We start from the raw sequence: 72,089 nt of genomic DNA, 5'->3' as shown, positions 1-72,089 counted from the left end.
GCCCCGCCAAGGGATCCAAAGAATTAACCTAGAATTTCACTAAGTTTGGTAGCATTTTTTTTTTTTTTCAAACATGAAAGTAAATACCACTTATAACTTGTACACAATAACGGAAGCAATAGCAACGTCCATCTAAAAGTAAACATAACATACATAACAGATTACATTCTTAAAGGATCTCTTAACGTTGAATTACATCTAATTTAACTAACATTATTGAATCCATCTAATACAACAACCACATGAAATAATAATGATAAGTCCAATGTTTATACATTACATTTCTAAATGCTCAATCATCCACTGTACATGTCACAAGGTATGAAAAGCTTTAAAGAATATACGTATGTGAAATAAGGTACATCATCCTATTCTAATCCATGATGCAAAAAAGTAAAGATAATCACATGTCATACATGATACATCATCATAGAAGATATAGACATCCATCGTAAAAGATCAAACATAATAACTAAGTGCATGGTTCCTCCCAACCGTTAATAGCATCATTAGACCATCATGGGTCCTAGCCATCCCTCCATGCATAACATTCCAAATCACTGAGGAGAACATTGGTATTAACATAGTAGGAATGTCACTCCTAACATATACTACATCATATGCAGAAAGTAATCTAACATACAAATATAAGCATAAGATAACATCATCTAACATATGTTAATCATCAGTGAAAGGATACATATCCACCATCATGAAGGATGCATCAACCACGATGTCTCAAACAAATCTCAAATGATAAGAGTGGAAAAACACTACCACCTGACTGCATGGAACCTAAGTGGTCCACTCCCACCGTGTTGAGGAGATTATCTCAAGTCCCAATAGGCTATCCAAAACACATAGCATAAAAATACTCTCTAAGTCTCAGAATCCTAGAAGTATACTAACTCAAAGGTTCCAATCACAAAACTGACATCTAATCCCCAGAGGAACACAATGACATGAAGGAAACCTACTATGCAAGCGGGAAAGTGTCATCACATATATCATGTAGAAGTTACCATGGCAGTTAGCTATACTCCACAGGTTCCTACTGATCCTCATGCGGCCACTAATATCCTCTCATATTGACAAGGCATACTATGGAATGCAAGGTCGCAACCATGCGTCCTCTCTACTCCCATCCTAGTCTGTACTAGCACTTGAGGCATGGGCGAGAACAAAACAATTATCTTTTTAGGTTCATTTAGTTAGTATTAGGTGTGAATGTTTTCACTTATTAAACAACTTACAATGAGTTACCCTGGCAGCCTCTTAGGGCCCCGACCCCCATTGCAAGCCACTTCCCGACACTACAAGCAGATTACCTACCGTAAGCTCATGGAATCATAAATCACCCCAGTCCTATACAAGCAACTGGAAAGAAAAATCAAAAGATAATCCAAATAAGAACATCAAATATCCACAATAATAGCATCAAATCTCCATGAGCAACTGAAAAGCATCCATAGAAAATCATGACCACAACAACTTTCTATTGGCAACTGAAGATATCACTGATAATCAAAAGTATCGATTGGTTCTCAATAACCAAAATATATCTCAAAATCATACTAATCAAAGACTCCAAAATGTTTGAGTCAAACATGTCACAACATGACATCATAAATCAACATTTCAGTCCCATCATGGCAACTGGAAAATAGACCAAGGATAATTGATCGATGACTCAAAAATGGTTAAGTCAAGTGTCTCATATATAAGAATCTCCACTATAAAAATTAGTAATTACAAACATTACATAGAGCATTCCATCACATGACCATGGTTGGGTTAATAAAGATCAAAAATAAGACATCATCACGACATCACAATCATAACCCCCAAGCCTTTGGTAGACATCCTATAACTGGTCGACACTAGTCAACCCAAAACCTAAAACAGAAACATAAAGAATACACAATGCAAGCACATGTTTTGGTTTTGCTAAAATTACATCATTGAATAGAGTGTGGAGGTCTTAGTTTTTGTTTTCAAGTTTAGACATTGAATGGAGGAACATTTTGTATGTTTTTCCTAGTCCATATATTTGTTTGATAGACAAAAGTTTCTCTCCCAAAACCGTTAGACTCAATTTTAAAATTGTTCTATTGTTTATATAAACGTTGTTCAAAAATCACTCCTATCGAGTTCCAATAATCAATTAGCAAATTCTAATGAACCAAATATTATCGAAGCAATAATTACATAATTCAAAACTTTGATTTATAACACATTCTAATGCTTAACCCTAATTAAACTAAGTTTAATTAAGTTAAATATCTTTCCACTTTTAATAATAGTTGGCAAGCTATTATTAATACTTTAGTTCATTTATCTTTTAAAGGAATGATCCATTAATTCAATCTTTTAAATATAATAATTATTTATAAATAATATATATACATATATACCTATATACATAAATACATAAATACCTATATACATAAATATATATATGTATATATATATATATACATATATATACATATATATATATATATATATATATATATATATATTAATAATAATAACATTTTATAAAAAATTGAAATATAAAAAATTGAATCACAAATCGCGTCATATCTTTTACCCATGATATCAAAGTCGATATCATATACATATGATAAAAAAAAGCCACCAAAAGGAGGGGTGTCATACAGGCCTACTGTCGCAAGCCTACGGCAGCAGTGCCACCGGCCTCTGCCACAAGTACAGAGTGGGGTGGGGTACGAGCTCGTCCCTCCTCGCCCACTTAAATATGTGTTTCTTAACCAAGCATATTATATATACGATTCGATTTTAATAAAAAAAATAATTTTATAAATGTTTTAGAAAAAATGTAAATCGCAATGCGATATAACATTCGATCCTCCAATAAAATATATATGTATATATATATATATATATATATATATACATATGTATGTATATATATACATATAAATGTATTTATGTATATATATATGTGTGTGTGTGTGTGTGTGTGTGTGTGTGTGTGTATATATATATATATATATATATATATATATATATATATATATATATATATATATATATATATATATATATATATATATATATATATATATATATATATATATATATATATGCAGATCTGAATTAGCTTGTTCATAACAACAGAATTTATAAGGGCTTTCAATTTTAAGAAATTCATAAAATATTTGTTCTCCAGATTTACTCAATAAATTTTCTAATGGATTTGGCCATAATTTAAACCCTAGCCCCGTGATCTCTTCAGATCTATGCATATAAGGTCTTCTCAAATAAATTTTAACTACCCATATTGAGAAAACATACAACCAAAAATAGGAAAAACCCTCAGAAAACATATGGAAGACATGAAAAAGACAGGAAGCGCAAGATGCAGAAATAGCATAAGCAAAATTACAAGAGTCTACCCGAATTCTAATGCTAATTCACTTTTCCTCAAAAAATCCGTAGAGCAAGCTCCTCACTGCTCCAAAGTTCTTGAGTCCTCCAATGCTCCAAAATGCTCTCCCTAAGCCTCTAGGAGTGCCTGAATATAAAGGACTCTCAAGAAGCACCTAGAATGTCTCTAGAAACAACTAAAAGGTGTAGACAACTAAGCACGAGCTTTTTCCAACCTTCTAGATGAGTCATAAGGTTGTAGACACCATGTGCTTAATTGGTGCACTAAGCCCCGTGTTGTTGACATATGAGAAATAAAAAGGTGCATTTACTCCTAAGCAAGCTTATAACTCTTATTTAATTTTTATATAACTTTCATTTTAATTTTTATAACTTTTATTATTATTATTTATTTATTAATTTATTATTATTTTATAATTATAATTAATTTTAATTTCTATTTTTCTTTTATTTAATTCTTTTTCTCAATTAATTCTCATTTAATTAATTATAGTCAAAATATCAAAGATCATGATATTATATTAATTTTCTCCAAATAATTAATTTATTAATTAAATCTATTTTTTAAGACTTAATTAATAGAAAATTCACCATAGACCTCCAAGATAAAATATGAAAACATGTAGTGCCTCTCCCATTTGACTTTTGTAAGTTGTCCTGATGGATGCACCCTTGCTGATCTTTTGTTGTGATGGATCATGATTGTGACCCGGAGTGGTCTACACCGTCAAGGTGTTTGGATTTATATTTTTGTATTAGTTGCTTTGTTTATGCTTTTGACTGATCTATGAGATTATGATGTAATTTTTGGTTCACTGAGGTTTGTGCCAGTGGTTACTAGGATCGATGTGGTATCATTAGGTTGTTCTATCATTACTCTGAGATGTGTGCAGAGATTGCACTGTGTACTTTTACCATGCTACACTGGATTAGGCTCCTGTAGCAGTGGTTAGTCATGTTTATGACTGTGTCTACTTATGTGTTTTAAGTGTCTTATTTAATGCATAAGTAATTAAATGGATTGTTCATGTGGGATTATTTTGGTTATGTGTTGCGAACAATTACCTTGTTATATTTCTGATTAGAGAGATATTTGTTACTCATGTTATGTTTGCATTTGAGAGGACTCGAGGGTCAGATGTTACACTTTGATTCCAGTATCATAGATGTTATACTACTATGCTATTCAGTTAATCATATTGCATGATGATGCCATTTTGAGATGACAGTGTGTTTTATGATGTTATCTGGTTATTTGGTATTTGGACATACCTTTGATTTTGTTATGTGATGGATTTAATGCTATGGTTATCTACTTCATTCCTGCATTGCTATGCCTTTTGCGAATGTGAGTGATGTAAATAGATTATTTTAATATAATTAAATAAATGGTTAAATTAGGTGATTTAATACATTTATTGCTTTGGCTATGTTATTATATGCAATTGCACTTGATCATGTTGTTTAGTGTGCAGGATTTATATCCCTGGCAGTGGCACTTGGAGTTAGTGATTCAGCCGTTCATACTTTACCAATGTCATCCTTGTATGGTCAACGTATCCTTAATTAAATGTTTAAATTAAACCTTTCAGTGATTATTAAATCCGAACTCATTTGCATTATGTGATTAGACCAGTAAGTGTGTCTGTGCATTTAGAGGTTCGCATTGTCGTGAAAGTTGTTAAGGAGATTTATGTGTTTTTGGGTTTTCGGGCTTTTAAATTATTTTATTTTAATTTCTGGCAACTTTGCCATAGATGAATTCCTATTTATAGGAATAGCCTATTTTTGTTTGGGTCGATTCAGGGTTTAACTGGATTGGCTGGTTAAATGCCCTAATCAATTATTCACCTGAAAAGTGAATAAATATCCAAAAAGGAATTTAATTCCTCACTTCTCACTTTCAAATTGGAAAGTTGGAGAGTAAAACCCAAAATCCTCTTCATGAGGATTTACTGTTTTGTTCGTTGTGGGAGCTACGAGCGTGGGATCGTTGCGAGGTTGGGCTCGTTAGATCCAGCTCGGGGAAACCTTGGATTGTCGCGATTTTCAGCTACTTCTACGAGATATTTATTTTATGGTTCAGATTCCCATTTTGCCCTTTTGGCTGTGAGGTAGGGCTTTCCTGTTTTATTGTTTCTGCTCCGTTTCTGCTTCTGTTTTTGGTAGCCATTTGTTTGGAGGCTGAGAACTAGTGTTCCCCTCCATTTCTGTATGCTAGTTCTACCTGGTTGGGCAGGTATGAACATTTCCCTATTTTTTGGGATGAGGGTTTGGGATTTTGCACCGTTATGCTAGCCGTTTTTGCATACGATGTCCGATTTCATTTATTTTTGGATTTTTGGAGTTTTTGAACCCAAAGGCCAAATGGGTTTTAATTTTGAAGTTTTCCATATTTTTGGGGTTTTTACCTCATTTTGCATGCCGCCCTGTTTTTTCAGGTTTTCTTGGCACAATGTGGGTCGTGAACCTTGATGATCCATTTGGATATCAGTCAGACCACTATTGCACCTTTTGTTGCATTGGGATGCGTGTCACACTCGTACTCCTGACTTTGTGTTCGATTGAGTGATTTGTTACCTGTTATGGTTTTTGTTGGACCTTTGCTTTTTGTTTGTGAACGCTAGGATTCGTGTAGAATCCATACTCTCAGATTGAGGCCGGTTGAGTGATTTCATGAAGTTTGGTCTTGTTGCATCATTGGGATTCGTGTAGAATCCATACTCTTGGATTGAGGTCGATTGAGTGATTTAATGATGTATGGTTTTATTGGCTTTGGGATTCGTGTAGAACCCATCCTTCCCGTGTTGCTTTCAGTTGGGTGTTTTCTTTGCATTGTGTTCTCATTCCTGTCCTTGTGTTATGATCTTCGTGATGGTGGTGCGCCACACACGAGTACATGCACGTACATTTGTTGGGTGACTTGCGAGGCCCAATCTTTCGTGGATTTGCCGAAAGTTATGATCATTGGGGTTGGGATGGGAGTATGCATGCCCATGGGCACTTGTTGTAGGATGAGCATGGGTAGGGTAGGGTAGCATATGGAGGGGGCTTCTATCTTGCATCCCGACGATCATGGCATCATGGGTTGGCAGAGGAAGCTTTATATAAGTGATAACTAAATAAAATGTGTGACTATTAATAAAACTTAAGATAATAAAATGGTACTTTTGTGTATTGGCCTTCCGTTGAGGGAGTTGAGCTACATGGTGTATTGGCCTCCCATTGAGGGAGTTGAGCTACACAGATCCGAGCTTGGGCTTGTCGATGCCAAGCGACTCTCCATGATGTCAGCCCCTACTTAGTAGCCTTTTGAGTGTCTGACTAGGACCTGTACTCCTTGCATTGTCTTACGTTCTTGGTTGCAGCCATCATACTGTCTGGCGTGAGTGTTAGCCTTGGATGTTGTGCTTTATGTGTGTTTGTGGTTGGATCATTATCTCCATTAGCACGGCGAGTGAACCTATAGGTGCCACGTGGTTGGGAGGCGTAGCTACCTTCACCACTGCTAGGGATCAGTGTACAGAGACGATCTTTTGTCCTAGTGTGACCGTTGCTGGATGTCTTCACTTGGTACTTCAGGTTTCGGAGTATGCTTTCTTGTGATTTATGCTTTCGTTGGGATGCTTGTATATCATGTTTAGATGATGTTATTTTATTTGGCGCATTCCCTTATTATGATGTTTAGCATATGATTAGATGCTGTGAATTATTGTATTAGCATATCTTTTGCTTATTGCTGTTTAGCATGTGATAGGTGATGTTATCTACTATAGGATTATCTTATGCTTTACTACTAGCATGTTAGATTTTCTTATGCTTATATTGTTGCATTTTTTTAGTAGTGACGTCCCTATTACGACAGTACCGACGATTTGGTCGGTGGCTTGGGATGTTACGCGCGGGGGATGGCTAGGACCCACGATGGTCTTATGATGCTATTGACGGTTGGGAGGAACCGCGCATTTATTTGGTTGTTTAGTTCTGAAATGTATTTTGTTCATTGCAATGTTTATTTCAGTATGTGATTTGCTTTTATGTTTTAGATGGTTAGATGTTTCTCTTTCCTTGTTGTTAGTGCTCTCGAGTGTTCATTCCTCGATTTACGTGGATCCGGTACTCCCCGGTGTGGAGGTTTCCTTGTTTGTTTAGCTTTTTGTTTGTGTTTTGTGTCGCGCTGATTTGTTTCCTCGCGCGAGATTGTATTTTCCTCGCGTGAGACTATTTCTTCCTCGCGCGAGACCATTTCTTCCTCACACGAGATTGTTTCTTCCTCATGCGAAAGAATACACTTCTCGTGCGAGAATGTAAATCTTCGCGCGACACATAGGAATCCTTGCGCAAGAATGTGAATCCTCGCGCGAAGCTCAGTAGTCCTTGCGCGAAGTGTGCACTTTCTCGCGCGAAACTCTAGACTAGTTTTCTTTCTCGCGCGAGAAATAGGGGTTATCTAGGCTTGTCGGATGAAAGTTCGAAAGTTGGTTTTGGACACCCTTTTGGTTTTTACACCTTCCTGGTTCAAAACAGATTTCCTAGGGGTTTAAAATATATCATTTAAGTATAAGTTGTCATATATTTAATTCCTTATACTTCAAATATATTTTAATATATGCGACAAATCGTTTGAGATAGGTTTCAGACCTCTCAGAGATAAGTTATGGATTCTAGGAAATTTCAGGGCTTCAGAAATCTAGACTTAGCCAATTTTCAGGGCTTTAGGATTTCAGGCTTAGCCAAATTTCAGGATTCTGCATTTTACCCCAGCTTGGTGTTTCGTTGATGAGTGGTCTTTTCTTGTGCCCTCATCTTGTTGTGGTGGTTGTTGGCTTTTGTTTGGGTGTGTCAGTTGGGTAGTGGCGTTCGGAGATTCGTTGGTTGCTGAGATTGTGTTGAAGTCTTCCGTTGTGATCTTTGTGATCCCTGTATGATGTTGTCTTGTGCATTCATACTTGTAAAAAAAAAATATCTTGGCTTGATTTGAATCCTTGAATATTTTTATAACTTTTATTATTATTATTTATTTATTAATTTATTATTATTTTATAATTATAATTAATTTTAATTTCTAATTTTCTTTTATTTAATTCTTTTTCTCAATTAATTCTCATTTAATTAATTATAGTCAAAATATCAAAGATCGTGATATTATATTAATTTTTTCCAAATAATTAATTTATTAATTAAATCTATTTATTAAGACTTAATTAATAGAAAATTCACCATAGACCTCCAAGATAAAATATGAAAACCCATCATAGAACAATGCACACAAAATCAGTCTAAAGGGTTAAAAATCATGAATTATGTCATCCGACACATTCGGTGGTTAAAATATCCAGATCCTTGTCCTACCTTACTAGGACAAATGGTTTAAGGGTTTGGGATTTGGACTTGAGAATTTATCTCCCTTCTCTTATCATTGAGATAATATAATAGGGTACGCTCATCCTGGCAATTCAAGGAAGTCGATACTCGATACCTGCAATCTGCATAAAAACCATGCATGTACATACAATATATATATATATATATATAATACTAAGCTAAATAGGCAATGGCAGGAAGTGGTGCATCATGTAGATCCTGACTAGCAGGTGACTATGACTCCCTTCCTTAACCACATCAGAAATGCCATACATAAGAACAAACATGCACACCATACACATGCAAGTATAGGGTAAGTACCCATAATAAAACACATGAGATAATAAACCATCTAACTAATCATCATCAATAACTGAAAGCAATGTAATGATCATCATACATACATGAAATGTAAGGTCTAAATGATCTCATCATATATCCACTGAATCCATAACATAATGTCTGATAGTCTCAAAACAATACCACTAATCCCTCAACATAAAACTAGTCTAACATAGTCTGATAATAATAGCAACAATGTGTCCAGAAAAATGTAAATGAGGGTAGGCACTACAATTAGACATTAAAATCTTATATTGCTAGGTTAGCTTAATAGCTAGGTGGATAAGCCTTAAAAAAGGGATAGAAGATCCCTAAGAGAAGGATAAGAGATCCTCAGGAGAAGGATAGGAGATCCTTAGAGAGGGATAACAGATTCTTTTGAGAAGGTGACTGTAAATTTCATGGACTTGGGTGGGCCTAATAGCTCTATGTAAATCCTTTAACAAGGTGGCATTCTAAGTTGAGTGTTCTTAAGTCCTCTAACAGGGCACACTCCTAACAGGGTGTACAAATCCTTTAATAGGGTCACATTTGACAGTGTGTAAAGCCTTTAACAGGGTAGACCTTTAACAGGGCAAACCATCGGAAGTGGTTGAAATCAATTGCGTAGTAATTTTGTGGGTATCATCCCCACCCTAGTTTTACCTTCTTTTTCCTAGAGGGTTTCTAGGTCACCAAAATAATTTGAGTTATTAGGTGATGCATGTTTACTTTTCATGATTGTTTAATGTTTAATTGCATGCATAATAATTTCAATTATATGCCTTTAAGGATTTGACAAGAAAGTAAAAAGGCTAGTACTTTTGATTCACCCCCATTTTATTAAAAATTTGTATTGGACATTATTGGACCTTGAATAATTGATTCACGCCTCCTCTCAGTTATTCTAAAAGAATTCTAACATTTGGTATCATAGCCCACTGCTGATTTGTTTCAAGGTACTAGCAGCAGGAAGATCAAGATATCCAAGAAAGAAGTTCCCAAGCTAAACAAAGACAACTTTGTTGCATGGCAAAGTCTGATGAAGTTGCACCTTGGATCAATAGGCGACTATGCATAGACCTCAATCACAATTGATCATGTAGACCCTGCAGGAGCCCTCACTGCAGAAGACATGAACAAGAAGAAGGAGCACAATCAAGCAATGTTAGAGATTGCTTTAGCACTAAGCTATGCCGAGTATGATGACATCAAATAATGTGGTACTACACATCATATGTGGAAAACATTATCAAATAGCTATGGAGGAGATGATAATGTCAAGAGAGCCAAAAGAGAGAGCCTACGAGAAAAAGTTTGATGACATGAAAATGGAAGAATGAGAGAATGTTGCTCAATACGATGCAAGTATGAAAGAAGTGGCAAGTGCCATAAGAAGCTTAGAAGGATAATTATCAAAAGAAATAGTATGTAGCAAATACTTGAGAAATTTGCTTCCTATTTATGCTATAAGAGTATCAGCCATCCAAGAGCTAAGTTGTGTACCAGGCAACACATTGTCATTCAAAGGAATAATTGGAAGACTCACTGCCTTTGAGCTATCCAAATTTGACAACTACAAGCTAGAAAACTTTGAATCTGCATTCAAATCCAAGATGAAAATAAAAGACAATGAGGAGGTGTAAACAAAGAAAAAGAGTGGAAAAGGAAAGTATGTATCTAGTGACAGTAGCATTGATGAAGATGATGTAGACCAAATGGAGGCATCACTAGCAAGAAGATTTCACAGAGGAAGAGGCAAATTCAAAGGCAAGCTACCAATCATTTGTTTCAATTGTAATAAAGTTGGTCACGTTGCAGCTAGATGCACACAAAAAAAAAATTACAAGGATGGAGGCAACCTCAAGAACAAGAAAGAGAACAACAAGGACTACACAGGTAAAGGCAAAATATGCTACATTGTTGAAGAAGACTCTGACGAGAATGATGATGAAGTAGTCTATGTGGCTATGAAAGATGAATCAGATGAAGATGAAGCAACTGCCCTAGTAACCTGCATGAACAAGAATACAAAATGGATCATAGACAACGGATGCTCTCATCACATGACTGGAGATAAAAGTAATTTCATTACCTTTATTCAATATGAAGGAAATAGTGTTAGATTTGGTAACAATGCACCATGTCAGATCAAAGGGAAAGGTAGTATCAAGCTTACTAAAAAGATATCATGTGATAATGAATACTATGTTGAAGGTCTGAATTAGAACTTGTTAAGTGTCTCACAGTTAGGTAGCATAGGATGCAAGGTTGAATTTGAAAATGGAGTTGCCAAGATCTATGATTCTCAAGGAAGTCTAATAGGAAAAGGTGACCAGACTAGGAGTAATTTGTTCTACCTAGACATGGAAGATGCTTCTTGTCTCATTGTTCAAACTGATGATGTATGGTAATGGCACAAGAGGCTATGTCATGTAAATTTTGACAATCTAATAAGCATCAACAAAATGAAGAAAGTTAGAGGTCTACCAAGAAGCTTGATAACACCATGTGCAAACAATGCCAACTAGGGAAGATGACCAAATCAACTTTCAAAAGCAAGGCTTATACTTCTAATGAAGTATTAGAGCTAGTTCATAGTGACTTGTGTGGTCCTATTGAAGTGCAAAGCTACAAAGGTGACATATACATAATGTTATTTGTAAATGACTATTCAAGGATGATGACAGTCATGTTCCCGAAACAAAAATTAGATGCGTTCCAAATGTTCAAATGGTACTTGGCCAGAGTTGAGAAAGAGACTAGGAAGAGCCTAAAATGTCTCAAATCTAATAGAGGAGGTGAATTCACATCAAGAGAATTTGAAGAATTCTACAATGAAAGAGGAATCAAAAGGCAGACATCAACACCTAGGACTCCACCTCAGAATGGTATAGCAGAAAGAAGGAATAGATTAGTTATTGACTGCACCAGGACCTTAATGATAGAGAAAAATGTTGCACTCAAGTACTGGAGAGAAGCTGTAAGTACTTCAGTCTACACACTCAATAGAGTTCAAGTCAAAAAAGGTACAAATGCAACACCTTTTGAATTATGGTATGGGCATTCTCCTAATGTAAAACATTTCAAAATATTTGTATGCAAATGCTATATATATATATATATATATATAATCTAGAAATGGAAAGTTTGATGCAAAGAGTGAGGAAGGCACATTTCTTGGTTATTCTACTAGAAGCAAAGCTTATAAGTGCTTGAATGTTAATGCTAACAAAGTAGTAAAAAGCACAAATGTGAAATTTGATGAGCCTGCAGAAGTTCAAAGTGTTGAGAACACCAAGAAAGCAGAAGAATACAAGACCTTTGTACACTTTTATGAAGGTATAGCTAATAATGGTGAAATTGCAACTTAGAATGACAATCAGCAACAAAATCCAGTAGCTGCCAAGTCACACACAGTGAATGCCGAGCAACAGACACATTCAGAAGATGAGCTACAAATTACAGAGAATGTTCATTCAGATTCTGAGAACTGTCAACATGAAGGAAACGAAGAAATATCTGATGAAAATACACATGAAGATTCAAATTTTGAAAGAGACAACATGCAAACAAGGAAAGAACTAGTATTGGCAAAGTATGTAAGAAGACATCATCCTGCAGATCAAATTATTGGAAACAAAGAGGCAGGACCAATGACAAGGAATAGACTTAGAAGTGAGACATGTCTGCTCAGCAAAATGAAACCAAAAATAGTAAGTGAAGCCATAAAAGATGATGATTGGTACAATGCTATGAAAGAAGAAATAGAACAAATTGAAAAGAATAAGGCATGGACATTAGTCTCAAGACCAGCTGACAAGAATGTAATTGGAACCAAGTGGGTGTTTAGAAACAAGTTAGATGAGAATGGTGAAATCACAAGGAACAAGGCAAGACTAGTCTGTAAAGGGTATGCACAAGAAGAAGGACTAGACTATAGAGAAACTTTTTCTCCAGTTTCCAAAATGGAAGGAGTAAGGACCTTACTGGCATATGCAACTTTCAAAGGATTTAAAGTCTATCAAATGGATGTTAAGTCCACATTTCTGAATGGTATACTTGAAAAAGAAGTCTACATAGAGCAACCAGAAGGATTTGTTGATGAAAATAACAAAAAAAAGGTATGCAAATTACATAAGGCTTTATATGGATTAAAGCAAGTCCCTAGAGCTTGGTATGAGAGACTTCACAAGTATCTAGTGCAAATAGGATTTGAAAGAACTGATAATAATAGCAACATGTACATCAAATTAGAAGAAGGTAAGGATATCCTTGTATCTAAAATCTTTGTGGATGACATAATTTTTGGAGGAAAGGAAGCGCTTTGCAAAAGTTTTACTGACAAAATGAAACATGAGTTTGAGATGTCTATGTTTGGAGAAATCAAGTTCTTTGTTGGATTGCAAGTACATCAACTAAAACATGGTATATTCGTGACACATTCAAATTACATCAAAGAGATACTCAATATGTTTGGATTGGAAGACTCCAAACTTGTCAGCACACCAATGGCAACAAGACATAAGCTATCCAAAAACAACGAATCAGCTGAAGTCAATCAAACAATGTGCATATCCATGATTGGAAAACTACAATATGTTGTACATAGCAGACCAAACATAGCATTAGCAGTTGGAATAGAGGCTAGATTCTCTTCTAATCCTAGAGAAAATCATCTCATGGCAGTAAAAAGGATAATGAGGTATCTCAAAGGAACTGATGATTTTGGCCTATACTACAAAAAGAATGAGAAGTTTGAGCTCAATGCATACACAGACATAGATTGGGGAGGCAACATTGATGACAGGAAAAGCACAAGTGGAGGAGCATTATTCTTAGGTAAAAGGCTAGTTACTTGAGCTAGCAAGAAAAAAACATGCACATCTGAGTCCACTGCAAAAGCAGAATATGTGGCAGCAACAGTCAATTGCACAAACATTATGTGGCTCAAACATCTATTGAAAGGAACGAAAGAAGAGGTAACCAAACCTATGATACTGTATTGTGATAATACAAGTGCTATAAACATATCCAAGAATCCAATAATGCATGCAAAAACCAAGTATATTGCATTTAAGTATCACTATGTCAGAGAATTGGTGGAAGACAAACAAGTGAAGATGGAGTACATTCATAGAAAGGAACAAATTGTAGATATCTTCACCAAACCATTGCCCAAGGATACTTATGAATATCTTAGAGGCAAATTGGGGTTAAAGCCCCTAAATCAAGTAGTCTAAAGCAACAAAGAAGATGCCTTGCATCAACAGGTGTAGATCATTGAAATATCAGAAGAATGATGCAAAGGATGACAATAGGAACATAAATTCCAGATCAGTCACAAGCATGGTGACAGAAAAAAAAGAAATAATATGCAAATCTTACACCAAGCATGTTGAAGATGCTACACCTTTGGCATTTAGGTCAAAGAGGGAGATTTACAAGAAAATGATCAATAAAAGGTAAGAGGGAGATGTATGAGAATGTATGAGATCAATACTAGACCAAAAAAAGAGAGATGAAAGAGGGAGATTCAGAAGAGATAAGAAACTGATCAGCAAGCAACTATGAAGGATCATGAATACAGAGTAAGGATGCAACAATCAAGAGGAAGAAGCAAAACAATGGATTCAGTTTGTATCAGCAAAAGAGGGAGACATGATACGAAAAAGGAAGATATGTAATGACAACAAGTTTTCTGTTTGGTATATAATTTTGGTGGTAACTAAGTTGATCAATTGATTAGTTTGGTTTGTCATCAATGCCAAAGAGGGAGATTGTTGGAAATGATTGAAAAGATCTTTGAATGAAGAATGGAACTAGTAAAGAATGCTTTCAATCATTGTTTTGTCATTGATGTCAAACTTGCTACTTACAGGAATGACAATTGCTTAAGTGGTCCAAATACTATGACTTAGTTGATTAACAAGGAGGTGTTAATCAATAAGATGTAACTAGAGCACCTAGAGAAAGGTTGAAGTTATGATGTTGTAATGAAGTATAAGGATTAGCCAAGCCATTGATGAAATAGTGTATTGATAACATACTCTAAGAAATAGAGGATGGACACACTGAGACACATCAAAGATGTAAGGCTTAACTAAGTCATTTGTAAAGCCTGACTAAATTCATTTGTGAGAGTTGAGCAAATTCTTAGTTGAAGCCGAGCAAGTTCAACTTTAGTGTGTGCCGAGCAATTCTTCAAGTGCTGAGTAACACAGGATTGTTCAAGTGTCGAGTAACTTAGGAAAAGACTTCGGGTGCCGAGCATCAAAAAAAGGTAATGGATGCTGAGAAAATTTCTTTAGGTGTCGAGCATCAGTAAATGCAATAGAAGTTGAGTAACACAGAAGGAGCCGAGCATCAGTAAACCAATGATGTCGAGTTGCTGCATTATTTGTTAAGTCCAAAGATTCGCCAGATTAGTAACAATAAGTTTGTGACATTGAATTTTGTGAATCAGTTGGATGATAAGGATGATGAGTAGATGTCAAAGAATTTTATGTAATCCATGCAAACCAATTCAAGGAAAATGTTGATGGATTTATTATGAAGTTTCTGGAAGAAATAATTAGGATGGAAAACAATGTCGTTTTCTTAGATCAATTCAAATTGATGAGCGGGAAGATTTGAGCAGGAAATGAAGAATAGAACTTCTTTATAAGGAGTCACAAGTCAGAGATCAAAGAAGCGAGGAGAGGGAGTTAGTCATAAGTGTGGTCGTGTGAAGAAGCCAAGAGAAGGTTAGTGTGAAGTGTCAAGAAGAGGACACAGTGAGGAGTAAGCATAGAGCATCAAGACTCTGAATTGATCAAGTGAGCATAGAGTGCATTCGCATAACGAGTGGAAGAACTCAAGGAGACAGATCTTGAAGGGTGGACAAGCTGTCAAGACTGCAAGGAAGAAAATCCAAGCAAAGAAAAGAACTAAAGAGTGATCTGAAATCTGCAAGGTTAGAGTTGCAATCTTTATCAGGCCAAAACCTTTCTAATACTTTCTTACCATTACATTAGACATTAAAATCCTACATTGCTAGGTTAGCTTAATAACTAGGTGGATAAGCCTCAAGAAAATGATAGAAGATCCCCAGAAGAAGGATAAGAGATCCTCAGGAGAAGGATAGGAGATCCTTAGAGAGGGATAAAAGATTCTTTTGAGAAGGTGATTGTAAATCCCATGAACTTGGGTGGGCCTAACAGCTCTATGTAAATCCTTTAACAGGGTGGCATTCTAAGTTGAATGTTCTTAAGTCCTCTAATAGGGCACACTCCTAATAGGGTGTACAAATCCTTTAACAGGGTCACATCTAATAGTGTGTAAAGCCTTTAATAAGGTAGGCCTTTAACAGGGCAAACCATCAGAAGTGGTTGAAATCAATTGCACAATAATTTTGTGGGTGTCATCCCCACCCCAGTTTTACCTTCTTGTTCCTGGAGGGTTTCTGGGTCACCAAAATCCTTTGAGTTATGAGGTGATGCATGTTTACTTTTCATGATTGTTTAATGTTTAATTGCATGCATGATAATTTCAATTATACGCCTTTAAGGATTTGACAAGAACATAAAAAGGCTAGTACTTCTGATTCACCCCTGTTTTATTAAAAAATTGTATTGGACATTATTGGACCTTGAATAACTGATTCACCCCCCCTCTCATTTATTCTAAACAAATTCTAACACAAGCCCCCTTTTAAGATATTCAACAATAAAGCATTAAAAGGGTTGATTTATAAAAGATCTATACCATATAGGCATTCCAAATTATATTGATTATAATGGATGCCCAATGCATTATCTATTGGGTTATTATCTCATAGAAATTTGGCATTCACTTATCAAATCTATCTTAACACTTTGTGAGAAGAATATCAATATTTTGTTCTAGATCTCATTCTTATCAAAATATTCTATGAAAACCAATAAATTCTTCCAAGTTACATCAAGAATTTACATAAGCCATTTAGATTATAAGAAAAATGTAAATTGAAATATAATTTGAAATGTAAATTACAACTGAGACTTAGTAAAATATGCCATTAAATCTTAGAGAATTAAATGATAACAAAAGAAGAGACAAGATCTAAAATGTATAGCCAACTTTTTGTATTTTTGTATTACTTTGTTTGAAAATATACAATTCAATACAAATTCCTATCAGTGAAAATTTGGTTAGACCAACAATTGTTAACACTTTTCATTCTATCTTTTGGAAAAGACATATACAATAAATGGACCAACTAAAGAATGAAGAAAACTTTTTTGACCAAATGAATCTTGGATCCTCACTCTACATTTTGTAGATCCTTTTATAGAATAGGGATTGCAACAAGCATTATATGGGAGGACACATGTTCAAAAACTAGATGTAACAACATTTTTTCATATAAGACAAAACAATTACATAAGAGAATGTTTGGTGATAGCCAAAATTAAATAGCTATAATTCTAGATGTTCAAGATCAGCTTCATTGCTTGTAATGAGAGAATACCCACAATAGGTGAACTGCAAAGATAAGGTATCTCTTTCAGATAGTTGTCCTTCCTCTTCATGCTACATTGACTTCTTCTAGATCATTCAGTCACTATTTCCATATGAAATTGCCTTAATATCTACTATAACCTCCTAGATGGTAATATTTAACTCTTCATCTGGCTAGGAGGCTCTTCTAACTGTATTGAAATCATTCAAACATTTAGTCCATTTGGAATTTCTCACATTTCTAACCTCTACAACTATTTTGTTGATAGCTACTTTCAATTTGTATAAACTATTAATAATATCAAAAATTATTATAATATCAATTTCTCCATTATTCTATGTAATGAATCTCTCATGTTTCAAAATATTGTCAAAAGAATCAGACCATTCTTTCCACTCCCTTAACTTATTTTCATAATCAACAATTTTCTAGATGAAACCAAGTGTCCCATTGGAAATGATCTTTATTTTACTATTTATTAAGTGCATCTTTCCAGAAAAGAAACCATTCAACTCTTTGACTCTATTTATCATCTTCCTTGTGGAAATGATAATATCCTTAGGCAATTTTTTTTCTATGCCAAAATTGGGACACACTTGTCAAAAAATGGAATGTGTGGGCTCCACTTAGTGAAAAATGGAGAAAAAATAAGTAATGCCTCTGAATACTAATATTTTGCTCCCTGTCAGGAATGTAACTGCTATGGAGATTTTGTGAAGCTTGTTTGAGGACATTTATTTTATGTGAGATCATGCTCTCCATCGTCCTTACTTCTACTTCTTTTCCCAATTCTAACTCTTCCACTTCCATTTGTTGATCCATACCCACATTTGATTTATCAACATCTGTTTAGGTCTCTTGATCTTTTACCTACCTTGTTACTTTCTTCAAGGTAATAATCTCATCCTCCATAGCAGCCATTTTTTTTTCTAGCACATAAGTTTTCTTCATTTCTTCTTCATACTTTTTTCTTATTTCAATGCATATGTTATAGGTCTAAAATAGTTGTTCTTCCAGCATATCCATCTTGCTCTTCTCCATGAGTGACACTAGGTTCATCATGTTGTGTATTTGGTCACTTGATGTAGTAGTGACATTTCAGAATATGACATTTCCTTGGAAGGATTCTCTTATTTCCATGAGTGTTGGCTTATCAGACTCAGGGACCATACTCCAGATTGTCATTGTCTTTATATCAATGTTGAAACCAGACCCCTGCAATTCTCTAGCAATGTTGGTCTCCTCAAATGAGATAGATCTACTTTGTCTTATGATCTAATCTAGCATGAAAGATATGCTTATCTCCCATCCAAGGAAGAGAAACATTCCACTTCTCTTAACTAGCTCTCTAACATCATCTATAGTGAGGATTTCACTGTTTGGATCACACTCTTGTAATTTTTGCACTAGCTTTGCAACCTTCTCCCGTGAATTCCCCAGTTGCAACTATATAGAGTTCATTTTGCTTAATCTTAAAAAGAAAATATTTGAATTTCTCAAAACTAATGAAGTCGTCATCCTTCATGATCTCTTGAGCTTGGATGATTCTTCCATCTATCATCCTTACCTCAAGCTTGAGTTTATTAGGGAATCTTTCATTGTTATTGGCCTGCTTTATCAAGAAATTATGCCTGATGTCATTGAAGTATTTGATCCCTCTTGGCATAATCTGTAGGGTCTTCTCCCTTGCCTTGTCTGGTATTTCAATTAATTTATGCTTTTCCTACTACCTTGAGCCCAGGAAGAACTTTCTAGTTGATCTTCTTCTTCATCAATTTCAATTACAATATCTTGCTCAGGGACATTAGGCTCTATTTTGTTTCTGATTTCTAGGGCACCTAAGACATTATGCTTTCATAATTATTGAGGCTCTTATTAAATTTGTCTAAATATTTATCTTCATGATTAAAGCCTTTGAAGGAGGGATATGTTGTTTTCATCTCCTCTTCAATTTTCATTATTTATTTTCATTTAAGGGTCCTATCTCTGCATACCTCAGTATCCAAGAAATCTTTGATTACATCTTCTTCCCAATAAGGCTTGCTATTAGGAAAATTGTACTTTCTCATTTGTCTTAGGGCATGCCTAACAAGATCATTAGGGTCATATGTCCTAGTAGAAGGTAGAGGCAATAAAAATTCTCTCATGAACTCATCTAACTCCTTTATAACATATTTGCCTATAACAAAATCCCCAACTTTGACATTTCTACATACAAAGGATCCTCTTATGATTGCGGGTCCCAAGTATTCTTGGTTCATCATGATCTCAATTGCCAAAAGAATTCAATGATTCCCATCCTCTCTAGAGTATGTTTTGGTAAAAGATGAGGAGGTTGGTGGAATCCATAAACCCTTATGATGGAACAATTCTCAAAAATAAAAACACTCCCCCAATCATGTTCCAATTTCCTATCCTCATTAGGTCACATAGAAGGTCTAATTAACATCCTAACACCACTAGGAACCCTCTCAATTAAATCAACTAACATATTAGAAATTGGATACACAAAATCATTATAGAAAGCTAAAGAATTCGAGTAAGGATAAAACATTTGCCACACCCTAGTCCACCATTGTATTGGCAAGATTTCTCCCATCCCCTCTGTTCCTTCAATAAAATCAAGATTGATGTTCCCCATATTCTTGTATAAAATTATATGCATTAGCAATGAATAATGGTGGAGTTTGAAATTCCCCATTTCTCCCTTATGTGTAGCTATGATCTCATTATGCATAACATTTATTATATGGGTAACAAAAATATTCCCCACATTATGGTTCAAATCCTATATATCTAGGGCCATGATATACACGTTCCCAGGAGCATTCATAGTGCCATCCAGCCCTATCACCTTGTCTACTCCAAAAACTATGTATTGAAAATATCTATTGAAGAATTCCAAGGGCATAAGGTCTCCTACCTTTTTAGGGAGCTCACCCTTTTCTTTTTTGGATTTAGGAATATGTCTTCGCATAACTATGCTAGTGAAGAAGCTCTTTTGACTATTGAAAGTTTCATCTAGTTTGTCTTTCTTGATGATCTTTGTCATAAGTCCTCCAAGGTTGAAGACTATGAATGTCTACATGTCCAATTTGCATAGAACACTCATATCCTTTCTATAAAACCCATGGATTAAAGGATTGTATTCATTTATGAAAGCTTTCACCAAATATACATCAACAATGACCTTTGCAATAATCAATTTTGCCAAATTTCTATTCCATGGATTTGAGATTGGAGGCTTGCATAACCAATTGTTATAAAAATACCAAATCAATTCATTACTATTAGTTTTTAGCATTGTAGCATCTTTGCATAAACTTAATGAATCTTTGAAGATATGTGAATTCACTATTTGAGCATTCAAAGACCCTGGTAGAAAGTAAACCCATTCTTTAGCATACAAACTAGCTATCTTTGTCTTTCCTTGTTCAATGCTTTGAGCAACTTCCTTAATGTTCACCTGTGCAATCAACTTGCCTTCTTGTGCCATGATTTTTGATTTCAAAATCTTTAAACACTTCTCTACAATTAAATCCTCATGAACAATTTTGTGCTCAATTTATTTGTGGCTCTGAATTCTCTGAATGATGTAAATGGAATTCTGTTACATCACCCCTTTAATAACACTTGAGCATGGAAGTGACATTAACAGTATTTTTAAGACAACATGCATAAAAGTTATCAAAAAGTTAAAAAAAATCACGTTCAAGCTTTATGATGCTCGTACTGCTAGCATTCAAATCCTTTTTTACCCTTTTCAGATAGTACTTCTTATTTTAGCAATAATGAGGTCCCAATAATCACTTTAGTCTTTATGTTTCATGTAGCGATCACATGAACCCTTAGCATTTTGAGTTGTTCATAGTGTCATGAGGATTTCTTTTTAACCCTTATTTTTGCTTGCGATCACGCGAAACCCTTGATCTCTACTTCACAATCAATCTTCACGCTTGGTCTTTAAGCCATGCGACAAAGTGAACACTATTAACAATATCTTATCATTGCTTCATGACTTCCTTTTTTCCTTATGCTTATAATTGTGCGACTAAGTGATAACCTTAGCTTCTTCATCTCTTAGTCATGTCCCATGATCATACTCATTTATATTAATTGTATTTCTTAGGTTGTGAAGTTGCAAACACCTTGGTCTCTTATTTGTTGCTTAAAAGTAGCACACACTTTAGGCTTGCAACAACACACTACATGTTATACTTGAGGGATTGTTGCTTCATCGTTTAACCCTTAAGGCTTGCAAAACAACTAGCAAAATAGCGAATGCTACAAACTCTTGCTCAGTCCCCATTTCGTGGCTTCACTTACTTTACACCATTTAACCACATGATTGAGTGATCAAACAAACTTTATAACATCTTAAACTGTTTCACTAGTTCAGATTTTCTATTTTTCATTACCACTTTAACTACATGATTGAGCAATCAAGCATCACCTTAATAACATTGACTATTTTGCCAGTTCACAGCTATATACCAACCTGCATTTTGTAGTTGTGCGACTGCATGATCAAAGCTCATCTCCAGGTCGCTCCACAACACTAATTGTTTAGCTTTCAAGCTACAAAGCCACGAATAGGTTTTCTAACACTAGTCTCCACCTCGCTGCTTGATTCTTTATGTTATAACATAATCGTGCCATATTCAGATGCCTCCACGTGTCACATTCTTATGTTGTCATGAGGGTAGAGATTGAGCGTGAATACCTTTCACACAGTCACTACTTGAAAATTTGCCTTCATGCTTAACCGCAACAAAGTCGCGAAAGATGCTCATTTAAATTGTGTCGCACCTTCACTGCTTGAGCCAACCATTAAGAAATAATAGTGAAGATCTTGCAAAATTGCTAGATTTACTAAGTCAAATCATCATGCCCTTAAAAGGATTAAAGCTTAACAAGGTCGAGATGCAGAGATAAGCCTTGGTCACGCAGTCACCACTTAGAATTTCAAATTTCTTTTAAAGCATGAAACTTTTTGCTCACTCATTTAAAAAGAACAAGGGTTAAAACATGAAAACATGCATACGGACAAAAACCTAGGGCTTTTCTAGGAAAATCCATGAAACATGAAAATGAAAATCCTAATTGCACAATTTAAAACTAGATTTTCACAGTAAGTTCTCAAAATTTTAACATGGTGAAAATACAGGGCAACACCTCCTTTGCCTCCTCGAAAGCTAGAAACACCTCCTTCGCCTTCGTTAGAGAAGGAAATTGTGTCAATGCTCCCTCCCATACTAAGAGAAAAGTCAAAATATTATAGATGGAGAGACACATCTAGTTTACATAGAGGAAACTCTAGTAGAGGGTCAAATAGCTAAAATAGAGGAATAGGTTCCCTCAGTAGTGCAACCATCTTCCTCTATTCCTATAACAATAGTGGTCACCTCAAGCGTAGAACAACCGAGAGTAGAGGAGATGCCAAAGAGTACAAACAAAGGAAAGGGATTAGTAGTTATGACAATTCCTTCATCTAGTTAGTACATGTCTTTCAACTGTACTACTCTAACATGGTTGACACGGGTAATGGAGACCAAACAAAGAAGGTATATACAAACTTTAGAGGAAGGTTTATCAGTTTTGTTATAAGTCGTGCATACTACATTGTCCCTCTTAGAGGAGCCACATCGATTGGCCTTTGTCAAAAAGAATAGGTAGGATGACATGGTGGCACATATAGCCATTCCTCCACCCCAATGCCGGTCCAAAAACCATAACACCCCAAGATCATCAGATGCACGAGGTTATGTTAGGGAAGCCTACTAAGGAGACAACCAAAGCATTAACAACCCTAGGTCTTAAGAAGTTGTTCCAGCATTTGGACGAGAGAAGAAGAACTCCAAATTTTTAGAAGACATAAAAACGTCTTACAAGAATTTGTGAAAGAGGTGGCGGGTCCCAGTAACCCGGATCATCGGGAGATTGCTCTAATGATTGCCCTTAAAAAATGAGCTTCATCCCTTGTATCGAATGATTCACTTTTGGATGCTTGTAAGAGATGACACCATAGTTTTGAAGAGCAAGGAGTAGTGATTATAGAGGCAAACATGCATTTACTAAATAATATATAGAGGAATGCTCAAAAGCTGGCTACAACAATTAACCAAGATTTTGGGTTGACAAATGAAGTGTTTAGTTGGACTAATGATTTGGAGACGTTGTAAACGATAAAGGGACAATCGTACAAGACATTACTCAATGAATATATAGGGGAAGAACTAAACAAGATAGATGATTCGATTGAGAAGATATAGGCCAGCAATAAGGTCTCATTAGCTATGTACAAGGACATTCAGGATATGCAAGGTAGAACTTACACCCAAATTTTGGATTTGATAAGTACTATAGTGTGACCAATCTGAATATTTTTTATGATGACTCCATAACACACCTATGCTCCATGGAAATGATAGTATAATAGTTCTGAGCATCCTTTGAAGCAATGTCCTCAGAGGATGATGCTCAACATATATTTAAAGCCAAGGAGATACTGAACATGTTGAACTCCAAAATGGATGATTTTGTTGAAGTAAGACATGATTTTCATGGGGAAGTAAGGGCTAAGTACTGAGCTTTAGAGTTGCCAAAACCCCAAGAAATTAGTATGACCATACACAAGTTTAAGATTGCTCACCTAGACATCATTTTGGTAAAACGTCAACAAGACTTGAATGCTAGAAACTAAAATTTTGGGACTTAGAAAATCTTGTCAGTTTTGACCATGTGATAGCTAAAGGTGTGTGTGTGCATCAATTTTTTATCACTTGCGGTGGTGCTAACACTTAATTTTCAATTCCATTTTTTGGGCATTTTCATGCACCAAAAACCTATTTTTGCAATAGTTTAACTAGTAGAGACAGAGAAGACCGAGTTTGCAGTTTTAGAAGTCCTAGAGACCCCAAGGTCATCTAAAGTCTTCTTTCTTCTTATCTCTTTCTTCTTTGATAGTGTTGAAGTCATATGATGGTCTATGCACCATGTACTTAACAAAATAAAGAGTGCATGCCTACTTAACACCTAGTTAGGAGTCTATTTATACATAATTTTCTTAAAATTAGTATTTTTAGCATTTTTTTGGCAAGGAAAAAGCCCTCGATCCAAAAAATTGCATGAAGGATGGGGTTTCTTACAAATATAGAGATGTAATATGTATTCAAGGCCAATATTTTAATGCAATAAAGTGTTTCTTGTAGGAATGTGTGTTTCCTTTATGAATTTTATGTTCATGAATAATGATGGAGCCAATAGTTTTATTGTATGTCAATACCCGTGTGATTAGTTAGTTCTAGTGTTTGTCATATTTGTTAACAAATTCCTTTGTTGTGACGAATTGGAGAAATGATCATTCTACATTTTTTTGTATAGCAATGTCTCATGTGCAGACACATTTTGTGGTTGCATGATCTAATGGATCATGAAACATCATACGATTTTCATTAGTTCCTTTGATGATTGCATTAGTGGAGTTAATGATGTGATGCTTTTGATTTCATTGGTTTCCTTCTTGATCCTTTTAAAAATTGAATTCGCAGATGTGTTATGACTTATGCCTGTTAGGAATTTCATTTTCAACAATTTGCTTTAATTTCTTGTTACTGTATTTCAGTAGTTTGCTTTTAAACACATACATAGAATAATAGTTCATATAGTCGCATTGTTAACTTGCATTCATCATTGAATCTAAAAAAAACAAAAATATATTGGTTTGTGGGTTAAAACTTGATAACTTTCCTTAAAATCTATCCAGAAGATGTCAAATTGATTAACCAATTACCGTGAAGAAAAATCATTATTTTCATTTTGTTACTTAAATATTTTACATATTAGTATAGAAAATATTATAAGAACTCTAAAAAATTACAAATACTTCATTCTAATTAGCTAAATGAATGTGGTTGATAACTAGTTAAACCTAAAAAGATAATTATTATTATTGACTCACAATTTACCATTGTGTTGTGTCATAGATTATTTTATTTTATAATACATATATTTATTTTATTATTATTATTATTATTATATCTAATTTTATTTAAAATTTAAAATTATTATAAATTCAATTTGTTATTTAAATTTTTTTTCTAATTTTGAATAAATATTTTAATATGATATGTTATATATTTACATTAATTTTTAGATTCTAATTTTGAATAAGTATTTTAATATGATATGTTATATATTTACATTAATTTTGATTTTTCTAAAAAAAATATATATGAATTTAGAAATTCTTTTAATTTATTTAAATTTTTCCATTTATAATTTTATTATTATTATAATACAAGTTTCTATTTGTATATCATTATTTATTTAAAATCTCTTTTTTTTCCAATTTTATATTTTTTATATTAAATTATTGTTTATAAAATAGTTAAATTTAAGATGATATTTTAAATTATTTTTATACAATATAAATTTGAAAAATTAATTTAAAAAAAAAAAACTTAAAATGAAATTAAAATAAATTTTCCTTTAAGTAAATGAAATAAAAATATTTAAAATTTCATTTAATATTTTAAACTCTATGTTTCTATGATATAATTGATCAATTAAATTGAAAAATTATGTTGGTAGATATAATGCAACTTGAAGTGAAATTAAATTCAAAGCTATTAAAGAAGTCTCTTCATAAAGAAATAGAATAGTTTTGTATTTTATAATTTTAATTTGTGAAATGAAATGTTGAATAATATAGACTAATTGATAAATTATTGTTAAACTATGTCCGAAAAATTAAAATATAAATTTATAAATGTAAAAGTAAAAACTAAATGAGCATCTTCAATTTAATATCCTACTAAGATTATTCGCTCAGCAGGAGACGTTGAAGGGCTGCTGAATTCAGCAAATTATATAATAAATAATAATAAATAAAGAAACGACAATTTTCCTGCCGAAAATCAAATACAGACGGACAAATATTTATTTATCCTTATCCGTGACTTGTGTTTTAGGGTTTTTTCCACTCGAAAATAATTTTTTCCCACAGGGCCAAAATATGACAGGAAGAGTTAAGGAAAATGAGAATAAGAAAAGCTTAGAAGCATTCACAGTCATGTGAAAGTGTTGGTTGCACATAGGCAATCAGTCAGGAAAACTGGGTATGCGAAAGAATATGTAAATCGCTCTGAAAAGCAGTGGAAATCGAACTCCTAAATGCTGCTGTCAAAATCGAAACCCTAAATTCTGCTGTCAAGAGAAAGAGAAGTGTTGGGGCAACAAAGAAAGGGAATATGAATCTGATGACCAAATGCTTTACCCGATTGATTGAAATCAAAGAAAATTGGGGTTGTTTAAATTATCTTTTAACTAAAAAAAACCAAAAAAAAGGTTAACTTCATTCTGGAAACTTCTTGTCAATTTCAGGTATGCTTAAGGGTTTTAATGGCTTCTCGGCAACTAAGGTAATCATGTCACAGCGAAGGCCAAGTGTTCAGGTCGGATAGAGAAAATGAAGGTTGCGTTAAACCAAAAAAACTCAGGTTTTTCGATTTGAGACGAATTGGGGCTGGATGTAGTGTGACCCATGACAATTTGGGCCTTGTTTATGATCTGCATGACCCAGCTTCAACGCAATATTAAGGAAGCCATTGTAGTTGGGAAAAGGGATTAGCCGACGGACGAAGGTTGCCGAAGCCAGCATTTGCCGCACGAATCGTGGTAGACAGAAGTGCAGAAATATAATGCATTTCTTCTGAATTCACAAAAAATCTGCCCAAAAACATCATCAATTATTGCTTAAACTTATTTCTAATAAATGGACCCCTATAAATTGCTCCTATAAGGCATTGCATTCATCTCAGAATATGCATCCCAAACAAATACAACCATATCTTTGGCATGAGGGAAAGATAGCAGCTACATACCCAGAGCTTGAATCCACAATTTTTTAAACTTGCCTACAATGGCTGTGCTGTTGCTTTAATGCTTCAACTACCACATTTACAACACCTTTTTACTCACTAACTTTTTTCTCCTTTCTGACATTTCATTAATAATGGACAGCTATTTATCCTTATATTAACTCTAAAAAAATCACAAAAACCCAAGCAAAATAGGGCTTAGCCAATAAGAAATTTGGAATTCACATTAATTATTAAATAGACTTTTTAGTCTTAGTTGTCAAACTTTAGAATATGAGGGGAAAAAAACAAAAACAAACAACCAATAGTTCCCATAGTTAATTGAAAGGCAGGACTAATAAAATGCAAGTCAAACTATTTACAAATTAAAAAAAATATTACAAGTCAACGTATTCCCAACTCCTTAAAAGCTATGCAGAGTCTCCTCAGAGATGGAGTACAAAATAAAATTTTCCCGACTTCCAAAAAAAAAAACTTCCTGAAACAATCTCTTACTAGATTAAGTGCAGGTGAATCAATTCCCACCTTGTCGTAGATGGAGTTCAAATGAAACTATTCACACCTTGAAAGGGAGAACCATCCTAGGAACAGCTGTCCATTGGCTTATACGAGGACATCTGCTTAATTATTGATGTGTCTCTCCTATCATAATTCTAAACCAATTAGAAGAAGTGCTTAGTAGGGTACAATTTTTTGCTCCTCTGTATCTTTAGTTTCTCATTCATTACAGGTGGAACTCCTAAATGGACGGATTCAAGCCCTACACCCCTGTTATGAGATATCATGTGTTTCTGAGTTTCAGAGGAAAAGATGTGAGAAAGACCCTTGTTGATCATCTCTTCCAAGCTCTTTCCGCAGCTGGATTGAATGTGTTTCTTGACAGTCACAAGTTAAAGAAGGGGGGAATCATTGATATAAGCCTGAAGACAGCAATTGAGTGCAGCGCGATATGCATTCCTATATTTTCCGAAGGATATGCTGGCTCGGCTTGGTGTCTGAGGGAGGCCGCCTTAATGTTGGCCTCTCCTGGGTTGATTATTCCTCTCATTTATCAGACGGAACCAACCCATGTCAGATATCCTGAAGGAAAATTCAGTCCTTATGAGCAATCATTTGAAAAGCATTATAGCCATCCAGATAGATATTCAAGAGAAGAGATTGATGGGTGGAAGCATGCCCTTAAAGAGATCTGCTCTCGCTCAGGATGGTCCCTGGATATGACTGGAGGGTCTGTAATTTACCTCACTTTCTCCTTGCTTCGTTTCAATATTAACTAATACCTCAAAATTAAATCCACTGATCACAAACCATTTAAATATAAGTATTGAAGTTGTCTTTGTTGAAGGAGCCATTTTAAGTTTCACAAGCCACTCAAAATTTCTATAAATTTTGTATGGGCATCTTTCAGATTCACAGTACACACACATGTATCAATGCAATGGGTTGGGCGCACCGGTTAATCCTAGTGCCTTGTTATGTAACATTTACGAAAAATAGTTGTAAATTGTTAAATTTTCCAACACCCGGCGAGTTTGTCTGCTGATTTTTCATATTTACAATGCTTCTTTCCTTGTCAATAAATGTTTACTAATGCTAGATTTTTAGTATTTACAGATATGTCTAACTAATGGAGATGAATAATGGTAAGGTTAATTTTGCCATATTTTAAGCTGCACAACTTGAAGGAAACAGAGAATTAAAAACTTTTCAAACAGAGGTTCAGCTGATCGCATAGAGCTTCAACTATTACACTTAAAAGTACACAGTATAGTACAAATAGAAAGTACTCGTGCTCCGACATACAAAAACAGTGTATCCTTTCTCTGCTATGTATATAAAATCACAACAATATGAATATACATAAATCATAATTCCTTTTAGAAATAAAACCTTTCAAACTGCGGAGCATGGGCTGCATATGGGCGGGCTGCTGAGGAATAATCAGCCGATAGGCTATATATGTTGGAAGCCAACTGGAATCGCCATGTCTGACACCAGTTTGTGGTTGTCGTGAAAAATAACTCCTCGTGTGCTCAACATAATGAGAAGGAAGGGTGAGATGAGCACAAAACAAAATCCAGATCCAGTGCAAATTTTAAGACTATCTAGTATAGTCAAACAGATATAAACGAGCAGTCATTGACAAGAAAAAGAGGCTAAACCAGGCTGGAGGGCAAATCTTTTTGATGATGATTGCAGACAGTTTCAGTTTAGGCAATTTTATTCATTTGGTCTATAATTGACTCAAACATCTTCAGATTTAGTAGGGAGGATTTCCATCTGTTGTGACTGGAGACAATGGAGAAGTTGAAGCGCCGCCCTGCAAATTATCCCCCCTTTGCCTTTGTGCAATATTTCTCAGGAGACGTGGTAAGGGTTTCTCAGTTTTTGCTTCTTCTTCTTTGGATGTGATTTCATATTATCATTCTTGTTTAAGATTCTGACTGTCAATTCGAAGTGAGGGTTTCAATATGCAATCATTTCAAGAAATGAGTGCAAATATTTTTACACGTATTGCAGAGCACAAGGTTACACATATGTGCAGCGCATCAGTGGTGCTAAGCATGATGGCAAACACAGACCTGTTGGAACAGAAATATGTGGCTCACAGGGTGGAGGTCCTCATGGCTTGCGCCCAGACACTTGCTCCAATCTTGTGGAAAATGGAATAGCTAGGCTTCACTTCAACAAATTCGTAGGATTGTTGAGGATTTAATTTTTAAAAACTTGCAGGGGTGACCAAATAGTATTAACTAACTGTAGATACCTACACTACAATCTGTGAAGACATTTATCATTTGTACTGGTTGTGGAGTCTGTCTTCACACCTGCAAATCGAATTCACTTGAAAGTTTCTGAAGCCTTTTCAGAAGTCCATTATGCACATACCTGACCAGCATTGCAGTCCATGAGATCACATCTCTTTGAGGCATTCTGTCAAAAAGTCCATGTCCCTTGTCTATGCTTCCACATTTTGCATACATATCCAATGCGGTACTTGCAACTAAAATATATGACAAAAAGCCCCCTTCAATTTATGCTTTGATGGATTTAAATGCCTGTTGCAAAAGCCCCAATTTTGCTACATGGTGGAAGTATGCTACCAATGGCCGTGAAATTAAGTTTTACACCTGCTAATTGCATTTTATTGAAGGTTTCTAAAGTCTTTAAAACAAATCCATTTTGTATATATCCTGCAATCATGGCATCCCATGAGATCTCATTCCTTTAAGGTATTTTGTCAAACAGTTCACATGGCCTGTCTATATATCCATATTTTGCATACACATCTACCCGGGTAGTCACAAGCACATGGAGAAATTCCTTCTGCTTTGATGGGTATCTATAAACCCCTTTGTTGCATTTGGTGGAAGAGTATGACTGTCTTGTGAGGACACCCATATCTTCAGTATGCAGCAATAGTTATATTCCATCAGACGATGTCTCATTCTTTGATTTGGTCAACACTTTAAAGAGCATCCATCAGCTTTTGTACTTGTCATACATGTTAAGAAGCTTGTTCTGAACCATCATTGCCCTTCTACACAATCACCTCGACTGCCATGTAGGTTAGCATTCTATGGGTTATATGGAGAGGCCCACCCTGGTGGAAATGTTTGGGCAACACGTTGAGGGCAGTCATAAATCTTCATATCCTCAGTTTTGTCGAGTAGCAGATTTTTTGACTTGAGATTTCAGTGATAAACCCCTCGGCTGTGACAGAAACCCACTGTGCTGATGAGCTATTTCAAATACTTTTTGGCTTCATGCTTTTTGAATTTACCCTCCTGAACTTTTTAAGTAGCCCTCCTCACTTAACATACTCCACGAAAAAATAAATCTTTCTGTTGGATGCCATGACTTCATAGAGCTGAACAATATTTGATTGCCTAACCAGTCTCATTATTAGCAAGCCATTCTATGGTTCAGGTAATTTTTTCGAAAATTACGAAGCCTGACATCATCCATCCTGCTTTTCCACGGTACCAAATCTACCTACGTTTTCATGATCATTGCAAACATTAAATTGGCAAGCTGGAAAATTTGAATTCCAAAACCAGAGAACACAAGTCCTGAGGCAGGCAGGGCCTCACCTAGCTTTGGTGTCATTCTTTTCCTTGAGCTGCTCCAGCTGATTCAAGCTTTGCACTGCCATCATTCCACAAATTTCTTCCTCTCATATCAAAACCCTAACAAGAAGTGCACTAAAATAACATTAAAATCGGGCCACACAAAACTTACCAAAATGTTTAAAAAATGTGAGGAACCTAAACAACCCACCAGTGCTGGTTAGTTCGAGAGGAGGGAGTACCTATTGCTAAGATGTCCAATTTTGACCTTGCATTTTCTAAGCCTATTCAGATTGAGGGAGAGATCTTTCTAGGATTAATGTTTCTTTATTGATTCTATTTCTCTAGCTAGTGAAAAGATGTCTAGAGTATACGGTGCAATGTACATCGAATATTTTCAGTGTCAATCATAATGACAAGAGAGTTGGAAAATCTTGGTAATTTTTTGCTATTGAATAAATGTATACTATATAAAATTAGCTGTTAAAAACTATGAGAGAAAGCAATTGTAAACACAAAATTAATGCTAATTGTTGCTTGGGTATATTTGTATTTCATTGTTGGTATCTTGGTAATTTGTTACCCCTGTTTATTTAAGGATGCCACAGTTGCAGGACACTTGTCCCTTTGTTGAATTTCCTGTTTCAAGGATCTATCTTCAAGGAGTTGTGCAAGTGGCAAAATGTTACTATGATGTTCCACAAGAAAATGGACAGCTCTACAACCAAGTGAGAGATAGTAAGTTGGTAACTAATGCATTACAGTCAAATGTAAGGTCATAGGTACACATTTTCCATGATCACCTTAAGATGGGTGTATCAACATATACTGAGAGAATAAGTAAGGTAGATCCTCACTCTTCATTTTCCTTGCATAATGCATTTTGACATACAATAGCTTATGCTTTTCATATACAATAGCCTATGCTTTTCAGATAACCCTCAAAAAAGTTTAATTTGGTGATTTATAGTGTGCAATAATAAATTCTTTGGTTTGGCTCATAACTACCATTGTTGGTGATTAGATTCTTGAATATATCACAAAACAAATCTACTTATGTAAACAATTCGACTGACAAATTTTGTATATTATTTGTTGTCATTCTAGAAATCTTGTTGTATTTAAACATATTGTAGAATTTGCAAATGTATTAATTATATATCTTAAGTTTAATTATAATTTTTAATAGAAATAAAACTAACAACATAGTGGATGACAATATTTCTGGTATCAATGTTTATTTATGGTAAAATAGATGAAATAATTTTAATGGGCAATATCTATTCACCCTGTTGAGGTGTAAGTGCTAGTAAATATGAGAATAAAAGAGTTTGAGAAAAGAGTGTAGAGGAGATAAGGATATGATAATTTATAATAGAATTCTGAATGAACTAAATGAACTAGTGGCACCCTGTCTAGCGAGATGAAGGATGATCAGGGAATGGCATAACTGTGGTGGTTGGGATTAGCCATTCCAACAAAACTATGCAAAAATAACTACTTGTGTCTTATGATCAGTTCTGATTAGTTGATCTTTGGTCATGTGAGCAAGAAGATTTAGCAATCTCATTCATGTGAATGAAGTTTCAATTATGTGTTTAACGATGTTAATTTTGAATGAGAAGCATTGAAGAAAGCAAATACAGAGCAGCAAAGTTATCCTGGGAAAAATCCTCTGCACAGAGGGAAACAGCCCAGCCTGCCAAAAGATTAAACTTTATTGATTTTTCTCAAGACAAAATTACAACACTTCTGATGCCTTTGAATATCTATCCTCCACAATGAATATGCTTGGATCAAAGTTTATAAACTGACATGAATAACACAGAATGATATGCTAGATATCAAAAAGAACATAAATTCAGCTATGATAACTCACACGAGTTCTGAGCAAAGACAACTCATACAAGTTTTGAGAAGAAACTCATGACAGATTGAAATGTCTTAATACATCAATTTGAAGAAGGAACTTATCAGAGAAATGGCACAATCCAAGGAGGAGGCTACACAGCGTATATTGCAACTTCTGAGATTGATCGCGCACAGCATAAAATCAAGATACTAAAACATTCTCAGAGATCAACAACACACAACTGTTTCAACAAGCACAGCTAAATGTCTCCATTCAGAAATATCTAATCTCATCGTGTTGAGCTCGATGAACCAAAGGTAACATTTTTGGTGAAGCTGAAGAGACGACAACCTTCATCCGTTACCAAGACCACTTGACATAAATGCTTGAGTGGACATTTTCATATTTGGTGCTCCCAGCAAGGATGGAAGTACGCATGTGGATTCCAGGTGGATGCTGAGTAGGTAATTCATAACAAAAATAAAACAATGCCAATAAATGATGATGTGACCAATACAAAGTATTTTGAAAGACCATGCAAGAATGGTGCTGAGGAGATAGGAATGATGCCAACAAGCTACCGTAAACAAAATGATGTCAATATGGAGAGTTCTCATGCTGAGGAACTGCACAAACAAAGAAACCTAGGAAAACTGGAGCAGGAATAAGAGCAACATCCTCACAGACTGAAGGAGTTGAATGACAAAGAAGAGGCAGGCACATCATGCTGAAGTGTTAACACAAGGGGATCACAAGTAGAAGATCTATCTCGATGCTACATAATTCAACAAACGATTTATTGCTGTATAGTAATAATCTTTCTGTATTTTAGTATTTTTTCAATTGATATCAGAACTTGGTTGATCATTTGATGGGTTAAACAACTGAAGACAAGATCACTGTTTGCAAACGAGATGATCGCTCTTCTGAACAAAAGATACGGATACTAGTCTTTTCTCAAGAAAGAAGGCCAACCCAAATTTAACAAGGGCTGCAAAGCTGCGTAGTTCCTGCCAAAAGATGGCAGCATGGCGGTTTTGGTTAATAGGAGAAGTTAGGAAAAGTTATGCAGAGATGTGTGAGTGTGAGCAAAGATTATGTGAACATTTTCTGTATATTTAGGATTTACAGTTCTGCAACAAATTGTCCCAAATTTCTATGCTATTATCATTTTCTAAAGTGACCAAATTATCCTTTACCAAGGTTTCATCAGACAAGTGAGTGGTATATATTTTGCGTCTATTGTGGAAATGGTAGATGAGAAATACAGGAGATACGTTATTTACTAATCATGGCTATTGGTAATCACACATTTTTATCATTCATTTAGTTAGCCAAAGAAAGGCAAGGGCACTCAGTCTTTTAGTACCGACTTCTTGTATTGATCTAGTACCTTAAATTGGTTGTTGTTAACATCAGCTTGTTTTACAAATTTCAGAGACTTAAATATGCTGTTAGTGTTTCAGTAGTGATACCATTATAAATGCTTTGCTGCTCATAATAGAAATAACATATCTAGTGTAGATTGATAAAACCTTAGGGGGTGATCCCAGGAAGAGCTATATGATGTGAGCAGAAGATTGGAAATTTTATCCATAGTGAGCACCAAAGCATTAATAATATTCATGCAACATAATTTTGATATTATATCCAGATTGTAATGGTGATAAACACAAATTATTATTGTCAGAAAGTATTAAAAAATAGTTTCATCTAATAGAGGACTTACAAACTATCTTTTTTAATTTCCGTCTTAGATTTTGAATTGAATAATATGTACATCTCAAAAATTGTTTTCATGGCAAGAGATATAATAATTAAACCTTTGAGATTTTTGCCATTAGAGTTTTGAACTATATTACGAAACCTTCTAAATTCAGCACCATAAATAAAAGCGAGCTAGATTTTTGGAAATGATATGGTGCAGACGAAAATGATGTTTCTAGGCAGGAATTAATAGGGGAAACAAAGATCAGGATTGTGTTCCTACTAATGCCTATTTTGGGAAGGATTCTAAAATCTTTTTGACTCAAAAATATTTGGAGAACTTTATGTTGGTTCCTCAAATTGTTGGTTGGAAAACCTACGAGCCTTGCTTGCTCATTGCTGGGTAATCCAACACAGTTTAGCGAATAAATAGGATTGTACTTAGTGATCAAATCCTCTTCACTTCAGCATTTGGTAATCTAGGTGGGTATACCTAATGTGACTTATGCAGATTTTTCTAATTGATACTCTTGAGATAGCGAGATATTCTCAAGGAGAAATCACAGGTTTAAGGTTGAATGCTTTTTGAATACTTAAATGAGTATTTTAGTGTTTTGAATAAGTATGGGATTAGGAATTGCAGAGCACTTGAGTGCGACAAAGAACTCCATCGACTTCAATTGATAATATGCTTTATTGAAATTAGATTAGACTAGTTCCTTACTCCAGCTGGGCAGAACAGAGTTAATCTAATATGAACTTTAAGATCATCAAAACCTTTCAGAGACAGTTTGAGCTTACCATCAATCACCAAACAGAGAACTTTAATACAACCCTAGTTCAATTGTTTTTAACTTCAATTTTGGAAGACCATTTGAACAAAAAACACAAATGCTTGTGAATTTTAATTATCAAAGGAATGTATTAAATTTCATTCTATCAATGACAATGTAAATCGAAGAGGATGATCTATTAAATATAAATAGAAGATTATTCTGCACAATTCTTGAGAGAAACAAAGTATTTTTGTTTATCTTCAAAAAAAGTACAATAGAGTAGTGGCTGGTTGCAGTATCCACTCAAAACTTGCACAAACTGTTCGATTATGTGCTACGCCCTGGTTTGTATATATTCTGCTGTATAACAATCTATGAGTAAAAGACATCATTTTTAGGGTCCTGGTACCTCTCCTTATAGTAAACAGAGAGGTGTGACAAAGCTTTAGATCCTTTCAAAATTGTTGAACTAAACCAATTACGACTATTCATAATATTTATAGTTTTAACAAAAAAATAAATCTTCACAGTCTTCAAGCGAGAAGGCCATGAAATATATCCAGCATCTCATGGATGTATGCACGTTCACCTGGCTCTTCTTCCCGCTCTGCCAGCATTTGTCCAATTGCAACCCTGTCCTCTTTTATTTCAAGCTCATGGCAATCACTTGCGTAGGTAGCACAATTCTTCCTGAGATCCTATGCAGCTTGATACATACTATTGATGATGTCGAACTGATTTTCTTCTTCAGTAGTGAGATCAGGCTGCGCCACTGGCTTGCATTCTTGGCTTGCTGGATGCTGTTGTGTTGACAACCTCATTTTACACTTGTAATCTGAAATTTTGTAACTTGAAGAATTTGCCAAAGAATGCACACTGAAACCTTGCTTGTACATTCAACTTGTGATGAGACCACATTAAACAGTGACATTTAATGACCCATTAACTCAAAAAATTCCATCAATGACATTCCACACATGTTTAGTTGTGTATGTACAACATTAATGTCATTTTCAATAAAAATTTTGCAAAATTTTCTTTCTACTTCTCAAGATATTTTGACTATTAGAATTACAATTGGAACAATTGTTGTGTGCTCATTGATGTCAAACCTTATTGGTAAGACATTTGCTAACATTGTAGAGTGCTATATCAGTTGATTGATGAAGAAGATTTGAAAAGATAGATAGCAAGATAAACTAGTAAAGTGGTTGAGTAAAGAGGAGTAAGTATGATGGAACTACAAAGGGCACTTGATCAGTTAGTACTTGACAAGATAATGTGTTGTTTGATCATTGTATTGAGTGGAGAAGAAAGATGAGTTGAAGTGTACAAGAGATGATTGATAGAAGTCAAGAAGTTGAGTAAAAGACTAAGTTTGACCGAGTGACAAGTTACTAGGTTAATGAAGAAGTTAAGCATTACTGAGAAGAAGATTAAGGAATTTAAGTATCAGCCGAGGAATGGTAATGATAGAGCAAGATGAAGCGAAACTGAAGCAACGATCAAGCATAGAGATGGCTGAGCAAGCCAATGTAAGCTAAGTGAGATAGATCGATAGTGACCAAGCTACCTAGTGATGACCGAGCTATCAAGATTTGAGGCTAACATAGTTGAATTTACAGAATAGTCAAAATGCATTGAAGATGCGTATTGATGAGCTGGCATATTTAATGCATGAATTGAGTTTGTTAAGCGATCCAAGGCAATGATTCAATGAGAAGTTTCCAAAAGTTTTAAGGAAAGAAGTAGAAGGACAAAACGTGGACAGTTTCAATGAATTTGATCAAACCCTAAGATTTATGGTTATGTTAAGCGGAAAAAGATTAAACCTATCTATTTAAGGAGGCATATGAGATGTTTTACAATGTTAGTTGGCTATCAAATTTGTGAAGAAATGAAAGAATAAAGTTGTAGAGGAAAAGTAAGAAGTTGGTGATAGCGAGACTGTTTGAAATGTTGCCAAGCAGATGAGAGATGGAGAATGTGATGAAGACTAGTCAATGAACAAGGAATGAGTCAAATGGAGATCTGAACATTGCAAAGTGAGTTGTATTTTATCATAGCAACCTAGTTGTTACTTTCTAACCATTGTGGCAATAAAATCTTTTAATCAAGGTTGACCTAATAGTCACACTGTAAATCCTTTAATCAAGGTGACATTTTGATGAGATATTTTAAAGACTTCTAACAAGACCAATCCTAGTAGGGCGATTAAATCCTTTAACAAGGTCACACCTAACAGTGTGTTTTGTAACCTAAGGTTGGCTCTTAACCAAGCTCACTTCAGAAGAGTGAAAAAGTGGTAGCATGTTACTTGGCGGTTTTTCCCAAATTGGTTTTCCACGTTAAATCTTGGTGTTGTACTTGTGTGAATATTGTTTTCATGTTTCATGCTATTTACTGTTATATGTTTTTGCAATTCGGCATACACTAAAACAAAGAGCTAAGTGTTGATATGAATAAGTTGGATTACTGATGATTTGCTATATTGGCTGAGTGGATTTATGAGTTTGTTTAAAGTTGTTAAAAGTTGGATTGGTACATCTGGACCTGAGGATAACTGATTCACCCCCCTTCTCGGTTATTTTATCATTCTAACAATCAGTAGTAGAGCTTTGGTGCTTGCAAGGAAAGTTTGAAGGGACTTACGCTAAAGATCAATATGTACAGAGAGGTATCCAAGCTGAACAATGAGAACTTCCCAGTATGGCAACGCTTGATGAGATTGCATCTATCTAGAGTTGGAGATTTTGTACTATACTATTTGGACAATGATTACATTGAAGCACCTAGACCCATGACAATTGAGCAAATAAATGAAAAGCAGGAGCACAATTAAATGATGATAGATTTGACATCTTCCCTAAGTTATGTTGAGTTTGATGATGTGAAGGATTGCACTACTACAAAACAAATGTGAGATAAGTTGGCACAAATTCATGGAGGAGACAAAAATGTGTTGAGGGCTAAAGCTAAAAGTTTGAGAGGCAAGTTTGATGACATGAGAATGAAAAGAGGAACTGTAGCTTAGTATTGTGGCTGAATCAAAGAAGTGGTGAATGCAATTAGAAGTGCTAGAGCAAATATATTTTTCATTAGAGTATCTGCAATACAAGAATTGAGATCAACACCTTGTAATGATCTAACCTTGGATAGCTAATTGGTAGACTCACTGCATTTGAATTGTCAAATTTTGATAATTATACACCTTCTAGTGTTGAATGTGCTTTCAAGTCTCAATTAATCCTTCATAGATCTAAAAGAAAGAAAAGTTCAAAAACTAAGCTTGTGGACAGTGATAGTGAATCAGATGATCTTGATGATCTAGAAGCATTATTGGCAAGAAGGCTACCAAGAGGAAAAGACAAATACAAAGGTAAACTTCCTATAATATGTTTTACATGTAATAAAGTTGGTCATATTGCTGCAAGGTGTCCTAACAGAGATAAAATGGAGGAAAGGAAAGACAATTGATATAGAGGAAGGAGAGACAACCGAGACAACCGAGGTAACAAAGATTACAAGGGAAAAGGTAAAAAATCTTGTTATATTGCTGAAGAAGATGGTTTTGAAAGTGATTTTGATTAATGTGATGAAGAAGTTGTTTGTGTTGCAATGAAAAATAAATTTGATGAAAACGAAAAGTTTGAGAAAATTGCTCTTATTTCACACGTTAGTAAGAATGATAAATGGATAATTGATAGTGGTTGCTCACATCATATGACTGGTGATACAAGTAAGTTTGAAAAGTTAGAACACTATAATGGAAGTTGTATTAAGTTTGGAAAAGATGCACCATGTTATGTGAAAGGTAAAGGATCTATTATATTGAATGACAAAATCAGATGTGACAATGTATATTGGGTTGATGGACTGAAATATAATCTGTTGAGTGTGGCACATCTGAATAGTTTAGGCTACTGAGTTGAATTTCAAAACAAGAAGGCAAGAATCTCTGATGCTACTGGTGAACTGATTGGAAGTGGAGAGCAAACAAGAGGTAACTTGTTCTATCTAGAGCTATTTGATAATACATGCTTATTTGCACAATTTGAAGATCTGTTATGGCATAAGGTTTATGTCATGTGAACTTTGATAATTTGGTTAGCATTAGTAAGATGGAAAGAGTAAGAGGATTACCAAGAGTGAGAAAACCTGATAAAGTGATGTGCACACAATATCAAATGGAAAAAATTATAAAGTCTACTTTCAAGAGAAAGACCTATCCTTCTGATGATATTTTGGAATCGGTTCATACTAATTTATGTGGTCCTATTGGAGTGCAAAGTTATTATGGTGACAAGTACTTTATCCTATTTGTTGATGATTTCTTTAGAATGATGACTGTGATGTTTCTCAAAGAAAAATCTGATGCTTTTCAAATGTTTAAGTGGTATTTGGACAGTGTTGAAAAGGAAACAAGTAAAAGTCTAAAATGCTTGAGATCAGATAGAGGAAGTGAATTCATGTTAGAGGAGTTCAATACATTTTGCAATGACAAAGGACTCAAAAGACAAATGTCTGCATCAAGGACTCCACCACAAAATGGTATAGCTGAAAGAAGAAACAAATCAATCATGGACTGTGCAAGAACATTAATGATGGAAAAGAATCTTTCACAAAAATATTGGAGAGAAGCTATAATTACTACTGTTTATACACTTTAACCGAGTTCAAGTCAAGAAAGGTACAGACAAAACCCCTTTTGAACTGTGGTATGACTATGCACCTAATGTCAAAAATTTCAAAGTATTTGGAAGCAAGTGTTATATATTGAAAGGTTCAAAGAATGGAAAATTTGATGCAAAGAGTGATGAAGGTATATTCTTAGAATATTTCACTAAAAGCAAAGCATACAAGTGTTTGAATACTAACACTAACAAAATTGTGGAAAGTGCAAATTTTAGAGTTGATGAATTTGTAGAAAAGAATGAAGAAGATTGCAAGAAGGAACCTGAAGATTATAGAAACTATTCATACATCTATGAAGGAGAACCAAGCACTTTGCCAAATCAAGAGAAAGAGGTTGTCGAGCATCAATAGACATGCATTGTCGAGTCACAATAGAGGAGCTTTGTCGAGCATCACCAAGCATTAGGCTATAGAGACCGAACACCAGACAAAGGAAGCCGAGTTACAACAGGAAATACTTGGAGTCAATGAGCAAGCTAGACCAAGTGGACTACAACTAGGAGAAAAAAGATTTGAACCTGTTTTAGCAAAATATGTAAGAAGACACCATAGGCCTGATCAAATCATTGGAGACAAAGATTTAGGAGTTATGACATGTAACAAATTGAAGAATGATACATGTTTACTATGTGAGTTTGAGCCAAGAACAGTCAAAGATGCACTGGAGAATGAAGATTGGATTAGAGCAATGAATGAGGAGATTGATCAAATAGCATGGTTACTGGGAGACCTGTCTCCCCCCTAAAAGTCGCATCTCGAAGACTTTTCGCGACTCCGAAGACCTCAAAAAAGGTTGGAGACTTCATGACGAAGTCTCCTGAAGTCTCCCCGTCTCCTAAACCAAAAAGTGAAGTCTCCCCGAAGTCTCTTGATAAAATATAAATGTAAAATATAATATTAAATAATTTTATATATTTTAGCCCTCATTTTAATGTTTTTAATGCAAAAATTAAGACCACCAACAATTTAAATGATTAAATCATTTAAAATATTTTATTTAATAAATTAATAACTTTAAAAACATTAGAAACACTTTAAAAAATTTATTTTTATTCGACAATTTAAATGATTAAATCATTTAAAATATTTTTGGAGAGTGATGATTTTTTGGAGAGCATGATAGCTGAAGACCTTGAGATGGATGATCACAACCTTGTGGAGTAGATGATAGTACCATCAACATACTAATACTAGATATATTTCTGTTTTTTGTTTATTGTACAAAGTGTTCATTTTTGTTTGCATATCGGCAATTCAACATCAAACTATACTTTTTTGAATTTAAAATTTGAATATGTAATGATAATCTCAGCGATTATCAATCTGATATGATGGTGATCATATGCAATATTTGAAAATCTTTGACTCTATGAGTCTATTTTAATTTTTAATGTGACATTGCTATTATTATTTATTTTAGTCTTACAGTATTACTATTTTCAAATTTTGTATTTACTTTTAGGATTAGACTCTTTAAACTATTAATTTTTTTTTAAAAAAAAATTTGCCATCTCCAAGTACCCCCGTCTCCTATTTGAAAAATTGCCGTATCGGTACCAATACCAGTACCGGAGACCTCGAAGTCTCCCCGTCTCCTAGTGACCTTGTCAAATAGAGAAGAACAAAACATGGACATTGGTACCAAGGCCAAAGGATAAGAATGTGATTGGAACCAAGTGGGTATTCAGAAACAAGTTAAATGAGAAAGGTGAAGTCACAAGGAACAAAGTAAGATTGGTTTGCAAGGGATATGCACAAGAGGAAGGAATTGACTATGGAGAGACATTTTCCGCAGTTGCAAGATTGGAAGGAGTAAGAATATTACTTTCATATGCTGCTTACAAAGGGTTCAAGGTATATCAATGGATGTCAAATCTATATTTTTTAGTGGAATCTTGAAAGAAGTCTACATTGAACAACCTGGAGGATTTGTTGACAAGAAGAACATGGTATGTAAGTTGCACAAAGCATTGTATGGTTTGAAACAAGCCCCTAGGGCATGGTATGAAAGGTTACGTGCATATTTGGTGAGAATTGGTTTTGCAAGAACTAATGATAATATCAATTAGTACTCAAAAAGTGAATTTGAGGATAAGATATTGTTAGCTGAAATATTTGTTGATAATATCATATTTGGAGGACATAATTTAATGTGCAAATCATTTGCTAATAAGATGAAAAAGAATTTGAGATGTCAACATTTGGAGAGATAAAATTCTTTGCTGAATTGCAAGTCTATCAAATAAAGGGGGTATATACGTTACACAATCAAAATATATCAAGGAGATATTGAAGACCTATGGAATGGAAGATTCAAGACCAATTGGAATACCTATGGTTACTCAACATAAACTTTCAAAGAATGATGGTTTTGCTGAAGTAAATCAGACATTGTACAGGTCAATGATTGAATAAATTGCAATATGTTGGTCATAGCAGACCTGACATTGCATTGGCTGTTGGAATTGTCGCAAGATTTTCTGCTAATCTTAAGGAGAATCACATGATGCCTGTGAAAAGGATATTGAGATATCTGAAAGGTACAAAAGACTATGGTTTGTGGTATAAGAAGAATGACAAGTTTGAGCTGAAAATTTATATAGATGTTGATTGGGCTGAAAACATTGATGATAGAAAGAGTACAAGTATAGGAGCTTTCTTCCTAGGTAGGGGATTGATTTAATGGACAAGCAAGAAGCAAAATTGTATTTCACAATTCATTGCAAAAGCTAAATATGTTGTTGCATTATTTAATTGCTCAAACATAGTATGGATCAAACAATTGTTAGAAGGTATGAAGGAAGAGACTATTGAACATGTGGTAATATATTGTGATAACACAAGTGCTACAAACATATGCAAGAACTCTGTGATGCACACAAAGACAAAGCACATTGCAATCAAGTATCATTACTTAGGAGAATTAGTGCAAGACAAAGAAGTAAGATTGAAATATGTGAACACAAAGGAACAAATAGCTAATATATTCACTAATGCATTACCCAAAGATTCATTTGTGTATCTAAGAGGTAAGATAGGGGTTATTCCCCTATCTAAAGCAAACTAAGAAGAGATGCATCATTGCATCAGTTGTTATGATCAGAATATCTTACAGAGTGATGCAAGAGATCACAATTTAGGAGCTGCCTACAATTGTGAAAAGAAAGACAGTTGTATGCATTGATGAAGTTGCAAGTGGCACATGGTGATATAGTCAAGGACAAAGATAAACAAAGATAAAGAGAGAGATGTGGATACAATGTCTTTAGCATTGTTGTCAAAGAGGGAGATGAATGTCAAGTTACCATCCCATATGAGAGATATGTCCAAGAGGGAGTCAATATGATTGGTATTACAATGAAGAATCTCAATTTGTATCATAGAGGGAGAAGTGAAAATTAAGTGCAAAGAGGGAGCATATCAGAGATTGCATGGATATGAATTAGAATGAAAATAAGGATATTAATGAAGATCTAATATAGAACACAAAGGGAGTTGAGAGTGAAAATCCAGAGAACACTTTTGCCATTGCATGGTAACTAAAGTGTTGCCATCAATGTCAAAGAGGGAGATTGTTGGCAATACAATTGGAACAATTATTATGTTGTCATGAATGTCAAACCTTACTGGTAAGACATTTGTTAATAGTGTAGAGTGCCATATCGGCTGATTGATGGAGAGGATTTGAAAAGAGAGATAACAAGATAAACTAGTAAAGTGGTTGAGTAAAGAGGAGTAAGTATGATGGAACTACAAAGGGCATTTGATCAGTTAGTACTTGAGAAGATAATGTGTTGTTTGATCATTGTATTAAGTGGAGAAGAAAGGCGAGTTGTAGTGTACAACAAATGATTGATAGAAGTCAAGAAGTTGAGTAAAACACTAAGCTTGACCGAGTGACAAGTTACTAGGTAAATGAAGATGTGAAGCATTACCGAGTATATGATTAAGGAACTTAAGTATCAACCAAGTAGTGGTAATGATTGAGAAACGTGAAGGGAAATTGAAGTAACGATTGAGCACAGAGATGGCCGAGCGAGCCAGATCAGTAGTGATTGAGCTAAAGAACATAGTGATGACCAAGTGCAACAATTTAAAAGTTTGTGAAAGATTCAAGATTTGAGGCCGACATAGTTGAATTTATAGAATAGTCAAAATGCATTGAAGATGAGGATTGATAAGCTGGCATATTTAATGCATGAATTGAATTGGTTAAGCGATCTAAGGCAAAGATTCAATTTGAAGTTTCCAAAAATTTCAAGGAAAGAAGGATAAAATGATAAGCCCCAAGATTTACGGTTATGTTTAAGCGGCAAAAGATTAAACCTGTCTATTTAAGGAGGCATATGAGGTGTTTTACAATGTTAGTTGGCTAGCGAATTTGTGAAGAAGTGAAAGAACAGAGTTGTAGAGGAAAAGTGAGAAGTTGGTTATAATGAGATTGCTTGAAGTGTTGCCAAGTAGATCAAAGATGGAGAATGTGATGAAGACCAGTCAATGAACTAGGAATGAGCCGAATAGAGATCTGAACATTGCAACTGAGCTGAATTTTATTAGATCAATCTAGTTGTTACTTTCTAGCCATTGTGGCAGTAAAATCCTTTAATCAAGGTTGATGTATCAATCATATTGTAAATCCTTTAATCAATGTGACATTCTGATGAGATGTTTTCAAGACCTCTAACAAGGTCACTCCTAACAGGGTGATTAAATCCTTTAACAGGGCCACACCTAATAGTGTGTTTTGTAACCTTTAACAGAGTTGGCTCTTAACTGAACTCACGTCAAAAGAGTGAAAAAGTAGTAGCATGTTACTTGTTGATTTTTCCCAAATTGGGTTTCTATGTTAAATCCTGGTATCGTACTTGTGTGAATTTTGTTTTCATGTTTCACGCTATTTATTGTTATATGTTTCTATAATTCAGCATACACAAAAACAGAGAGTTAAGTGTTGATATGAATAAGTTGGATTACTTATGATTTGATATATTAGCCAAGTGGATTTATGAGTTTGTTAAAAGTTGTTAAAAGTTGAATTAGTACATCTGGACTTGAGGGTAACTAATTCATCTCCTCTCTTGGTTATTCTAATCATTATAACACTGACAATGATCATTTTGCCTTTTCGCATATTTATCTAGCTCCCTGCTCCAAAACTGTGATGATCATTAATGCACTGCAAACCCTTGTCGCCATTTCGAGGCACATTTCAAACAACTCTTGCGATTTGGTGAAAAATAGCCATTTTCCACTATAACTTTTACATGCTCCTTGAAACCTCAAAAATCACAAATTCGCAAGGTCATATCAACATCCCTTGCAAAAACTCGTAATTTTCCAAGACTTCTTATGCTCTTCACCCGAAGTCGTGAATTCGCATGGCCTAGATGCAACCTACTCCAAAATGGTGACAAATCGTGTTTTTGGACCATGGTAAGCTTCTTCCCTTTGATTTGGCTAAATTTTGCCATCTCGCACCATGTTCTACTTTAGGCTTGCGAAATCCAAATTTTGTTGTTTTACAAGCCTCTCATACATGTCCTTTCGAAATAGCGAAAAATGAAATTTAACATCAAATTTCATCATAAAATTGAAGGTTCCACCACTTTAGACGAACAAAATAGGAGAAGAATTTTCACACAGAAACTTTGAAATTTGTTGAGTTGAGAGTAGAAAATTTAGCTTTAGATGTTGGAAGAAAAAATATTGAAATGACAGGTTGGAAAGTGCAAGATTTTGGAGTGTGGCACGCTGAGTAAAGCTTGATGAGCACAACACTTGGTTTCTGGCACTGAGAACTGAGCATGGAATTTGTGCCAAGCTAGTGTTGAAGGAGAAAGAGGGCACTAAGGTTGGGGCCAAACTATGTGGATGTTTCAACAAATCCGAGTTTCTTGTAAGTGTTGGTAGGTAGGCCTTTAGGCTTTGAAATTGATTAGGAATAAATAAATCTTTTTTCAATAGTGGTTGTAATAAACATGTTCTGCTTGTTTAATACCAAAGAAATGTGCAAAATTATTGGGCTATGTTGGGCTACTAGTGAATCTATTATGTTGATCACTAGCTATGTCCTTCCAAGCTAGAAAGTAGGTCAAGCTTTGTAAATTTGCATGTTGAACAGTAAAGTGAAAGATGAATAGGAAGAGTAGAAGTTGATAAGAGACCAAAAATATGACATAAATCCGAAATTGGTTATGAAATTAGAAGATGTGCCTAATTTCTAAGTGCCCTAGGAGAAAAGTACTAAAGGCAAGCTAAGTTGTCGATTCAGGTTCAAGGACTAATTTGGGTTCGAGAATCCGATTTGTGGATTAGTGATTTTTTTCCTATTATGATTCATAAGGATTCGCGTGTGTGTATGCATTAAGTATTTAAAAAAAAGAGAATTATACGTAATTATAACACTAAATCATTTCATAGTATTGATCAATGCCAAATGTCAAAGATAAACATTATGATTCTAAATAAAATCATCACATTGAATTACTGAATTACAAAATATATGTATTGCTCATTAATATTTGAAATGTGATTCAATATTCATGAATCATGAAAGTGTTCATCAATCATCAAATGAATTATCAAAAATATGTGGATCATTGGGGTCTTGAGTAGTTGCAAGTGGTAGATCATCATCATCATTGTAACCAAAACCGGTTCCATAACTACTAGAGGGTGTTGCGTCATCCTCATCATTATCCAGATCAAGTAAAGTGGCTCTAACAAGATCCTAAATAGTCATATCCTAGTCAGTAGACTCAGGTGCGACATCCTAAAGCTTCTTTGCCCGCTTCTTGTATTTTATATCCTTACGTGTTGAGGGTGCAAGTTGTTGTGAACAAACACCAAGTCTTTTTTTTTTCCCCAATCGGTTACGCTTCACTAAGTCGATAAAGAAGCATGTACTCCAATTCTACTCAACCACAAAAGATCTCACAACCATGTTTTGTAACCTTTAACATGGTTAGCTCTTAACCGAGCTCACTTTAGAAGAGTCAAAAAGTGGTAGCATGTTACTTGGTGGGTTTTCCCAAATTGGGTTTCCATGTTAAATCCTGGTGTCATACTTGTATAAATGTTGTTTTCATGTTTCATGCTATTTACTGTTATATGTTTCTTCAATTCGGCATACACTAAAACAAAGAGTTAAGTGTTGATATGAATAAGTTGGATTACAGATGATTTGCTATATTGGTTGAGTGGATTTATGAGTTTGTTTAAAGTTGTTATAAGTTGAATTGGTACATGTGGACCTGAGGATAACTGACTCATTCCCCCTCTTAGTTATTCTAATCATCCTAACACTAACAACGGTCATTTCACCTTTTCACATGCTTATTTGGCTCCCTTCTCCTAAACTACGATGATCATTAATTCATTGCAAACCCTTTTCACCATTTCGAGGCACATTTCAAACAACTCTTGCGATTTGGTGAAAAATCGCCTTTTTGCACTATACCTTTTGCATGCTCCTCAAAACCTCAAAAAATCGTCAGTTCACAAGGTCATATCAACATCCCTCGTGAAATCCCAAAAATTCGTAATTTTGCAAGACTTGTTATGCTCTTCACCCAAAGTTGTGACTTTGCATGGCCTATATGCAACCTCCTCTGAAATAGCGACAAATCACGTTTTTGGACCATGTTACGCTTCTTCCTTGTGATTTGGCAAAATTTCGCCATTCGCATCACCTTCTAAACTAGACTTGTGAAATCCAAACTTTTGTTGTTTTGCAAGCCTCTCATACATGTCTTTCGAAATAGCAAAAAATAAAGTTTAAAATCAAATTTCATCATAAAATTTAAGGTTACACCACTTTAGACGAACAAAATAGGAGAAGAGTTTTCACATAGAAACTTTGAAATTTGTTGAGTTGAGAGCAGAAAATCTAGCTCTAGATGTTGGAAGAAAAAATATTGAAATGGTAGGTTGGAAAGTGCAAGGCTTTGGAGTGTGGCAGGCTAAGGAGTAAAGCTTGATGAGCACAACACTCGGGTGCGTGGAACTGAGAACTGATCATGGAATTTGTGCCAAGCTAGTGTTCAAGGAGAAAGAGGGCACTGAGTTTGGGGCCAAACTATGTGGATGTTGTTTCAACAAATCTGAGTTTCTTGTAAGTGTTGGCAGGTAGGCCTTTAGGGTTTGAAATTGATTAGGAATAAATAAATCTTTTTTCAATAGAGTGGTTGTAATAAACATGTTCTGCTTGTTTAATACCAAAGAAATGTGCAAAATTATTGGGTTGTGTTGGGCTGCTAGTGAATCTATTATGTTGATCACTGGCTATGTCCTTCCAAGCTAGAAAGTAGGTCAAGCTTTGTAAATTTGCATATGTTGAACAGTAAAGTGAAAGATGAATAGGAAGAGAGGAAGTTGATAAGAGACTAAAAATCTAACATAAATCCAAAATTGGTTATGAAATTAGAAGATGTGCCTAATTTCTAAGTGCCCTAGGAGAAAAGGACTAAAGGCAAGCTAAGTTGCTGATTCAGGTTCAAGGATGTCATGTCCCCAAATTTGAATGTAATAGTTACATTAAATTAATTAATTAGCTGGTTCCAGAATATAAATAATATAGAAAAAGGACCTTTAGTTAGTTACTTTAATTAATTAATATGGGCCCAAGTTATTATTTGTATTTGTGGTTTCAATTGATTTAATATATCTCGGACCTATTTTTATTTTAGTTTTCATTGGTAAGTTCTACCGTCGGCTATCTTTGTACACCCTCATAATGGTTTTCCCCGATTTGTATTTAAGCACGGCTTGTATATAGTTGTAGGTATGCATTCTGATTATTTATTTTGTATTGCGAATTCCCATTGGTATTCTCTGTTGTTCGCCATTTAGGAAGTGAAAGATCTTCCCTACTTGGCTTATTTGGATTCTGTGGGATTCAACCTTCACCCTATTCCATTGCATGTAATACTTTGCTCGGATCTGGCAAATCGGAGCACCATCTTATTGCAAACATTAATTGAAGGATATTCGTGTTCAATCTCCATTCTTGTTTGGTTTATTGATGAATTCAGATCTATAAATTTATGGTTGCATAACTCAACATTCCTCCTCTATTTGTGCACCATCCATCCCCCACGTCACGAAGTGCATCTTCCGTACTCCAACCGTACGACTTGGACAACTTCGTAACTTACTGCTACTTGTCTTCTCCCCACATTGTACAACCGTTGCACCTCCATCTTGTATGGCCATAGTGACATTCGACCATATGGCCACCACACTACCATGCGACCTCCAAGGGAGAACCGTACAAGCTTCAAGCATCCACCATGCAGTCACTTACACTACTGTACGATCTTCAAGAGAACACTGTACCACCTTCAGGCCTACACTGTACGGCCATACACTCTACTGTATGACCATCAAGATAATACCGTACTACCTGAAACACTAGCCACCCCAAGCACTGAGGGAGAACTACCTGAAGCACTGGCCACCTGAAGCACTAAGGGAGAACTACCTGAAGCATTGATCGAAGCACTGACTTGAAGCACTGGCCACCTGAAGCATTGACCTGTAGCATTGACTGAAGCACTGGCCACTCGAAGCACTGACTTGAAGCATTGACTTGAAGCACTGACCTGAAGCACTGACTCGAAGCACTGACCTGAAGCATTGACTTGAAGCACTGGCCACTCGAAGCACTAAGGGAGAACTACCTGAAGCACTGACCTGAAGCATTGGCTACCAAAAGCATTGAGGGATACTACTTGGAGCACCCAACTAGATTACTTGAAGCACACGACAAGACTATGTAAAGCATACTACAGGACTTCATAAGGAAACTCTAGAACAAAACATTACAAAGGAAAAATTTGGGTTCGAGAATCTGATTCGTGGATTAGTGATTTTTTCTCATTATGATTGATAAGGATTCGTGTGTGTGTATGCATTATATATTCAAAAAAATAAGAGAATTATACATAGTTATAACACTAAATCATTTCATAGTATAAATCTGTGATGTTTGATCATTGATGAATGCCAAATGTCAAAGATAAACATTATAATTCTAAAGAAAATCATCACATTGAATTAGTGAATTACAAAATATACTTATAGCTCACTAATGTTTGAAACGTGATTCAATATTCATGAATCATGAAAGTGTTCGTCAATCATCAAATGGATTATCAAAAAAATGCGGATCACTGGGGTCTTGGGTACTTGCAAGTGGTAGATCATCATCATCATTGGAACCAAAACTGGTTCCACAACTACTACAGTGTGTTGTGTCATCCTCATCATCATCTAGATCAAGTAAAGTGGCTCTAGCAAGATTTTAAATAGTCATATCCTAGTTAGTAGACTCGGGTGCCACATCGCAAAGCTTCTCTGCCCACTTCTTGTATTTTATATCCTTACGTGTTGAGGGCGCAAGTTATTGTGAACAAATCGGTTACACTTCACTGAGTGGATAAAGCAATATGTACTCCAAGTCCGCTCAATGATAGAGGATATCACAATCTAGAGAGAAAACAAACAAAATTAAAATTGAAAAATACAAGATAAAATCAAGAGTTTTAAGTGTTAAATTCTACATCACAAGTGGCCAAAAAAAGCACTAAAAATCATACTTGTTATAGGATCTTAATTGCAAGAGGCTGGAGATATACATAATCTTTCCTAGGAAGGTTCCACCATGTAATACTCCATTCTACTTTGGTCATTCACAACAATAGGGTCTACATCTTTTCTTGAGATGAATAATCCAAATTGCGTCCTAACATTTGCCCTCACCCCTGGATCACTGAAGTTTCTACTAAATGCCCTTTTATACCCACTAGGAACCTCAACATCTCTGTATGGTGCCATCCTACCGAGAATACCAAGTGCCTTTGGGCTATATTACTTGGGAGATAGAGCATAAGCTAGGAGATGCAAAGGTGTAGTTATCTTGTTCCAATAGTGAAGAGTAATTGCTTCCACCTTTTTGTATAAGGTATCCTCAAGATTATTCTCTTTCTTGTGTATGATCTAGGATATGAATAACAAATGATTTTCATGTAAGTTACCTTGATGTAAGTATGTTAACCAAGGTCACCGGGAGACGGGGAGACTTCGAGGTCTCCGGTACTGGTATTGGTACCAGTACGGCAATTTTTCAAATAGGAGACGGGGGTACTTGGAGATGGCAATTTTTTTTTAATAATTTTTTTAATAGTTTAAAGAGTCTATTACTAAAAATAAATACAAAATTTGAAAATAGTAATACTGTAAGACTAAAGTAAATAATAATAGTAATGTCACATTAAAAATTAAAATAGACTCATAGAGTCAAAGATTTCAAAACTCACATGATCACAATATTGTATCTCATAGACATATTTGTTTTTCGAATATTGCATATGATCACCATCATATCAGATTGATAATTGCTGAGATTATCATTACATATTCAAATTTTAAATTCAAAAAAGTATAGTTTGATGCTGAATTGCTGATATGCAAACAAAATGAACACTTTGTACAATAAACAAAAAACAGAAATATATCTAGTATTAGTATGTCGATGGTACTATCATCTACTCCACAAGGTTGTGATCATCCATCTCAAGGTCTTCAGCTATCATACTCTCCAAAAAATCATCACTCTCCAAAAATATTTTAAATGATTTAATCATTTAAAATTGTTGACTAAAAATAATTTTTTAAAAGTGTTTCTAATGTTTTTAAAGTTATTAATTTATTAAATAAAATATTTTAAATGATTTAATCATTTAAATTGTCGGTGGTCTTAATTTTTATATTAAAAACATTAAAATGAGTGCTAAAATATATAAAATTATTTAATATTATATTTTACATTTATATTTTACCAGGAGACTTCGGGGAGACTTCACTTTTTGGATTAGGAGACGGGGAGACTTTAGGAGACTTCCTCACAACCTTTTTTGAGGTCTCCGGAGACGCGAACAGTCTCCAAGACACGACTTTTAGGGGGGAGACGGGTCTCGCGGTAACCATGATGTTAAGTATTTTTTCTAATTTAACTCTCTTTCAATAAACAAGGATAGAGGATTGTATTATAACTTAACCAATTTTACTTTTGCGAGCATGGTGTCCATAGCATCATAGATGTCCTCCAAGCATGGCTGATCAATGTCAAGATACTTAAGTATAAACACGATAGGCTCAATGAATCCCAATATGTAATCCGCATGAGCCCAACAATCATCATCCAATATCATTGCCTTCATCTTTTGGGCCCTTATTGTATTGAATTGCTTCCAAATGTCCCATTGATTGCTAAAAAACCATTTGTGACAATGCATCCTTGACCCTCACAAGTTTCCTAAGGATGATTTTGTGTGATGCAAAGTGGGTTTCAGCTGCCTAAAAACATGTTAATAGTAAATTAGTACACATTTAATTATGTAAAACATAACATAAAATGATAAATCATAAATGAAACTAAATAAATCAAATTTTAAAATTTTACCTTAAATAAATTAAAAATTAAAATTTACCTTCAATAATTCCAATTTTGAGAAAGGTCTGAAAATTGCTTGTGACGTACGGCGGTTTGTCCTAAACATTTGAATCTCCTCACCCTCATAAATTTTTTTCACCCATTCTATTTGGGTGCTGATTGCTTGCATCACCAAATTGACGGAATGGACTATGCATTGTGTCCAAAAGATATGATCATATCTAGTCTCTACAAAAGCACCTACAGCCCTATATAATTTTGCATTGTCCGTAATTACTTGGACAACATTATCACTACACATTGCCTCTATGGAATAAATGAGAATCCAGGCAATAAACTTTGCATCTTTTACAACCCCCGAATAGTCAACTGCCTTCAAAAACACTGTCCCTTTGGGGGACACAACTATAACATTGATCAAGGGATAGTTTTTGCAATCCTTCCATCCATTAGAGATAATAGACACACCTGTCTGAACCCAAGAATCTCTTATTAGTTTTAGTTGGTCTTTACATTTTTTTCTCATTATGCAATAAGATGGTGCACACCTTTTCATATCCAAGGCCTTGGTAACCAAAAGGTGCATTGTTTATTGCTCGCACCATCTCCCTTCAATAAGGTGATCTTGCTAAGTTGAATGGAACACCATTCATAGAGGCAAGGTCCAATTTTTTCATCAAGAATACTCAACTTATTTTGAAATGCCTTATTTAATGGGCCTCTCTTGTGGATGACGATTTGTGGTTCTTCTACATCATCATCATCCGTAGAAGGCATAGACAAGAAGGGATGTTTAGAGGCTTGGTGAATGGGTGGTGTCATTGTTTTTGGTTTTCGACTATAAGCACCTTGTTTCCCTTTTGTAACTAATTATTGGTAATGGTTTACGGATGTGATAGCAAGAGCAAGAACCTTGTTTTGCAACTTTTTCTTTCTCATCTTGATGATGAATCGCATAGTGTGATTCGAAATGTTGATGGTAAAATACTCAACACAATCTAATCTAGAAATCATTACCAATAATTCTCAATATTTTCTTGTTCTTTTACGAATGCTGCTATTTGCCTAGGTGGCAACCCCTTCTTATCTAGCCCCTCACACGTATTAATCCCTCTATCCTCAGGGCTCAAAAAATGAAGTTTGACTCAGGAGTAGGAGCTTCTATATTGTGCATTGCAAAAATTAAATTTCCAAATAAACCCCCCATCTCCAATACATTGAGAAATTCTTGTAGTGTGTCTCTATAAGGGAGACCCTTTATCAATTTTAAATGGTTGAGATCCTGTTACAAGCTTGGGTTGCCATTACACCAAAAGATCAACTTGTTAATGCTTCATACAACCACTAGATTTGTAGAACAAAAGAGGCCGTTAAGTCGTGCCACAGATCCTGAAGGGGAACATTGGTGGTTAGTCCAACAATCCCCCCCTCAATGTTACCCTACGAGATTTGAATTTGTGACCAAGCTCTGATACCATTTGTTACAAGCTAGGGTTGCTGTTGCACCAAAAGATTGACCTATCGATGGCCGATACAACCACTAGACTTATAGAGCACATGAGGCAGCTAAGCCATATCACAAATCTCAAAGGGAAATGTTAGCAGTTAGTCCAACAGATCCCTCCCCACTCATTGAGCATTGACTACTCATTATTGCAATCAATAAGAAAAATGAAATAAAAACATACTTCAAAACTTAAGCAAAAACTTTGAAAGAACTTGAAACAAACTATGAAGAAACTAAATAATATGGTTGAAATGCATACCTTCAACACTCAAATCTGCCTTTTGTAAGTTATTTGTCACTCCACAATCGATCTCCTTCGAATACAATCATATTGACTTCAAATTTGCAAGATGGAGAGAGCAAAATGAGACAGAAATTGAGTGATGAAATGTGTTTGTTAAGACCAAATAAGGGTCGTTTTAGGGTGAGAACAAAAAAAACAATAAATAATTTCTTTTCCAAGGTTTGGGCCCACTTCTTATGTTTTGCCCCATGTGGCACGGGGATTTGCATGGATCTGCACTAGATTCCCCCAGGTTTGTGGAGATTCTCAACTGGTCTGACCTGAATCCACACAATGGGTTCACCCAAATTCATGGTCCACGGATCTGGTTGGATTCAGAGTCAAGTCTGGACCCTGTGCAGACCTGAGACATACTGGTTCATGGGTCAGTCTTGCAAATCCAGTAACATAGAAGGAAATATGTATAGATAACTCCAAGTGCTTTGAGAGGGTGAAAGAAAACATTTGATATTGAGTGCAAATATTAGTGAAACATGTCATAATAGTTGTGATTGCCCTACAAGGATGAAAGGAATATTTTTAATGTCCCCCATGACAAGAAAATGAATAAGTTAATAGATTTTATAAATGAAAATGTGATATCCCCTGATAAAGAAACAAAAAAAATGTCCCAGAGCTCAGTCCATTGAATCATTTTTTTATTTTTATACAATAAAGCATAAATAATTGAGTAGGAAACTAAACAATAGGAAAACCATAGAAACAAAGCAAACACATTACGAAGTATCATTATGAGTTCTCCCTAATAAAATTGAGACTACAAGAGTGTAACATGGAGTGAAGATTATTATGTTTGTCTACATCCAAAAAATGTAGGGAACATTGGCTCAAACACTAGACAAAATAAAAGATCCAATGTTCTGCATGTTGAAGTGCAATGCAAAATAAATCATTCAAGGTCACCGACTTCTAAACACTGAATTTTGAAACCCATCAGAAAATAAAGAAAACCATGGATACCAGAAATATTTTGATTGATCAGCATTGCTGGAGTGCAATGCAAAATAAAATGTTTAAGGTCACCGATTTCTAAACACTGAATTTCTAAACCCATTGGAAAACAAAGAAAACCATGGATACCAGAGATATTCTGATTGATTAGCAACTGAGTTGATGTTTCATATATTTGGGCTGCCTCTCAGAAGCCTCAAAAAGAATTAATTTTTTTATAATAAGAAGAAGAAGGTACCTGTCAAGATTTCGAATAAATCTTACTATATCGATAAAGATCTCTATTTCAATTGCAATTTGACAATATTATAACCTTTATAGATTTCATGCTTCTCACTAATAGACTATAGTCTACTTTTGCCTTTAACACATACTGTGAAAGAACACTTGCCATTGCTTTACAAGCAGTTGATTAGAGACCAAAAAACGTTGTGTATGTTAAAGGCTAAAGCTATCATCTGCATGAAATGCTTTTATCAAACTACATCCTTGAGTGAAATTTCCAAGCATTCCACCTTTATAATTACTATGTTGACATGAATTTCTCAGCTGCTCCAGTAATCTGCCTAATGTAGACATCATCTCAAAATGCACACCATTCTGTATATCAGTTTTTATAATAGGCTCAGCATCAGAAGTGTCAATTTTGTCGTCAATCTGCTCAGCTTTACATGATATTGATTGTTTATAATATAGAAATGGTTTTGAGTGAAAAAACATTCAAGAGAATACTTCTAAGGTCGTTTTCTTTGAGATGCTCTAAAATATACAAACAAGAAAAATGCCCTTCTTATCCATGCCAAAAGATATATCCTTTACCTTTTTCTGCACCATAATTAATTGATTAAGAAATCTGCATTCTGGACCACATTCTACTAAGTCATCAATCGAAGGAAAGAAAAGGAAAGGAAAGGTCCCTTTATAGTCCATGCTACCAGCCATTTGTTTTTGGGTCTACATATGGTGATGGCAATATGGGACTACTCCCCACTCTTTGTGAGAGGCACCTAATTGTGCTACAAATGAGGCGTACATACCCTACCCCCCAGTGGGATTTGAACTTGTGACATTGCATGAAAATGTTGCTAAAATGTTTTCGATCAATTACCTTCAGGAATACTGCCTAAACTTATTTTCAGATCAAGCATTCAATCTAAAACACTCATTTTTGAGGTTGTTATGACAGACACAACATTGGAAATCTGATTGTCAATATTGTCTATTAGTGATGTGTGTTTTCAGCTTAAAATTAGTGCTGAATCAAACAAATGTAAATAGAGAACCATCATTAACTTCTTAGGTCTTTGCATGCAAATCGATTGAATATAGGAAATTGCATTTACGAGCAGTTAAAAACTAGTGGTGGAGGACTTGCTTGCTGTTTGAGAGGATGTTAATCCACTCGATGTCATTCTGAATATATCAGCCCTTCTACAGCCTACACAAGGTTCAACTTTGATACTCACAAGAGTTAAAACCAAACAACATTTTTTTCTCTCTCAAGACTAATAGATAACCTGAAGGACCTGGGTTTTCTATTTTACAAAATCCTGCAAGGAAAAACATTTCGGTCTCAACAGCTGTCTTTAATCATATTACAGATTTAGATGAATTTTAATTGGACACTTAATTTTGTTGAGCAGTTATATAATTGCATATATGACATATACAGCTAGGGTCGAATGTCGTTTAAAGCTCACCTAATCTCCATACTCTATAATCACCAATCCATACACTAAATAAGTTCATCACGAAGACCTGTGGTTGTTATAGGATGTTGGAGAAAAGTAAATGGCAGAGATAAACATGATGCAAGGAGGGGGTTTTACTTTTGGACTTGATGTAGGAGCATCCTAGGCTTGCTGCAATCCTGCATGTTGGAGTGTTTTGACCTTGGAGTTAGGGGACTCAGTCAAAGAAAGAGTTGTGGCTCGGTCATTACTAAGTAGTTTTTGGTAGCTGTGTTAATTGAGGTGCTTGGTTCGAGTAGCATTACTTGGTCATCTCTTGGCAGTTCTTGGTTGAGAACTCGGTGGATGAATGGACTCGGCGATCTTGGAGGTGCTCGGTTGTCGAAAGAGCTCGGCATAGCTTGGGACACTCGGTCATTGAAGGAGCTCGGTGAAGCTTGGTTACAGTGTTTCCCGAGTTGCTCAGTCTGTGAAGGTGTTGCTCGACATACTGCGGGAGCTCATTTATGCTTGGTGAGATGCTAATACTTGGCATGGTTTCTTTGATGTTTGGTTTGGTCTTGGTTTTGTGTTAACCAAGTTGTTTGTGGGCTGACTTGAGCAGTTAATTTGGGTTATAGGTATTTAATATGTGTTGCAGCCGACTTGTGGCATGCATAGGCATTTAATGCAAGGGTTTATTTAATTTGTAATATACGAGGCTGACCTGTGGCTTAGTTGGGTATAAGTAAGGGGTCTTGTGGAGTCTTTAGTGATAATCATCCAGCTTGGAGAAGAGGATGAAGTAGAGCGAACTTTGAGAAGGGCTAGTAGTTGAAGCTTGGGAAACAAGGAGATTGCTTGGTGGGCTTGCGAGCACAAGTTTAGATCTTCCTTGGAGGTTTCTACTAGAGTGTGGTTCTGGACTAGCTAGGGTTTGGGTTGGATCTTGAGGGATCTTGCAAAACTTTGATTGTAATTGCTATTATATATGGCTGTAAACAAAAAGACCTTACAACACGACACATTGCATGTAATCAGTTATTTAATGAATAAAGTGTTGTGAATTTGTGTTAGATCTTATATCTTGTGTTGTGTTTCCGTTGTGTGGTTATTTGCTGGGGGCTAGGACATCTCCTTTGTAGATTCTCTTGCCTTGCACTGTGTTAGATGGTATTAGAGTGAAGGTTTTCCTGAGTGTGTAGACAGATCACCGAAGGTGAGGTAGTTTGCACCAGGACCTAGGGTGAAGTTTATCGGATTGAAGGTTGGATCTAGCTGATTTGTTGTGGAGGGTTTGCAAAATATTGGAAGATGCCTCCAAGACAATTGGACCCTAGGGCAATTGAAGATCTCTGTGATGTTGTGGAAGCGAGTATCTCAGAGAAGATTAAAGCATAATTCAAATTTGATGATCACTGAGATCATAAGTGCTATAGGCAGTGTACCTAGGCATGCAAGTACTAAAGATGGTTGTGAGGAAGTTGCTGAAGACTTTGAGATAGTTGGATTGAGTGGTGAGGATAAAACTGCTTGTGTAGAGAGACCTATGGGAGATAGGGCTGGTCAGTTTGCTACACCCGGATCTCAGTTGAAGCTGAAGCATAAGATGGAGGTTCATAATTTTTAAGGTACTTTGAATCCTTAAGACCTGATTGATTGGATTGGCGAATTGGAAGACTACTTTGAGCTAGAGAATATTGTAGATCCGCTCAGAGTGAGGTTGGCACAAACTAAGCTGAAGGGACATGTTGCTTTTTGGTGGAAGGAATTATAGTGAGATAGAGAAGAGGAAGGTGAAATGAAGATCACTAGATGGAGATTGATGGTGATTAAACTGAAGACTAAGTTCATTCCTCCGGATTATGAACTTGAGTTGTTTAAGAAGTTGCAGAATCTGAAGTAGAAAGATATGATTGTGAAAGATTATACAGAAGAATTCTACAAGTTGACTATTTGTTCTGGACATAGAGAATTGTCTAAGGTGAAGGTGGCTAGATATATTAATGGTTTGAGACTCAATAGTCAGGATGAGGTTGGTATGCTAAATATTGCTTTGGTTGAGGATGCTTATTAGTATGCCCTAATGACAGAAGACAAGTTGAAGGGGAAGAATCAAGGTAGTTTCCAAGGGAAGGAGAAGCAGGACTACTCGACAAAAGCTAAACCAAGTGCAAAAGATTAACTAAAACTTGTTAATCAGAAGAGAAGGATAGGTAGAGGTGAGTTTAAGGGTATCTGTTTCATATGTCATGAAGAAGAACATAGAGCTTATGAATGTCCTAAGGCTGGTGACAAAAGAGTTGCTATTGTGAATGAGGCTGAAAACCATATTAGTGAGCTTGAGCAAGGAGAGAATTTACTAGCTTGGTGAGTATTGGTTGGTCACAAGATACTGGAATCTTGTCAGAGGAGTAATTTGTTCAGGACTCGTAAGTCTGGTGGTCAAGTTTGCAATGTGATTGTGGATAGTGGTAGTACTAACAACCTTGTTGCTCATGAGATGGTTCAAAAACTTGGTTTGAGAAGAGTGAGACATCCTTGTCCTTATAGGATTGGTTGGTCGCAAAATGAACATGCTTTAGAAGTGAGGGAGCAATGTCTTGTTGATTTTAAGATTGGGCAGTATAAGGATCAAGTGTTGTGTGATATTGTGGACATGAGTAGTTGTCACATATTACTTGGTAGACCTTGGTAGTATGATTGCAAGGCTATGCATGATTGTGTCAAGAATATGATCACTATTATGAAAGGTGGCAGGAAGCATTCCCTAATTCCTTTGTAGAATGAAGAGATCTGTAGGAGGAACCAAGTATTGGCAGTCGAGTTGAGCTGAAGGATTCTGAGAGGGTTAAAGATCAACATGAAAAGTAGACCTGTAGCACACCGAGGATGGATGTGAAGAAGCAAAAGTGAAACAAGGAAAAGAGTGTACAAGTTGAGGACTTGGAGGACATGTATGTGAAGAACCAGTTTGGGATTTATGTGTTGAATCCTAAAAGATTTTCTTTTAGCTACTGACAACATCTTTTCGAACCTAGGGTGTTTGATGTAGGAGCATCCTAGGCTTGTTGGCAATCCTGCATGTTGGAGTGTTTTGACCTTGGAGTTAGGGGAATCAGTCAAAGGAAGAGGTGTGGCTTGGTCATTACTGAGTAGTTTCTGTAGGAGGAACCTGAGTATTGGTAGTCGAGTTGAGCTGAAGGATTCTGAGAGGGTTAGAGATCAACATGGAAAGTAGACCTGTAGCACACCGAGGATGGATGTGAAGAAGCAAAAGTGAAACAAGGATGGGATTTATGTGTTGAATCTTAAAAGATTTTCTTTTAGCTACTGAGAACATTTTTTCGAACCTGGGGTGTCTGATGTAGGAGCATCCTAGGCTTGTTGGCAATCCTGCATGTTGGAGTGTTTTGACCTTGGAGTTAGGGGAATCGGTCAAAGGAAGAGGTGTGGCTTGGTCATTACTGAGTAGTTTCTGGTTGTTGTGTTAACCAGGGTGCTCAGTTAGAGTAGCATTACTCGGTCATCTCTTGGTAGTTCTTGGTTGAGAACTCAGTGGATGTTTGGGCTCGGTGATCCTGGAGGTGCTCGATTGTCGAAGGAGCTCGACATAGCTTGGAGCACTCGGTTGTCGAAGGAGCTCGGTGAAGCTTGGTTCTAGTGTTTCCCAATTTGCTCGGTCTGTGAAGGTGTTGCTCGACATGTACTACGGGAGCTCGGTTATGCCTGGTGAGATGTTGATACTCGGCATGGTTTCTTTGATGCTCGGTTTGGTCTTGGTTTTGTGTTAACCAAGTTGTTTGTGGGCCAACTTGAGCAATTAATTTGGGTTGTAGGTATTTAATATGTGTTGCAGCCAACTTGTGGCTTGCATGGGCATTTAACGCAAGGGTTTATTTAATTGTAACATTTTAGGCCAACATGTGGCTTAGTTGGGTATAAGGGGTCTTGTGGAGTCTTTAGTGATAATCATCCAGCTTGGAGAAGAGGATGAAGTAGAGGAGCGAACTTTGAGAAGGGCTAGTAGTTGAGGCTTGGCAAACAAGGAGATTGCTTGGTGGACTTGCGAGAACAAGTTTAGATCTTCCTTGGAGGTTTCTACCAGAGTGTGGTTTTGGACTAGCCAGGGTTTGGGTTGGATCTTGAGGGATCTTGCAGAACTGTTATTGTATTTGGCCATTAACGGGAAGGCTTTACAGCTCGACACATTGTATTTAATCAATTATTTTATGAATAAGGTGTTGTGAATTGGTATTAGATTTTGTATCTTGTTTTGTGTTTCCGCTGTGTGGTTATTTGCTGGGGGCTAGGACATCTCCTTTGGGGATTCTCCTACCTTGCACTGTGTCAAGACTTCACTCAATGAGTTTTATTACTGATAGTTTTCTATTTTTAATACAGTATGACAGTATCCATAGTCAGATTGGAAAGCTAAAAAGAATTTGAAAACCTAGATGTGAACCCTATCTCGAATCTACCTCAAAGATGAACCGCACTTTCTTCCGATTCACCAAGTAGAACCTAAAGGTTTTCGTCCTTGGGATCCTAAATAGAAGTTGGAGTGTCCTCAAATTCTCCAAGAGAAATCAGAAATAAAATCCCATAATCCAAGCATGCCAAATGAATCTCCAATCCTTCCTTTAATGCATCCAATTGTGACTCTTTAGCTTCATCGTTTCGTCCTCTTCTCACTTCGTCTCTTCCTTTTTTAGTTAGAAAATGATCCCTTTTAAATAACTTACATAGCTCCAAAATTCACATTTTTAAATATTTGATGAAGTGGACTTTGAAATTTCCAGATGTCCCAAAAAGAGGACATTACATAGGGTTCCGCTCATAATACTCTTTAGTTTTCATCGAAATTTGACAATTTCAATTTGCATTTTTCCAACTATAACTGGCCATATAGTTTCAAGGCAAGCAAAGAACAAAGCACATGCATTGTTTTGGTCTGATGCTTGGGATGACAACCCTCCCATTTTATCCATTTACCCTCATCTTCAGGGTCTGTGTTATTCTTTTCTTCTTGTCGGATGGGATAAAATGACACATTATAAGACTCTTTATTAGTTGGGTCTTGTTGTCGGATATAGATGGAAGTACTCTTCAGAGTGGCTTCCTAGGGGCTCAGAGGCGGACTGCTAGGAGTTTTCTAGGATTTTGGCTTCTAGGCAGTGTTGTTTTTTGTTGGGGCCAAATGTTTTGGCTTGGGGTGGTACCCTATCTGGTAAATATTTTGTTTATGTTGGGTACCAAGAGATTACTAGACAACTGTTAGGGGATGCCGAGGGCCTTTGGTGGAAACAAGTTTGGAATAAGTTTTCTTGGTCCAAATGTCATTTCTTCATGTGGCTGGTGGCTCACAACCGATGTCTTACATGGGATAATCTTTGCAAATGTGGATTTTAGGGCTCATCTTTTTGTGTGCTATGTGGTAATGAGAGGAGTCTATCTCTCATCTCTTCTTCCATTGTTCTTTTTCTACCTAGTTTTGACATCTTTGGTGGAGTGCTTGGGGTTGCTCTTGTTGGCATGCTTCTTCCTTGCTCAAGTTTTGGGATCACTTGGGGAGTGCCCCCTCCAAGGCTTCACCTCTTCAAGTTGCATGGATTGCTGGCCCCTCTTTTATTCTTTGGTATATCTGGTTGGAGAGAAACTGGTGAATCTTTCAGGATGTCCGAATTGGAGTCATGCATCTTTGGTGGAAGATTTTCCACTCTCTTTAGGAAACTATTTAGGCTAAGTGTAAGTTAGATGGAGGTATGGATCTTGGTGATCTTGCTATTTGCAGTCGCCTTAACTATCATTTTTTAGGATGAGTTCTCAGGGGTTGCAGGTCAATGGTTCCATAATGTTCCAAACCATCCTAGACGTCAGGCGAAGCGACTGGTGAACCGTGTGGGTCATTGATCGCTTGCTCTGCATGGAGTTCTTAAAGTCAACACTGATAGTTCTTCTTAGGGGAATCTAGGTCCTGCTGTCATTGGGGGTGTGGCTCGATGCAACTCTAGAGAAGTTCAATTTCTTTTCTCAGTGCATAAGGGTTGGCATACTAACAATCTCATGGAGGCCCTAGCTATTTTATATTTTGAGAAGCGATGCTATTTGAGGGGATGGCGCAAGCTTATCTGTGAATCTGACTCTCAAGTGGTGGTGAATTTGCTTACTTCACAGTTGCTTGAGGATGTTAGTTGGCAAATGGCTTTTGTTGTTAATCAAACTCTTCTCTTTTGTACTTCTCTAGAGTCTGTTAGTTTTAATTACATTCCCCGAGAATGGAACAGAGCTATTGATTGTTTGGCCAAATGGGCTTCTGATCATGTTCAGGATTGGAATATTGTGGATAGGGGGCAGCTACTCTTGGATCTGTCTCGTGAGTTAGATGACCTTGTTGTCAGGATAGAGCTCCTTGTTGGGCTCTCCTTTTTGTTTCTCTTTTTATCTTAATAAATTTTTGGCCCTATTTTAGTATGTATAGATCATACTCCATTGATAACAATTTTTATTTAAGATTATATAGATCACTCTTGCTTTCTTTCTGGATGAGAATCTACACAGTCAAATTCAAAAAAATCGGCAATCAAATTTAATAATGAAATTCAGCAATTAAAGTATTTAAGATTTCTGTATTAATTATATTTGTTGATTTACTTCCAATTTTTTTATTTTTCCAATAAATATTATATTTTAAAATTATTATTTGTTCTTTTCATTAAGAAATAATCACATGTACCAATGGAACACTACCTTACCAGAAATATTATGAAGAATATTTTTGCTGGGCAGATGGTATCTGTATAAAACACACTTCCTAATTGCATTGACATTTGTGCAAGATAGAAACTTAATAGATTATTCTGTTTCTTTGTTTTATGCATATGCAGCTTCGAAGCTCAGCTAGTGAAGAAGGTGGTGAATGACATAATAAAGACACTGGATAGGGTACCATTACAAGTTGCCAGATACCCAGTAGGATTGGAAGCCATGAAATTGGCTCTCATTCAGAAACTGAATCTCAATTTAGACGAACCTGCGGCTAAACTTGGAATCTGTGGCATAGGTGGCATTGGGAAGACCACAGTTGCAAAGGCCTTGTACAATGGAGTTCACAGTTATTTTGTTGCTGCTTCGTTTGTATTTAATGTTCGCTCCACTTGCCTTAAAAAGCTGCAAGCACAAATTCTCAAAGATTTGGTCAACTATGAGGAAGATCTGTGCAGTGTGGAAAAGGGCATATCTTTGTTGAGAGATCGTTTGGGAGGATTCCATGCCCTTGTCATTTTGGATGACGTGGATGATCGTGCTCAACTGGATGCCTTGGCGGACTGGCTGTACCCTGGCTGCCACTTAGTCATAACTTCACGAGATCGACACATTCTGAATGCTGCCCACATTCCATCTGAATGCATTCATGAGATAACTGGATTGGGGGAAAGTGAAGGTCTCCAATTGTTTAGTTGGCATGCCTTCCTTAGATCATCCCCTGTTCCCCGTTTTGAAGAGCTCTCCAAAAGAATAGTGAAGGCTTGCAAGGGCCACCCTCTTTCTCTTGAGGTCATTGGCGCTTTCTTGTATGATAAACAGGATGAAAATGACATTGATTGCTGGAATGAAACTCTTGAAAACATTTCAGCGAATAGAGACATATTTAAAACACTCTACATCAGTTATAGTGGTCTCAGTGCTGAGGAGAAAGAGATATTGCTAGACATTTCTTGTTTTTTCATTGGAGAAAGCACAACTTCTCCCATTCTTTTCTGGAAATCAATGTACAAGAATGTGTGCATTTCTATCACTAATCTTTCTATGAAGCTGCTGATAAAGATAGACGATAAAGGTGTGTTTGACATGCATGACCTCATAAGAGATATGGGGCGAACCATTTCTGAAGAAGAGCAAACTCGGCAATGGCAAACTGCTCAGACAAGTAGCTCACTTGACAATATTAGCAATATCAATGTCTCTCGTCTTCGTCTCTGTAAAAGTGATTCACAGTGTCTTAAAAAGTTGTGCACACCTACCCATCGGTATCTTCATTTGGAGCATATGCACATAGAAGATGGCATATACAGTCTTCCTCCAAGTTTGAGATGGCTAAAGGTCGATTCTTGTTCCTTTCCAAGCATGATGCAGAGTTTGAACTTGTTTAAGAACTTAATTTTAGCAACGAAGAAGAAATCTACCTCTGCTATGGGCAGCAATACATCACAATTGATGATCATGGACTTGATCAACTGCAGATCCTTACAAAACCTCCCTGAAATCATTGGACATTTCTCCCATTTGCAGTCCTTGAATTTGTCTGGATGTCAGAAGTTAGACTGTCTTCCAAAGACCATTTCGAATCTCTCTGAACTGGTATATTTGAACTTGTGTTACTGTGAAAAATTGAGATACCTTCCTGATGGCATTGGAAACTTGTCAGAGCTGGAGTACTTGAACTTAACTTGTTGTAAAATCTTAATTGAACTTCCAGACAGCATTGGCAAGCTATCACAGTTGAAGCATTTAAGTCTAAGCTGGTGTCAGAAATTGAAGAGTCTTCCAGAAAGCATTGGCAAGTTGTCAAAGCTGGAAAGGTTGGATATGCTGAGTTGTTATTCTGCATGGAAGTCAATTCCTCACGACATTTTGATCCAATCAAAACTAAGCCTTTTAGGATTACCTCCTGAGGTAGACAACTGGCGGCAGAATCTAATAGCCCAAGGATGTGTAAGAGAGAATGAAGATCAAATGGAGGAGCGCACTACTCAAGAGTCCAGTCTACTTTCTAGAGAAGCCATGGCGGAATTCTGGGCAATATTGGCCCCTGAATGTGGTAAGTAAGTACACTATATTCAATTTGATTCGTTTTCCTTTATCTTCATGAAACAGTATACCTCATGCTCCTAATCATATTTATAATATTATTATGAATGATGGATTTTGGTCTAAATCTTGAAACCTTATTATTATTATGCTCCTAATGTTAAGCAAACCTTACACTGCAATCATTTATCAGTTATGAGAAAATAACATTTTTTTCCTTCAATTCAGATAAATTAGAGTCCAAGCTCACAAAGATCAGATTCTTTCCTGGGAAAAATTCTTTTCAAAATAGATCAAGACTCCAACTCAAGTTGCCAGGCAAGGCATCAAAAGGTAACATTTACATAATGGAAGTTGAGGCTTCCTTGCTATAATTTATCTAGTATTTTGTTGGATTCAAATCAGTGCTGCTAGAAGATTGAAATACAATAGAGGATTCATTAGAAGTATTTGTTCTGCAGTCCATATTTATAAAGGTCGGAAGCAATTGCATGATACCAATGCCTTAAGCTTTATAGAAATTGTAGATAATAATTATAAAGCCGAAGGTCCTAATCATTTATATAGTAATATGAATAGTGGAACTTAATTTAAATCTCTAGGCTAATTTTCATATCCAATCTTAAACATTGATTAGACTTAAAAGTTCTTTTACAAATAGTAATTATTCCAAGGCAATTTCTTTGTAAATGCAGAAAAGTTAGATTTCACCCACCCCATGGATACGAGGAGTGCCACAACTTTTTCAACAGACAAATCATCTATATTTAGGGAGATGAGGAGTTACTCTGGGATATGAATGGCAACCCTCGTTTCTTGAAATAAACAAAGACTTAACAAAAGTTACTTGGCAAATTAATAAAGGTAACAAAAATATCAGTCATCTTGTCATCCTTCTTAATACACTGTAGTTTACAATGTTATAATAAAAAACGCAGTTGTCTTGCCATCGTTCTTTATGCATTGTATTTTACAATGTTGCGATCTCAATGGCGACAAATCAGTGCTATTACTTTGACAATTCAATGGAAAATGGAAAACATTAATTAGAGGTAAGTATTTTTTATATATTTCTGTAAAATATTATCAATTAATAAGTATGATTTATTTTTGTAACAAGCTAAATTATGATATTATAATTTGAATTTAATTGAGTAGTCTTTGAGTCAAATTCATTGATCTATGAATTAATGAGTTTGAATAAAAAATTACACATTTGAATTTTGATAGTAATATCACAACAATTATCTAATTTATTTATACATTCTTTTTCCTTTCATTAATATTTTAAAACATATATATAGATAGAGATATCAACATCTATGTGCGTTGACATATTTCTGTTATACAAAAAAATTTATACATGTTAAGTATTTGAAGGTTGCAACTTCTATAAGAAATAGTATCCTTGTACAGTTTGAGTAGATCATAAAGAATGGAGCATGCCTAAATTTTTTCAATGAAATACTATATGTTTTTAGTGTCATTTGCAAAGCACCCAAGTAATTGATATTTGTGTAATCTATGTAATATTTTGAAGTATCTTGTGAGCTATTTCTTTTTGACAAAAAAACAAATGCTATAAGTTAAGTTTTCTACTATTATAGATATTTTATTAGCTAATCAATGAATGAAGTTTGTTTTTTTTGAATGGTACTTTTACCTCTTTACTTCACTTTTCCATTGCAAACTTGTAACTTGCCTCAAGAGTGGCTAGATAGCTCACCCATAACATGGGGAGGATAATGATGGATTAATAAATAATCTTTCTATACCATAGAGCAACCATCCAAATGATACTATCACTAGGATCCCTTCTACAAGGGGAAGCAAGTTGGGGAAACCCTCTTTAAGAGACTCAACACAAGGGGAAAAGTGTTGAGAATGTTGCACATTGTTAGCCATAGGTTGGAGGAGAGTAGGAGTATATTGATGAGGTTCTAGACATGCAGAGGGGATTGTGCTAGTACACAATGCGGCGAAGTAAGAGCCACTAGGTGTGAGAAGGCCAAATTAGTAGAAAATGAATCATCCTGAGAGGATTCATCATCAACCTATGAAGAGTCATCATTAGCCTATGAAGAGTTAGAAGCTAGAAATACTTCTACAATGCCAAAGAGACAAATCTTTTTCCATGCAACTAGTTGAGACGTATTGACAACATGATTCAAAAGGGTAGGCACTTGAAGAGATTGAGTTCATGATCTATCCCTAACTATGAGAACCACATACTGGGGAAGAGGTGTAGAGATATCAATGTCAACTAGAATGTGTTGATCACCTTAAAACATGATAGTTGCCAAAAATGAAGGACAAGATTGGGAAGACAAACCCAAACCAAACACACATTGAATAGTTTAATAAGAAGGCACTAAAGGATATTTTCTACGATTTAGCCAAAAGAGAGTAATCCTCTAAAGTTCACAACTTGTTCAACTCTAGATCTCATTCATTGGAAGAAACCCATGAGAATAATGCCTAACTAGAACTAATGTTGATGTAATAATTATTTTTGAAAAAACATGAAGGATAAATACACATGCAATTAAAGATTACATTAAATAAATGTGAAATGCAAAAGTAAGTTGAATAACATCATTTCAAAAATTTGATCATTTAATCAAAATACTCTAAATCCAAATATCATTCTCTAGGGTCTCCAAGATGTTTTTTAAACTTCAAATGAAATCAACTAAATTATTAAACTTAACTAAGACATAATTATATGATTAACCTTGCATTTATTTCAACTCAAAACAAGTGTTCCTAGTTCTTCAATGAAAAGTGTAAAAATTATGTAATAAAATAATCATACATTGCATTCATATGATGTTATAAAATCACTTAAAAGGTCCTAATTACATCAATGTCACCCATAAGATTACAACCCTTTGTGCATTATATAGAGAACTTAATAATGAATTGTAATTACAATTACAATTATGTTTACACTTACATTTTCCTGTTAGAATGTCTCAATACAATACATGGTATAATATATAATAACATAAATAAATATCGCCAAGAAGAAGATGTGGCAAGAACATCAATGATCAATTCAAGTGTATGAACAAGAACATCAAAACTCAATGGTAGAAGAATCACTAGCGTCAGACCATGTGGAATTTGGAGGCATGCCCTACTATCTTGAGGAGATAGACAACAAGCTCCACTCAAACAAACATCTAATTACAAAGAGAGGCTAATGCAAAGATTCATTGGTTGCAAAGGAAATATAATTATCAAAATGGTTTCAACAAGAAAATCTACGAGAGGCACAAAAATAGCTATAGGAAACCTAAGACACATATATAGAGAAGAGCCATTACATAAGTCTACACCTTGGGTTACCCTAGATAGACTTAGCCCCCAAGTGAGATTATATGTGGATACTCTAGTTGTGAAGGAAAGGGATCCAATCATGCCAACTCATTACACCCCCTGAGTGGGCATGCATCTTTTCTCACTCCCATCCTTAGCATGTACAAGCACTCAAGGCATGGGTGAGACATTATCAATATATTATTAATGTTTTACCTAGTAATTTCTATTAGATCATCCCTTGTTTACATCACCCACAATGGGTTACCCTAAATGACCACTTGAGGGCCTTGACCCCCACTGCAAGCCACTTCCCTACTACCCACCTTAGGCTAAAAAATGGAAAAGCATCAATATTGACAAGATAAATCTCATTCAGGTTCCTTCTTGTACAAGGAACATATTGGTGTCTCTATAGTCATAATAATCACAAAAGTTTCTCATAGGGTTTATTTATGAATATACATGAAAATAATATCGTCCTTAAGATAAAATAAAACACTTGGAATATAAAATTCAAATAGTAAGATCACAAAAGGAACATTAGACCATATCACTAATCACCAACATAGACATATATACTACCCATAACAAATGATATACATACTAAAGAAAATATTTGACAAAAGTTTAATTGTTAAGTAATTTAATGCTCTTGCAACCAAATCATATACAATTTTTTAAAATGTAATTCCTCTTTGTTAAAATTAACTATATTACTATAAGTTTGATACTCATTAATCAAATACTACACGCACACACACAAATACACACACATCTGTGTATATGTATATGTGTGTGTGTGTGTGTGTGTGTGTGTGTGTGTGTATGTATGTATATGTATATATATATATATATGTTTGTGTGTGTATGCATATATAGATATGCATATTTATATTTATATATGCATATACACATGTTTATATAATTATACGTATATATATTTACATACATATATATTTATATATACAAATATACATGTATATATACATATATACATATACATATACATTGATATATACACACATAAAATGTGTGTGTGTGTGTGTGTGTGTGTGTGTGTAGTAGTTACATGAGCGCCACACTGTACCAAGGGAAGAAAGCAAACCAAAAAAACAAGAAATACAAGAAGCAAGGAGCACAAGATTGAGGTAAGGACTTAAGGGTCCTTCCTCAGTAAATAAAAGCTAAGTATCGAAGGGTACAGACTAGGGCGAGTAGGTGCTCTAAACTGCCACTGAGAAATGTTAGGGGGGTGTTTCTCACGAGTATAAAAACTACGAGGTCTTACAGATCTAGAGTGACTGGTGATGGTAGCACTGGATGACCGCTTTGTCCCACATGCAAGAGACAAGGGAGAGAAGAAAGCGGTGATAAGTTGAACCAGGGTCACTCTCTGGGGGAATAAGAGTTGTGAGGTGTGGTCACAGAGCTGCATAGTCTCTTTTGAGGTATAGTGCAAGGCATCTCTATTCCATGTAGCAAGGTCATGAGGGAGCTACACTTCCTAAATAAGCAATAGAATCTCCCATGAATCTTGTAGTATGCGGGACAATGGAAAATGAAATGGATCTCCATCTCAACTGTACCCAAGGTACACAAGTGACAAGCCCGATCCTCTCTGGCCATGTGGTGATTTGCCTAAATCTGAAGCTAGTGGGAGACAACTTTGAAGGATCCCAGAGAGATGCATAAGGCATGACACCAACACTAAGACAAGTAGCTAGGGGGCACAATAATACCATCTCTAATAACTAGAAAGTGCTCGACGTAAAAGGCCATCTTCAGATGTAACCCACCTATAGGGTTACACTAAGTTGTGGTGATATATTGTCTATAAATGTCAAGTTTGACAGGCTTGTTCAACTCCTACGGAGGGGAGGAGGTGGGCGGGAGCATCAAATGAGAACTGGAAGGAAGGGAGGTGGTCAATATCAATCCAAATCGAGCTCAGTAAAGATGAAGCCTGTGCAAATCAGCAATGAGCCTAGGAAGTTAGATCAAGGTCCGCCACAATGATAGAGGAGCAATAAGCCAAGTAAGAGTATTTATGCCGGTCACCCACAGAGTCAACAAAACCACGAAGACGATGGAGAAACCAAATTAGGTAAAAAATGGCGGCCAACCTAAAGGGATGGGCCCCAAACTCGACCAAAACAGTGATGTGGGAGGTGAGCCGATGACATCTAATAATATGCTGAAGAAATAGGGTATGAACACACTCGATGAAAGCACAATCAAAATCAAGGAGAGAGGGCCCCCAAACCACTGAGCCATATAGAACCGTCGTTTTGATCAAAGAGTCTAGGAGGGACAACTTGGATGTAGTGTACTAGAAGTGATGTATAAAGCACCGTCTCTCGAGAATGGCAAGGGAGCCCATACCCTTACTAACTCTAGGTTGGATGACAAATCTCAAACTAAAGCGAGGTCTAAAGAACTTGACCCCAAGGTACACATATGATGTGGTGATCTCGATCTCATGACCCTGGAAGTAGAAGTGCATACG

At 35.6% G+C, this 72,089-nt stretch overlaps 1 protein-coding gene across 2 annotated transcripts; it reads left to right on the top strand.

Moving 5' to 3' along the window:
- Window positions 1-27,919: 27,919 nt before the first annotated feature.
- LOC149563497 (disease resistance protein L6-like) lies at window positions 27,920-67,308 on the top strand. Of its 2 annotated transcripts, XM_089826714.1 has the most exons (4): window positions 27,922-28,690; window positions 64,336-66,269; window positions 66,488-66,592; window positions 66,955-67,308. In XM_089826714.1, the coding sequence occupies exons 1-4, from the start codon at window positions 28,206-28,208 to the stop codon at window positions 67,056-67,058; spliced, it is 2,628 nt and encodes an 875-aa protein (XP_089682840.1). In that variant the 5' UTR covers window positions 27,922-28,205; the 3' UTR covers window positions 67,059-67,308. The 2 variants fall into 2 exon arrangements, with proteins under 2 accessions (XP_089682841.1, XP_089682840.1); XM_089826715.1 differs by lacking the exon at window positions 66,955-67,308 and having other exon boundaries at window positions 27,920-28,690; window positions 64,336-66,273; window positions 66,488-66,591.
- Window positions 67,309-72,089: the final 4,781 nt, after the last annotated feature.

This window comes from Cupressus sempervirens, chromosome 4 (assembly GCF_028749045.1).
Source record: "Cupressus sempervirens isolate cs-2001-9-10 chromosome 4, ASM2874904v1, whole genome shotgun sequence".
NCBI lineage: Eukaryota > Viridiplantae > Streptophyta > Pinopsida > Cupressales > Cupressaceae > Cupressus > Cupressus sempervirens.
Note: the sequence above shows the minus strand (reverse complement) of the source record. Positions and strands in the feature narration are given on the sequence as shown.

What these genes read in the sequence shown, in the direction of transcription:
- LOC149563497 (XM_089826714.1), top strand. Translation starts at nt 28,206, where the DNA reads ATGGACGGATTCAAGCCCTACACCCCTGTTATGAGATATCATGTGTTT. An exon ending in AATATTGGCCCCTGAATGTG is followed by an intron (nt 66,270 to 66,487) that starts GTAAGTAAGTAC and finishes CCTTCAATTCAG; the next exon opens with ATAAATTAGAGTCCAAGCTC. An exon ending in GCCAGGCAAGGCATCAAAAG is followed by an intron (nt 66,593 to 66,954) that starts GTAACATTTACA and finishes TTGTAAATGCAG; the next exon opens with AAAAGTTAGATTTCACCCAC.